The 59,999-nt window shown below is 44.6% G+C and overlaps 2 protein-coding genes across 3 annotated transcripts; one reads left to right on the plus strand and one right to left on the minus strand.

Moving 5' to 3' along the window:
• The first annotated feature begins 22,398 nt into the window (after positions 1 to 22,398).
• guf1 (GTP binding elongation factor GUF1) lies at positions 22,399 to 33,329 on the plus strand. Of its 2 annotated transcripts, none has more exons than XM_041850909.2 (17): positions 22,399 to 22,891; positions 23,008 to 23,119; positions 24,761 to 24,909; positions 26,434 to 26,514; positions 26,595 to 26,672; positions 26,750 to 26,833; positions 26,925 to 26,989; positions 27,232 to 27,435; positions 27,709 to 27,848; positions 28,036 to 28,159; positions 28,628 to 28,760; positions 29,064 to 29,207; positions 29,357 to 29,490; positions 31,282 to 31,383; positions 31,660 to 31,779; positions 31,879 to 31,915; positions 32,949 to 33,329. In XM_041850909.2, the coding sequence occupies exons 1-17, from the start codon at positions 22,688 to 22,690 to the stop codon at positions 33,081 to 33,083; spliced, it is 2,046 nt and encodes a 681-aa protein (XP_041706843.1). In that variant the 5' UTR covers positions 22,399 to 22,687; the 3' UTR covers positions 33,084 to 33,329. The 2 variants fall into 2 exon arrangements, with proteins under 2 accessions (XP_041706843.1, XP_041706852.1); XM_041850918.2 differs by having other exon boundaries at positions 22,400 to 22,891; positions 27,298 to 27,435.
• A 1,339-nt stretch (positions 33,330 to 34,668) lies between these two features.
• LOC121541676 (protocadherin-12) lies at positions 34,669 to 59,593 on the minus strand. Its single transcript, XM_041850895.1, has 4 exons — positions 56,120 to 59,593; positions 53,073 to 53,164; positions 50,197 to 50,345; positions 34,669 to 36,727 (listed from the first exon to the last, which is right to left on the minus strand). Exons 1-4 carry the CDS (start codon positions 59,039 to 59,041, stop codon positions 36,321 to 36,323), a joined length of 3,570 nt encoding a protein of 1,189 aa, XP_041706829.1. The 5' UTR covers positions 59,042 to 59,593; the 3' UTR covers positions 34,669 to 36,320.
• Positions 59,594 to 59,999: the final 406 nt, after the last annotated feature.

Consider the following 59,999-nt stretch of genomic DNA (forward strand, 5'->3'; position numbering starts at 1 on the left):
CTCTGCTTTTGAACCTCTGCATGGCGCCACAGTTTTCTCCAAGCTCGACCTCAGGAACGCTTATCACCTTGTCCGGATCCGAAAGGGAGATGAGTGGAAAACCGCTTTCAACACTCCACTGGGACATTTTGAGTATTTGGTCATGCCCTTTGGGCTCTCAAACGCCCCTGCTGTTTTCCAAGCCATGGTGAACGATGTTCTTAGGGATTTTTTGAACCGTTTGTCTTTGTATACCTGGATGATATTCTTGTTTTTTCCAAGTCACCCGAGGAGCATGAGTCACACGTCCGTCAAGTCCTTCAACGGCTCTTGGAGAACAAGCTGTACGTCAAAGCAGAGAAGTGTGAGTTCCACAAACAGTCTACATCGTTCCTTGGTTTCATCATTGAGAGCGGGCAGGTGAAGGCGGACCCCGAGAAGATCCGGGCAGTGACGGAATGGCCCATACCCACCACCCGTAAGCAACTTCAACGATTTTTGGGCTTTGCTAACTTCTACCGTAGGTTCATTAAGGGTTTTAGTAAAGTGGTGGCACCCCTTACTAGACTCACATCCCCTAAAGTCCCTTTTCTGTGGTCCCCTGAGGCGGAGCAGGCGGTAGGGGTTTTGAAGGAACTGTTTTCCACCTCCCCTGTGTTGATACACCCCAATACCTCTCTACAGTTTGTTGTGGAGGTGGACGCGTCGGACTCAGGTGTGGGAGCAGTTCTCTCCCAGCGCTCCCCCCACTGACCAAAAGCTTCACCCCTGTGCTTTTTTCTCCAAGAAATTGTCACCCACAGAACGGAATTACGACGTTGGAAACCGAGAACTGCTGGCGGTCAAGCTAGCATTGGAAGAATGGCGGCACTGGCTGGATGGAGCTGAACTGCCGTTTGTGGTCTGGACAGACCACAAAAACTTGGCTTACATCCAAGCCACTAAGAGACTCAACTCACGCCAAGCCAGATGGGCCCTGTTTTTTAGTAGGTTTAACTTTATTCTTACATACAGACCGGGGTCAAGAAATGTTAAACCAGATGCTTTGTCCCGCCAGTTTGCTGACCCTTCGGAGACCAGCGAGCCTGAGGCAGTCCTACCTTCCTCATGCGTCGTGGCGGCAGTACAGTGGGGAGATCGAGTCTCTTGTGAAGACTGCACTTGCCACGGACCCGGGACCGGGTGATGGACCTCCCAACCTACTCTTTGTTCCCGAGACGGTCCGGTCTCAGGTGTTGCAGTGGATTCACACCTCCCGTTTTGCTGGTCACCCTGGGATGAGGCTACGTTGACGCTGCTTAGGAGACATTTTTGGTGGCCTTCAATGGAAACTGACGTTCGGGCTTTTGTGGCAGCCTGTTCAACCTGTGCTCGGGGCAAAGCCTCCCATCAGTCCCCTTCGGGGCTGCTGCTACCCCTCCCAGTTCCCAGCCGTCCCTGGTCCCACATAGCCATGGATTTTGTCACCGGCCTACCCAAGTCTGAAGGTAATGATACTATACTTACCATTGTGGACAGATTCTCTAAATCTGTTCACTATATAGCATTACCAAAATTACCGTCTGCCAGTGAGACAGCGGACCTCCTAGTCCAACATGTATTCCGTCCCCATGGAATACCTGTGGACATCGTATCTGATAGAGGCCCACAGTTTACTTCCCGTGTTTGGAAGGTTTTCTGTTCTGCTTTGGGTGCTTCCGTTAGTCTATCCTCAGGGTTTCATCCCCAGACCAACGGTCAAACAGAAAGAGCCAATCAAGACCTCGAAGCAACCATTCGTTGTGTGGCTGCTCAACATCCATCATCCTGGGCCAAACATCTGCCTTGGATAGAGTACGCCCACAACTCCCTCACCACCTCTGCCACTGGTCTTTCACCCTTCGAAGTTACCATGGGTTATCAACCCCCTCTGTTTCCTGCTCAGGAGAAGGAATTGGCTGTTCCTTCGGTTCAGGAGAACCTCCGCCGCTGCCAGAGAGTGTGGCGCGACGCTCGGGAAGCGTTGCTCGGACCACCGACAGGAACAAGATGACAGCGGATAGGAGCAGGACTCCCGCACCTGTGTTTCATCCTGGTCAAGAGGTTTGGCTGTCGTCTAAGAACGTACCTCTTCGTACCAAATCACGCAAGCTGTCTCCTCGGTACCTGGGTCCGTTTGTGGTGGAGTCCATCATCAACCCCCGCTGCGGTTCGTTTGAAGTTGCCTTCAGCCATGAAGATACACCCTACTTTCCACGTCTCCCAACTGAAACCTGTGTCCTCCAGCCTTTTGTGTCCGCCGGCTGATCCACCTCCACCTGTTCGCCTCATTGACGACCATCCGGCCTACACCGTCAGTAGGCTCCTGGACTCTCGGAGGCGGGGTAGGGGGTCTCCAATACCTAGTCGATTGGGAAGGTTATGGACCAGAGGAGAGGTCTTGGGTCCCTAAGCGTTTTGTGTTGGATCCTCAGCTGATCACGGACTTCCATCACGGCAACCCTGACAGGCCTGGTGGGTCGCCAGGTGGCGACCATTGAGGGGGGGTACTGTTATGTGGGCAGCTTGTCTCTCCCTTTTCTGTTTCCCTTCCTCCTTGTTTTGTCCCCTCTGTCTGTTGTATCTGTATGTGTGTTTGTCCCCTTTATGTGGGTGTGTCTGGAGTGGATCAGGGGCGTGCTCAGGATCTGCCTCTCCTGTGCAGCTGCGGGTTGTTTCCAGTGATTCCTGCCTACGCAGCTGCATCCTATTCTCTCATCAACCTGCACTACTAATTCCGGGGCATGGCTCTCCACCGGCGCCAGATCGTTGTTCTTACCAGAGCGGTAACTTGGCTCACCAGTAAAGTTATTTTGTCTTTGTCTTCAGCCTGGCTCGCCACTCTCCTTAACCTGTCGTTTGTTTTGTCTTCAGTTCAGACATACCTCCCAACCTGCCTGCCTTCCTGCCTGCCGGTCTGCCTGCCTGCCTGCCTGCCTGCCTTAGCCTCTCCTTCCTCCGGAGCCGACTAGCCCACTCTGTTCCTTTACTTCAGTTGTTTTTGGACTAAGACAATTTGAACTTTTATTAAAGTATTTTTGTTTCTTCCACTCCCTTTGTCGTGTTTGTTTCTCTGAGTGCTGGGTTGAACCATAGCCTAACACAGAGGAACCTACAGTCACTCTCTCTGGAAGGAAGGAATTAAGGAAGCTGAGGTTAAACCCACCAATCAGAGCTACATGGTCACCAATCATACACTCTTATAAAAAAAAGGTGTCATCTAGAACCATAGGAGAACCCTTTGAAGAACCCATTTTGGTTCCAGGTAGAACCCTTTTGGGTTCCATGTGGAGCCCTTTCCACAGGGGGGTCCTACATGGAACCAAAAAGGTTCTACCTGGAACCAAAAAGGGTTATCCTATGGAGACCGCTGCAGAACACTTTTGGAACCCTTTTTTCTAAGAACGTAGCTACATGGTCACCAATCAGAGCTACATGCTCACCATTCATATTGCCAGTGGATGATAAGTGAGAACGTGTAGGCCTAGATATAGAATATTTCTTGAATTTAGATTAGATAAACCATCCATTATTAAGTGCTGAAATTCCCTATGGGTTAGTCTTGTGTAAAATAACAAGAGCATTTTACAAAAGCCTATTCAATGCATTATTCAATGGTACAATGGCAGCAGATGTTTAGAAGCATGGGTCATGAAGCACCAGGCATTCTACCTCAACTTGTCAGTTACACCACAGTCTGTGGCTCCCCTTGAACAATTATTGAGAGATGAACAGTAGACAGTGTGCACACTCAGAGCCCAACCCAATCCACAGATGTGTTGATGCCTGGAAGAAGAACCTGTAACCATTATTACTCTTTCAATTAATGTGACTATACAGAGCCTCTGGCCACTTAGACATCTTGTATGAACACAGTGTACAGATCACAGAGACTGGGTCATGGATACATCTGTACATTCTCAACGGTTGGGGAGCAGCAAGCTAGAGAAAGAGAGAGAAGTAGAGAAGGACCAGACACATTTTGCTAACCAGCGCACAGTTGAGATTGGCGCTCGCCTTATTTCACCTGGCTGTCAATCCATTCCAGAAATTGGAGGAGAGAAATGACTTCATGGTCTGCTTGGCAGAAATCAAATAGAAGCGGTGTGCGTGAGGCCCTTTTAGTAAGCTGAAGAGGAAATGAACATCTAGACTTCCTCCTCTAGCCTGAGTTTGAAGTTTCTACCAACCATAGGCTAAATCCCATGCGTGCACAGAATACCAAATTCGACCCGTAGATAAAACACACTCTGTCATCTGATGAAATACATCACATTCCAGTTGTCTTCTACACTCTAAAAAAAGAGTTCCAAAAGGGTTCTGCAGCTGTCCCCATAGACTAACCCTTTTTGGTTCCAGGTAGAACCTTTTTGGGTTCCATGTAGAACCCTCTGTGGAAAAGGTTCTACCTGGAACCAAAAGCGTTCTACGTGAAACCAAAAAGGGTTCCTCAAAAGGGTCAGCCGAAGAACACTTTTAGGTTCTAGATAGTACCTTCTTTTCTAAGAGTATCATTCTTCTATTCTCTCCCCTTCTATTACATTATTTCTTCTGCAGATATTTTCTCTACTGTTTATAAGATAGCTTCTGGATTGGAAATGGCTGACGGATAGCTCAAAATTAGAATGGAAGGGGGTGCTGTAATCTTGACAAAGATCCATCTCTGGATAGTAGCATCAGTTTTCCACTGTCAGACCTGACCATCAGTATTCATTACAGGTTTAATTAAAATGTCATTACAGAGCACTGTCACAACTCCCAACAGACATGCCAATGTATAATTACTGTTGACAGCTTTCATTTGCCTCCACATACAGTACATCAAATGATGTTAGATGTAAAAAGCTCCAATTTTGGAGCAAACAAATTATGACATAATTGTGTACCATTTCAGGCCAGACAGCCAGCTATATAAGTTTTTCATTGCTTTCCTATATTTTTTAACATGGCAATCTATTCGGCACAAATTAAACGTAACGCCTCGGTTCTCCCATTCAAAGGCAAAGCCTTTATATCCAAGAAAATGTCATGTTTTCTATCCAAGATCATTATGGCTTTGACTATCCTTCCAAATGGGGCAACTATTTTGTGAGCTAAAAATATAATCATCATCATTGTAAAACTGAAGTATGCATCATGAATTCTTCATGCAATGCTGACGCTGCAGTGCAAATTAGATAGAATATTATCTCCCTCCTTTCTTGCTGTATTCTTACTGGCTATAATTAGAAAAACCTACGCCTTAATATATACATCTGCTTGTGGTACAACTGATATTAAATGACTGAATCACCACCTGGTGTGAAACTTGGTGCTACAGTGCGATCTAATGCTTTGGCTACATTACTGTAAAATACTATGTATGAGTAATAACAGTATGGCTTGATATAAGTGATATGAGACCATTGATGGGTGGAAATGATCAGTAGTATCCTGCTGTTCAACAAGGCAATCATCAAAGGCTCAAAGAGGGGTGGAATTGGAACTTAAAGATTTTGGGCACTGGCCAGCCTGGCAGTTCTCACAAACGTATGAACTGAAATCTCTTCAGGGGATGAGGAAGAAAAAACACTTGTTGGCTGGGAAACTAATGGTTAATAGTCATAACAGCAGTTTCAGGACCCTGCAATAACTTATCTGAAACGTATTTCCCTCTCATTGTTCTCTCTATCACTCTCATTCCCCCCTCTCTCTATCCTTCACTATCTCATCCCCCCGCGCCTCTTTCTATTCCCCTTCAAAAGGGGAACTGTTCTGGTTTGATTTTTTTGTAGAAACAGCCCTTTGTGGCTTCTCTGCACCAGCTTTCACCTCTTAAACAGATACACGTAGATAGAGAGAGGGCTGGGGAAAAACTGGGGAACTCTGGGAATAACATGCTTTACATTTGCATTTTAGTCTTATCCAGAGCGACTTACAGTTAGTGAGTGCATACATTTTCATACTGGCCCCCCGTGGGAAACAAACCCACAACCCTGGCGTTGCAAGCGCCATGCTCTACCAACTGAGCTACAGGGGACTTTAAAGATAAATAGTTTGGGTAATAAAAATTGTTTGACTTTAGCCCTACACGATAACAGGAGGCTGCTGAGGGGAGGATGACTCATAATAATGGCTGGAACGGCACAATTGGAATGGCATCAAACGCATAAAAACCATGTGTTCAATGTATTTGATACCATTCCACCTATTCCGCTCCAGCCATTACCACAAGCCCGTCCTCCCCAATTAAGGTGGCACCAACCTCCTGTGATACCAGGATTCCTAAACTGGTGGCCCGCAGGCTGAATTTGGCCCGCTGTTGGTGTTATTAAAATAAAAATAAATGTATTTTGATTGTTGGACATAAAAGACTAAAAACACCAGGAAATTATTTTGGAAATCTGTTCCCAAGTATTCCCACACATGATAGAGAGACACGTGATCATACATAGCTTGGGCTTTGTCGAGTAAGGCTTAATTATGTATTTAGATTGTAGTTAGGTATTGTAGGTAGGCATCGTGGGCTGTTGTGGGTAGTTATTGTAGGTTAGCATTGTATTCGGCGGTGCCGGGTGTAGCACGAAGCTAGCTAGCTAGCCGTTTTTCAAACAAAGTCAACACAGTAGCCATTGCTAGCTAGCCAACACGACCAGCTAACTGTACTGTAGTAGCTAAATACAATTTATTTGTGCTAGCCAGCCAACGTTTAATTATTGCTGCGTTATGAAAGGAACTAGACACGGACACGAATTATCTGTTTAGTGTGTTAACACACTATTGGTAGTTTGTTGTAACCAAGTATTGGTGCTAAACTGTGTGTTATTGGATGCTAGCATGATAGTTAGCTATGGCGTCATAGTTAGGCATCGTGGGCTGTTGTGGGTAGTTATTGTAGGTTAGCATTATATTCGGCGGTGCCGGGTGTAGCACGAAGCTAGCTAGCTAGCCGTTTTTCAAACAAAGTCAACACAGTAGCCATTGCTAGCTAGCCAACACGACCAGCTAACTGTACTGTAGCAGCTAAATACAATATATTTGTGCTAGCTAGCCAACGTTTAATTATTGCTGCGTTATGAAAGGAACTAGACACGGACACGAATTATCTGTTTAGTGTGTTAACACACTATTGGTAGTTTGTTGTAACCAAGTATTGGTGCTAAACTGTGTGTTATTGGATGCTAGCATGCTAGTTAGCTATGGCGTCATAGTTAGCTAGCTGAATAAAGTAAGTTGAGTCTATTCCTTGAAACATTGAACCGCTGTAGTTCACAACAATTCTAATTTCTAAAGTGGAAGTTGGGAGAGTTTTTATTCGGGTGGTTCAGTGAAACAATTATAGTTTCTGAGGTGGAAGTTTTGGTGAGGGAGGCCCTACTCTCTCCTTTCCCAGATGTTTAGTTCATTTCATTCCGATCTCCTCTGCATTATTGTAGCCATTTGCTACAGCCTGTCAACTATGCCTCTGCCTATCCCTGTTCTCTCCTCTCCGCACAGGCTACACAAACGCCTCAAACCGCGTGGCTGCTGCCTCTCTAACCTGGTGGTCCCTGCACGCACCCCACACCTGGAGTTCCAGGTCTCAGGCAGCCTCTGGAACTGCCGTTCTGCTGCCAACAAGGCTGACTTCATCCCAGCCTATGCTAACCTCCAGTCCCTCGACTTCCTGGCGCTGACGGAAACATGGATTACCACTGAAAACACTGCTACTCCTACTGCTCTCTCCTCGTCTGACCATGTGTTCTCGCATACCCCGAGAGCATCTGGTCAGAGGGGTGGTGGCACAGGAATCCTCATCTCTCCCAAGTGGACTGTCACGATCGTCAGGGAGAGAAGTAGACCAATGCGCAGCGTGTTGAACGAACATACTTTAATTAGTTAAAAGTGTCAAACAAAATAAAAAACAAGAAACGACTCGTGAAGTCCACGGTGACAATGACCGAACACGGAACAAAAACCCACAAACACAAAGTGAAAAACAGACAGTTAAATATGGCTCCCAATCAGAGACAACCAGCCTCTGATTGGGAGTCACTAAGGCAAACATAGAAAACGACAAACTAGAACCCCCAACATAGAAATAAACCACATAGAATGAACACACCCTGGCTCAACATATAGAGTCCCAGAGCCAGGGTGTGACAGTACCCCCCCCTAAAGGCGCGGACTGCGACCGCGCCTCAATAAGAGCAAAACAGTTCTGGCTCCGGCCTTGCCCACCACCCTCCAATAAACCCCCCATAGCGACCCTGGTCCGGTCTGGCCCCGCTGGCTGGAGCTGACCTGGACGTAGCAGGAGCGGCTAGCTTCAGCTCCGTTGTGGAGCAGTTGAGCGGTACCTGATTTGGCACCGATGACCCAGGCACGGGTTGTGCCGGACTGACGACGCGCACCCCTGGCTTGGTGCGTGAGGCAGGAACTGACCGGACCGGGCTGACGATGCGCACCCCTGGCTTGGTGCGTGGAGCAGCAACGGGCCGGACCGGCTGACGATGCGCACCCCTAGCCTGGTGCGTGGAGCCGGAACGGGCTTCACCGGACTGACGACTCGCACCCCTGGCTAGTGCGTGGAGCCGAACGGGCCTCACCGGACTGACGACTCGCACCCCTGGCTTGGTGCGTGGAGCCGAACAGGGCCTCACCGGACTGACGACTCGCACCCCTGGCTTGGTGCGTGGAGCCGGAACGGGCCTCACCGGACTGACGACTCGCACCCCTGGCTTGGTGCGTGGAGCCGGAACGGGCCTCACCGGACTGACGACTCGCACCCCTGGCTTGGTGCGAGTAGCAGGAACGGGCTGGACCAGGCTGACGACTCGCACCCCTGGCTTGGTGCGAGTGGCAGGAACAGGCCGGGCCGGGCTGGCGACGCGCACCGTATACTTAGTGCGAGTGGCAGGAACAGGCCGAGCCGGGCTGGCGACGCGCACCGTAGACTTGGTGCGAGTGGCAGGAACAGGCCGGGCCGGGCTGGCGACGCGCACCGTAGACTTGGTGCGAGTGGCAGGAACAGGCCGGGCCGGGCTGGCGACGCGCATCTTAGACTTGGTGCGTGGAGCAGGGACAGGCCGGGCCGGGCTGGCGACGCACCCCGTAGGCTTGGTGCGTGGAGCAGGGACTGGCCGGACTGGGCTGGCAACGCACACCGTAGGCTTGGTGCGTGGAGCAGGGACAGGCCGAACCGGGCTGTGGAGACGGATAGGAGCCCTGGAGTGAAGAGCGGCCACAACCCGTCCTGGCTGAATGCCTACCCTCACACACTCTGTGTGAGGCATCCGCACAGGACGTACAGGGCAGTGTATCCGTAACCTGGTGGCCTCCAGAATCCGCCCCTCTTTTGCCTCCGTCAGCCCCGTCGTCCATGCCGTGTGCCCCCCCAAAAAAATTTTTTGGAGTTGCCTCTCGTCAGTCTCACTCCATGGCCGGCGATCCTCCCATGTCCAGTCTGCCTGCTCCTGGACACGCTGCTTGGTCCTAGTATGGTGGGTTTTTCTGTCACGATCGTCAGGGAGAGAAGTAGACCAATGCGCAGCGTGTTGAACGAACATACTTTAATTAGTTAAAGTGTCAAACAAAATACAAAACAAGAAACGACTCGTGAAGTCCACGGTGACAATGACCGAACACGGAACAAAAACCCACAAACACAAAGTGAAAAACAGACAGTTAAATATGGCTCCCAATCAGAGACAACCAGCCAACAGCTGACACTCGTTGCCTCTGATTGGGAGTCACTAAGGCAAACATAGAAAACGACAAACTAGAACCCCCAACATAGAAATAAACCACATAGAATGAACACACCCTGGCTCAACATATAGAGTCCCAGAGCCAGGGTGTGACATGGACATTCTCAATTTTTCCCCTAACCCATCTGTCTATCTCCTCATTTGAATTCCATGCTGTCACAGTCACTAGCCCATTTAAGCTTAATATCCTTGTCATCTATCGCCCTCCAGGTTCCCTTGGAGAGTTCATCAATGAGCTTGACGCCTTGATAAGTTCCTTTCCTGAGGATGGCTCACCCCTCACAGTTTTGGGGGATTTCAACCTCCCTACGTCTACATTTGACTCATTTCTCTCTGCCTCCTTCTTTCCACTCCTCTCCTCTTTTGACCTCACCCTCTCACCGTCCCCCCTACTCACAAGGCAGGCAATACGCTTGACCTCATCTTTACTAGATGCTGCTCTTCTACTAATCTCACTGCAACTCCCCTCCATGTCTCCGACCACTACTTTGTATCCTTTTCTCTCTCGCTCTCCTCCAACACTACTCACTCTGCCCCTACACAGATGGTAATGCGCCGCCGCAACCTTCGCTCTCTCTCTCCCACTCTCCTCTTCCATCCTATCATCTCTTCCCTCTGCTCAATCCTTCTCCCTCCAATCTCCTGATTCTGCCTCCTCAACCCTCCTCTCCTCCCTTTCTGCATCCTTTGACTCTCTGTGTCCCCTATCCTCCCGGCCGGCTCGGTCCTCCCCTCCAGCTCCGTGGCTTGATGACTCATTGCGAGCTCACAGAACAGAGCTCCGGGCAGCGGAGCGGAAATGGAAGAAAACTAAACTCCCTGCCGACCTGGCATCTTTTCACTCCCTCCTCTCTACATTTTCTTCATCTGTTTCTGCTGCTAAGGCCACTTTCTACCACTCTAAATTCCAAGCATCTGCCTCTAACCCTAGGAAGCTCTTTGCCACATTTTCCTCCCTGCTGAATCCTCCCCCCTCTCTCTCTGTGGATGACTTCGTCAACCACTTTGAAAAGAAGGTTGACGACATCCGATCCTCGTTTGTTAAGTCTAATGACGCTGCTGGTCCTGCTCACACTGCCCTACCCTATGCTTTGACTTCTTTCTCCCCTCTCTCTCCAGATAAAATCCTGCGACTTGTGACTGCAGGCCGCCCAACAACCTGCCCGCTTGACCCCATCCCCTCCTCTCTTCTCCAGACCATCTCCGGTGACCTTCTCCCCTACCTCACCTCGCTGATCAACTCATCCTTGACCGCTGGCTATGTCCCTTCCGTCTTCAAGAGAGCGAGAGTTGCACCCCTTCTCAAAAAAACCAACACTCGATCCCACTGATGTCAACAACTACAGACCAGTATCCCTTCTTTCTTTTCTTTCCAAAACTATTGAGCGTGCCGTCTTTAGCCAACTCTCTTGCTATCTCTCTCAGAATGACCTTCTTGATCCAAACCAGTCAGGTTTCAGGACTGGTCATTCAACTGAGACTGCTCTTCTCTGTGTCACGGAGGCTCTCCGCACTGCTAAAGCTAACTCTCTCTCCTCTGCTCTTGTCCTTCTAGACCTGTCTGCTGCCTTTGATACTGTGAACCATCAGATCCTCCTCTCCACCCTCTCCGAGCTGGGCATCTCCGGCGCGGCTCACTCCTGGATTGCGTCCTACCTGACCGGTCGCTCCTACCAAGTGGCGTGGCGAGAAGCTGTCTCCGCACCACGTGCTCTCACCACTGGTGTCCCCCAGGGCTCAGTTCTAGGCCCTCTCCTATTCTCCCTATACACCAAGTCACTTGGCTCTGTCATATCCTCACATGGCCTCTCCTATCATTGCTACGCTGACGATACACAACTAATCTTCTCCTTTCCCCCTTCTGATAACCAGGTGGCGAATCGCATCTCTGCATGTCTGGCAGACATATCAGTATGGATGACGGATCACCACCTCAAGCTGAACCCTGGCAAGACGGAGCTGCTCTTCCTCCCGGGGAAGGACTGCCCGTTCCATGATCTCGCCATCACGGTTGACAACTCCGTTGTGTCCTCCTCCCAGAGTGCGAAGAGCCTTGGCGTGACCCTGGACAACACCCTGTCGTTCTCCGCTAACATCAAGGCGGTGACCCGATCCTGCAGGTTCATGCTCTACGACATTCGGAGAGTACGACCCTGCCTTACACAGGAAGCGGCACAGGTCCTAATCCAGGCACTTGTCATCTCCCGTCTGGATTACTGCAAATCGCTGTTGGCTGGGCTCCCTGCCTGTGCCATTAAACCCCTACAACTCATCCAGAATGCCGCAGCCCGTCTGGTGTTCAACCTTCCCAAGTTCTCTCACGTCACCCCGCTCCTCCGCACACTCCACTGGCTTCCAGTTGAAGCTCGCATCTGTTACAAGACCATGGTGCTTGCCTATGGAGCTGTGAGGGGATCGGCACCTCTGTACCTTCAGGCTCTGATCAGTCCCTACACCCAAACGAGGGCATTGCGTTCATCCACCTCTGGCCTGCTGGCTCCCTTCCTCTGCGGAAGCATAGTTCCCGCTCAGCCCAATCAAAACTGTTCGCTGCTCTGGCACCCCAATGGTGGAACAAGCTCCCTCACGACGCCAGGACAGCGGAGTCACTCACCACCTTCCGGAGACATTTGAAACCCCACCTCTTTAAGGAATACCTGGGATAGGATAAAGTGGTTATCCCACTGGCTATAGGGTGAATGCACCAATTTGTAAGTCGCTCTGGATAAGAGCGTCTGCTAAATGACGTAAATGTAAAAAATGTAATATATAAACGTAAGTAAGGTTTGAAATTATTATGTTTTAGTCAACTATTATGTATGTTTGGGCTTCTTGTGGTCAATTTGGAGTCTACAAATTATTTTTACATTATCTTCTGGCCCCCTGACCATCCGCTCAAGAAAGAAAATCGTCCTTCGGCTGAATCTAGTTGATGATCCCTGCGCTATCCTGTGCTACGATTCCCCCTGGTCTGATCTGTTCTCAATGTGTGTACCCACTCGAATGAGGCCCTGCTGCCCAAGAGAAAAGGGGCAGAGCACATGGACTATGGGGTAAGAAGCGTGAGATCAGGTCCTGGGCTTTAGGAGATTATAAAGCAGTAGTTTTGCAGGATACGAGTGGAGGGTACTGAAAAAGCAGGCTTTGCAACGTGCTAGTGCATTCAGCATTCAGCACAATAAAATAAAGGTGAACATTGTTCATTTGTATTTGTCAAGGCAGCAGCTACTCTTCCTGGGGTCCAGCAAAATTAAGGCAGTTATACATTGTAAAAACATTACAAAACATTCGTAACAAATTTCACAACATTTCTACTCTACTACCACATATGTGGTAGTAGAGTGTACGTGTGTGTATTGTGCGTGTGTCTATGTTTCTGTTGCTTCACAGTCCCTGCTGTTCCATAAAGTGTATTTTTATCTGTTTTTTAAATCTAATTTTACTGCTGGCATGAGTTACTTGATATGGAATAGAGTTCCATGTAGTCATGGCTCTATGTAGTACTGTGCGCCTCCCATAGTCTGTTCTTGACTTGGGGACTGTGAAGAGACCTCTGGTGGCATGTCTTGTGGGGTATGCATGGGTGTCCGAGCTGTGTGCCAGTAGTTCAAACAGACAGCTCTGTTTATTCAACATGTCAATACCTCTCACAAATACAAGTAGTGATTAAGTCAATCTCTCCTCCACTTTGAGCCAGGAGAGACTGACATTAATGTTAGCTCTCTGTGTACATCCAAGGGCCAGACGTGCTGCCCTGTTCTGAGCCAATTGCAATTTTCCTAAATCCCCCTTTCCGACCACACGACTGAACAGTAGTCCAGGTGCGACAAAACTAAGGCCTGTAGGACCTTCCTTGTTGATAGTGCTGTTAAGAATGCAGAGCAGTGCTTTATTATAGACAGACTTCTCCCCATCCGAGCTACTGTTGTATGAATATGTTTTGACCATGACAGTTTACAATCCAGGGTTATTCCAAGCAATTTAGTCTCCTCAACTTGCTCAATTTCCACATTATACATTACAAGATATAGTTGAGGTTTAGGGTTTAGTAAATGATTTGTCTCAAATACAATGCTTTTAGTTTTTGAAATATTTAGGACTAATTTATTCCTTGCCACCCAATCTGAAACTAACTGCAGCTCTTTGTTAAGTGTTGCAGTCATTTCAGTCGCTGTGGTAGCTGACGTGTATAGTGTTGAGTCATCCGCATACATAGACACACTGGCTTTACTCAAAGCCAGTGGCATGTCGTTAGTAAAGATTGAAAAATGTAAGGGGCCTAGACAGCTGCCCTGGGGAATTCCTGATTCTAACTGGATTTTGTTGGAGAGGCTTCCATTAAAGAATACCCTCTGTGTTCTGTTAGACAGAGCCATAACACATACGTTTTTCCAGCAACAGACTATGACCAAGAATGTCAAAAGCCGCACTGAAGTCTAACAAAACAGCCCCCACAATATTTGTATCATCAATTTCTCTCAGCCAATCATCAGTCATTTGTGTAAGTGCTGTGCTTGTTGAATGTCCTTCCTTATAAGCGTGCTGAAAGTCTGTTGTCAATTTGTTTATTGTAAAATAGCATTTTATCTGGTCAAACACAATTCTTTCCAAAAGTTTACTAAGGGTTGGTAACAGGCTGATTGGTCGGCTATTTGAGCCAGTTAAGGGGGCTTTATTATTCTAAGGTAGGGGAATAACTTTTGCTTCCCCCCCAGGCCTGAGGGCACACACTTTCTAGTAGGCTTAAATTGCAGATGTGGCAATATCATCCGCTATTATCCTCAGTAATTTTCCATCCAAGTTGTCAGACCCCGGTGGCTTGTCATTGTTGATAAACAACAATAATTTTTTCACCTCTTCCACACTCACTTTACGGAATTCAAAAATACAATGCTTGTCTATCATAATTTGGTCAGATATACTTGGATGTGTAGTGTAAGCGTTTGTTGCTGGCATGTCATGCCTAAGTTTGCTAATCTTGTCAATGAAAAAATCATTAAAATAGTTGGCAATACAAGTGGGTTTTGTGATGAGTGAGACATCTGATTCAATGAATGATGGAGAGGAGTTAGCCTTTTTGCCCAAGATTTCATTTAAGGTGGTGCTCCAAAGCTTTTTACTATCATTCTTTATGTCATTTATCTATATTTCATGGTGTAGTTTCTTCTTCTTTTTATTCAGTTTAGTCACATGATTTCTCAATTTGCAGTACATTTACCAATCGGTTGTATGGCCAGACCTACAGTTGAAGTTGGAAGTTTACATACACTTAGATTGGAGTCATTAAAACTCGTTTTTCAACCACTCCACAAATTTCTTGTTAACAAACTATAGTTTTGGCAAGTCGGTTAGGACATCTACTTTGTGCATGACACAAGTAATTTTTCCAACAATTGTTTACAGACAGATTATTTCACTTATAATTCACTGTATCACAATTCCAGTGGGTCAGAAGTTTACATACACTAAGTTGACTGTTCATTTAAACAGCTTGGAAAAATCCAGAAAATGATGTCATGGCTTTAGAAGCTTCTGATAGGCTAATTTACATCATTTGAGTCAACTGGAGGTGTACCTGTGGATGTGTTTCAAGGCCTACCTTCAAACTCAGTGCCTCTTTGCTTGACATCATGGGAAAATCAAAATAAATCAGCCAAGACCTCAGAAAAAAATGTGTAGACCTCCAAAGTCTGGTTCATCCTTGGGAGCAATTTCCAAATGCCTGAAGGTACCATGTTCATCTGTACAAACAATAGTACGCAAGTATAAACACCATGGGACCACGCAGCCATCATACCGCTCAGGAAGGAGACGCGTTCTGTCTCCTAGAGATGAACGTACTTTGGTGCGAAAAGTGCAAATCAATCCCAGAACAACAGCAAAGGACCTTGTGAAGATGCTGGAGGAAACAGGAACAAAAGTATCTATATCCACAGTAAAACGAGTCCTATATCGACATAACCTGAAAGGCCGCTCAGCAAGGAAGAAGCCACTTCTCCAAAACCGCCATAAAAAAGCCAGACTACGGTTTGTAACTGCACATGGGGACAAAGATTGTACTTTTTGGAGAAATGTCCTCTGGTCTGATGAAACAAAAATAGAACTGTTTGGCCATAATGACCATCGTTATGTTTGGAGGAAAAAGGGGGTCACTTGCAAGCCGAAAAACACCATCCCAACCGTAAAGCACGGGGGTGGCAGCATCATGCTGTGGGGGTGGCAGCATCATGCTGTGGGGGTGCTTTGCTGCAGGAAGGCTACCCAAAATGTTTGACCCAAGTTAAACAATTAAAGGCAATGCTACCAAATACTAATTGAGTGTATGTAAACTTCTGACCCACTGGGAATGTGATGAAAGAAATAAAAGCTGAAATAAATCATTCTCTCTACTATTATTCTGACATTTCACATTCTTAAAATAAAGTGGTGATCCTAACTGACCTAAGACAGGGAATTTTTAATAGGATTAAATGTCAGGAATTGTGAAAAACTGAGTTTAAATGTATTTGGCTAAGGTGTATGTAAATATCCAATTTCAACTGTATGTATTCACCCCCTTTGCTATGAAGCCCCTAAATAAGATCTGGTGCAACCAATTACCTTTAGAAGTCACATAATTAGTTAAATAAAGTCCACCTGTGTGCAATTTAAGTGTCACATGATCTCAGTATATATACACCTGTTCTGAAAGGCCCCAGAGTCTGCAACACCACTAAGCAAGGGGCACCACCAAGCAGGGGGCACCATGAAGACCAAGGAGTTCTCCAAACAGGTCAGGGACAAGGTTGTGAAGAAGTACAGATCAGGGTTGGGTTATAAAAAAATATCAGAAACTTTGAACACCCCACGGAGCACCATTAAATCCTTATTAAAAATGTAAAAGAATATGGCACCACAACAAACCTGCCAAGAGAGGGCCGCCCACCAATACTCACGGACCAGGCAAGGAGGGCATTAATCAGAGAGGCAACAAAGAGACCAAAAATAACCCTGAAGGAGCTGCAAAGCTCCACAGCGGAGATTGAAGTATCTGTGATACAAACCCCCAAAAAATCCATTTTAATTCCAGGTTGTAAGGCAACAAAATAGGAAAAATGCCAATGGGGTGAATACTTTTGCAAGCCACTGTAGATATGGCTAGTATATTGTTATCACTACTTCCGATGGATTTGGATACTGCTTTAAAACACATTTCTGCAGCATTAGTAAATATATGATCAATACATGTTGATGATTTCAGTCCTCTACTGTTTGTAACTACCCTGGTAAGTTGATTGATAACATGAACCATGTTGCAGGCACTAGTTACAGTTTGAAGCTTTCTCTTGAGTGGGCAGCCTGATGAAAGCCAGTCAATATTTCAATCACCCAGAAAGTATCCCTCTCTATTGATATCACATATATTATCAAGCATTTCACACATGTTATCCTGATATTGATTGTTAGCACTTGGTGGTCTATAGCAGCTTCCCACCAGAATGGGCTTCAGGTGAGGCAGGTGAACCTGTATCCATATTACTTCAACAGTATTTAACATGAGATCCTCTCTAAGCTTTACAGGAATGTGGTTCTGAATATACACCGCAACACCGCCCTCATTGGCATTTCTGTATTTTCTGTACATATTATAACCTTGTATTGCTACCACTGTATCATCAAAGGTATTATCTAAGTGAGTTTCAGAGATGGTCAGAATATGAATGTCATGTGTTACTAGCAAATTATTAATTTCATGAACCTTGTTTCTTAAGCTACATATGTTAATGTGGGCTATTTCTAACACTTTTCTGGGATGCTTGATTATTTTCCTTGCTTTACTGGGAAGCTTATTATAGGTAGACATACTCTGGTTATTTTTATTAGTGCAGGGTGAGCTGCACACAGTGGACTTCCTACTAGGGCACACCACCTCAGTGCTAACAGTATTACTCTGGTTCATAGGCATATGATTACTGCATACAATAGCTGTAGGATCAGCAGAGGCATTCTGGGCAGTAAGAGGGACATAAATTAGGTTATTTACATTGTGTCTTCCAACCTTCAAGAGACTAGACTAGAGTATGAAGTTTGATTTAGTTCTTGCTTGTTTCATTTGCTGCTTGTTACTTTGATTCAATCAAAGTTCCACCCTTCATTCATCTCCCATCTCTATTTTTTATTTGTTATCCATTATCAGTACTGAATTGCATATCGACTGAAAGGCTGTTGCTATGTTGAATGAAATGAAAAGGTATGCATGTAGCGTTGAGAGATTGTATAACTGATCGATAAACACCTTGGCTATATAGCACAGTCTGTATAATACTGGAGCCTTTGCTAAGAGGATCAGATTGTTCCAAGGTGAATATAAAAACACAACTTCATGGTTGTGTTGGTTTGTAGAGCACCCCCCCACTCAAATACTTGTGAAGTGCAAGATTTGCAACGTATGACTTGTTCTTTACGTAAATCCTCAACCCTCAACCACCGTTTTTGGCTTAAGTAAGCATCTGTCTTATGTAACCATATCATATGTAACATGTTTACTATATTACGTCTAGTCTATGAGACCAGGCTGCGAAAACACAAAACGTATCAGAGCAGTAACATGGCAGATGGGCCACTGTGCATCCAGATATCAGAGCATCTGAGTGAATCATATTAAAGTAATTGGAAATAGAAGAACACAATATTAATATACAGTCAAATTGCCTCCAGGTAGGGTACAACCTTTACATTTACTGATTTTAATGATTACAAACTCAATATGAAAAAGCCTTCCTGGATAGTAATGGCCTCTTGGAGGTGATATGGAATTAGAGTTTTAGAGCCAATTTCTCATTCATAACTTCAAATATAACATGTTTAATACAATGTTGTTACTAAAGAATATTACTACACAGGTAGTCTTAGTGGACATTGTAGCGTAATCGGATGTCGACATGGTGGCAAGACATTGTCCGTAATGTGATTTGTCCCATTTCAAGTGCCCTAACTAGCCTAGTGCCCTAGCACTAGCCTATATTAATGCAATCTATCACTCATCAGTCATTACAATGTACAGTCCTGAGTCAGTATACATACAGTGGTTCACTGCTTTGAATGTACGCAGGATGTACAGTACACTGTCTGGATGAAATCTGAGTGACACACACACGCACACTTATATTTCCACACTATGATCAATCAAACGTATTTATAAAGCCATTTTTACATCAGCAGTTATCACAAAGTGCTTTAACAGAAACCCAGCCTAAACCGCCAAAGAGCAAGCAATGCAGATGTAGAAGCACTGGAATAACAGTGTACAATTGTACAAATTATGATAATGCCCTTTTAGTATAAGAGTTGTTAGAAAAGACTGCCTGAAATTTCAACCTGTTTTGGTGGGATGGAGTTTTGACCTGCCTGGTGACATAAATCAGTTAATAGACCAATAATAGAGTTCCAAACCTCTCTGCCAATAACAGCTAGTTTTATGTTTCCCCCTCCGTACTCCCAGACTGTCTCAGACAGTCATAGCTAAATCCTTGCTTGAGAAATTGCTCTTTGCTAATAAACTGTTTCTTTTTTACAATTTTAATTGAAAACAATCACAGTAAGGTATTGAGATAAAAACTGCTGCATTGGACCTTTAAACTAACCACTCAACATATACATTTTAACTGTAAAAAAAGCATAAGAATAGATTTAGCAATTTACAGTCATAGAATACTGTGGTACATCACCATACAATATTTTGAGGCAATATCTTGAAGCTATTGAAGTCAATAATGAGTTGAGACATCTACAATGAGGACTCATGGGTGGAAATCTATAGCTTTAAACTGTTACGAATTATTTGAATGAAATAAATCAACCCACATTTTCTCCCAGTCCTATCTGGTCGGTGGTGCTGCATTAGAGATCCTCATAACCTTGTTTGAATCCAACTTTATGAAATCAGAGAAAGTGCCTGAGTGTCTTGCCTGAGTGTCTTGCCTGAGTCATTGGGCAGTTGGTCAACAAACTAAAACAAGTACCCTCATAGCATGGGGAATCAATAAATGTTGAATAATTCACTTGTGACAGGTGGTCTGAAGCCTTGTTTTATCTGCTTGCCGAATTAATCAGAATTTTAATGAGCGTGCTTGCACTGAACAACTTGGATCCATCAGCAATCCATTGAGCTAATTGATTATTACAATTAACGAGTTGGAAACAAACTGATTATGAAAAAGCTTAGCATTTTCATATTGGTAGAATACCTAGAAAAACACAGTACAATTGGCCTTGATATATCACACTTGACAAGGAAGGAGAATCGTAATAGAGAAGTCAACGTGAGAAAGAGGCACACACACACAGAGGTCAGAGACGAAAAGCGGTGGAAAGATATTTCATTTGATTTCTCATCTGAACATTATTCTGGGGACCTACTCAGTATGAGTGGGCTGATGTCTTATGTTGCCATGGCAATGATTTTTCCACCCTCTACCCCTATTCTTGTCATCTGTGCAAGGGGACACCATGTGGTAAATAATGGAATAGCCTAGAAACAGCACCATTCATAGTATATGCTGCTACACAATATATGTAATCTCCCTGCAACTCAATAATAAATTGATCCTACCAAGGTTCACTGTAATGGTTACTATAAGAAACAACAACAAATACCCCAAAAAATATTTTCAGCCTCTTCACTTTTTCTGGGTTGCATTTTGATTTCTAATGTTCTTCTAAGGCTTTGATTAGGTGTCAAACTCATCCCAAAGGAGAATTGGAACTATCAGATGTGTGGGCCCTACACAACAAAAGTACACTGTCAGTATTCACAAGATGTGCCAGTCGCCTATCTGGCTTTATGACCATGTTTGAAATATTCCTGCAGCAATTTAGGTGGAGGGCTTTATCCAGGTCAGTGGAGACCACTCTAACCTCAAAGAGGTTAGGAACTGCCACAAGGTATTATTGATCTTCAACCAGGTTGAAGCCATCTTCCGGGAATGGTGGCACCTCTTATTCTGAACCCTAGCCCAGTCGGTTATATAGACTAGATCGTTTTACGTTATCCAGTGTATTAGTGAGTGTAACATTATTTGTAGTTCATTTTTACATGGCTCATCTGACATATTCAACTGATTTAAATTATTAGTTTGTATGATATTCCTGTAATATCTCACTCTACTCACTCAATCTGAATCCATTCTTTGTAATTTCCCCCTAATAAAAGCACAAATCAGTTTTTTGAAATATTGAAAAGCGACCTGCTGAACAAACAGATGGGCCCTGTGAGAGGAAATTCTTGGTCATGAGGGGAAAAGATGGCGGAAGTGGACAATGAAGTGGATTCTGAATCCAATGGCGGTAGAATCAAGGAGAATTTGAGTATTGTCCAAAATAATGGAAAACGGAGCAAAGTAGGGTACAGTGATGAGAATGACCCTTCGTATCTAATAGGAGGACGGTTTGTTAATGAGGAGCAGCTGAGCAGAGTACCAATCTTGAAGAAATCATTTGAGATATCCAAACTGATGGAGAGAGTGCTGGGTAAAGTGAAGGCTGTGAGGATCACGAGAGGCGGGCTTGTTTTGATTTGATGTGCTTCTGCGGTTCAGAAGGAATGTGCGTTGCGTCTCACCCGATTTGATATGTTTGAAGTGTCGTGTGTGTCTCTTCGGAACAGGGCACCCCTTAAGGGGGTTATATCTGGCATCTCGTGGTAAGTTGATTTTGAAGAGATTAAAAATATTCCTGGGTGATTGATGCACGTCGGATGAATCGTGTGGTGAATGGTGAAAAAGTGAAGAGTAAAAATGTCTATCTGTTCTTTTGTTTTTTGATATGGAGTCTCTCCCTACTCAAGTGCAGTTGGGGTATATAAACTACAGAGTCTGAGCATTTATTCAAGACCAATGCAGTGTGATCATTGTAAAGCTTTTGGTCATGTTTCAAGTGTTTGCAGAAGGGAGAAGCCGAGATGTCCAAGTTGTGGAAAAATATCATATAATGTGTTTTAAAAGTGAAGAAAATGTGATATGTTGCAATTGTAGTGGGAATCATGAAGCTACATCTTTCTATTGCCCGACAAGGGTGAAAGAGAATGAGGTGGCCAAAGTCAGGGCTGTCCAGAGCATTTCATATGCAGCAGCTGTTAAAAGGTTTGAATGGTGCTCCTGAAGAGTCCATGGTGGTAGATAGGCCTTCACTGCAGGCTGCAGGGGTTGCCTTTCACCAGCAGGACCCTGACATTTTAAAGGTTAAGAAGGTGGACTTTGTGGCCTTTATAGCTATGGTGATGAATGGCACTGCGAAGGTGGAGAGAAGGTCCAGGAAGATAGATATCATTGTGGATGGGGCGGAGCGGTTCCTGGGACTTAAAGATTTCTCTGCGGAGGAGTTACATGGAATATTGGCAAAAGCCGTACCACCCTCTCAGGCCCTAGAGCCTGAGAACAGAGATATTGAGATTTGAAAGAAGGAAGAAGTGGGAGTTTTGTTTTGGTCAATGTACTATTTTTATTTGGGTGGATTAAGTTAGTTTCCCTATCACATGGATTTTCTTTTTACCTTGTTTTGGTTTTCAACCAGTCCAGTTGGTGGTGGCAATACACCTTTTTGGGTTGTAGTCCGCCATAAAACCCACAGAAGAAGAAGAAGAAGAAGAAGAACAAAAGATGGACCCCTTTTAGAGTACCAGGCGCCTAACTACATTTCCCAGGATGCACTGTTAGTAACCTTACAACCCAACATGGCTGCGCCCTACAGTGCATGTTATTTTTAATTAACTCTAGTTCACCTTTAGGCACAGTTATATGTATCTGATTTTGGTTTTTCATCACACCTCTAAGAATTCATACATTGGGATTGAAATTTAAAGAAATGTAACTTAGGTTGACACGATCTAACCGTGTCTGCGGCGTTAAATTGGCTAGCTATCAGGGCTAATGTCAATGCCCTGTACATAAGCTTTAGTTAGCTAACGAATTGATTAGCTAGCTAACATGCAGCTGTCTTTAATAAAACCTCAAGGGTGTGCAACACCTTTTTTAAGGCATCTTTTGGACTTCAGAGTTTATCAAACAAGACAAAGGAGCCAGAGCTGTAACATAGCTTGCACGGTCATTAGACACCGATGGATGAAGAGGGCACCTGTTTTCTGCACACACATCACCACCAACAAGATGATCAGTACACAGGCTGACAAAGTAAGGAACTCTACATTGCAAACAGACAGCGTGCCATGAAGTATTAATTATCTTTCAAGTCATGGCCTTTATTGTAGCTAACTGCACTAACTTTATCATATTGTTATTTCTTGAAGGAGAGCATAGATATGTCAAAGTTCCCAGTGGAGAGGATCAGGAATTTCAGCATCATTGCTCACATTGACCATGGGAAAAGCACCTTGGCTGACAGGCTTCTGGAAATAACAGGTAGCTATCACCTACATTACCATATTCTTCTTCTTTGGTATCATGGCGTTCTTAACTTTTTTTGGTGCATGCCACCATCGACTGTGCAGGAGTGATTTATCACGTTACATTGTGATATAAAAGTGAAGGGAAGAAATTGCACCACCAACTAACCCTACACCTATGTACCACTATTTCATAAAAATAATCACCACTCCATTCCACTACTTTGACCCTAACTGATCCTACACCAGGCCGATGGCCTGGGAAGACGGGATTCTTTAGTTCAACACACCTTCTAGATATTCTGCAGTAAAACCTCGTACACCCAAGTACTTCTCTGCAGCTGCCACCAAAGCATCTATTTTCGGTGATTTAATTTCAATTTCTGTGGTACAGTTGATAACCATGGCAATGAATGCTAAGAAGCCAACCTTACTGAAGCACACATTTGTATTTGCCTAGTCTACTTCTCACACTTGACCCATCGTCCTCTACTCCCCTCAAACTCAACTCTGGACCTTGAAGGCAGTTCCACTACTTGTTTTCATTGTTCTCTAATCAGGGCTGATTTAGACCTGGCACACCAGGTGGGTGCAATTATCAGGTGGAACAGAAAGCCAGCAGGCTCCGGATCTCGTAGGGTAAGAGTTGAATACTCCTGCTCTACTCTCTTCACTGCCTCTGACCCTGGCAACCTCAACCTGTCTCTCTCGAACCGGGCACTTCTGATCCCCAGCAACATGGGCACCCCCACAATTGACACAGTTTTTTTCCACCGATACTACATATTATTTTGTCCCATGCCCTCCTGCACACATCTCAGAATCTCCCTCCTACACACTGCTGCAACATGACCATAAGCTTGGCATCTAAAACACCTTAGTGGGTTTGGCACAAAAGCTCTCATGGGATAACTGACATATCCTAACATGACTTTGTCAGGTGAAGACTCTTCAAAACTCAAAAGGACAGACAGTGTCTTCTCAGTTTCACCACGCTCGCCACTGCGTCGCACCAAACGGCAGGCGTCACAGAAAATAGTAAAAGTCCCATTCGAAAGTCCATTTAACAGTACCCAAATTATTATCTACCCAGCCTGAGACTACATATGGGTCAGCCAAAAGGCAGGGATCCACATTCTCCAAAAATGTCCTTCCCGCTGGGCCAGAATCATCCTTTTCATGACCATCGGGGTGAGGCTCGGACTCTTAGGTCTTCACCACACCTGCCACCGCAGGTAATACATCCTCACTCTTGTTAGGTTTTCTGAGCCATCAGAGACAGCAGACTACGGTTTGTACTTGGCGGCATTCTTCCTCAGCACACATCTTGCCTCTGCACACGGCTCTTCTCCTTCTTCCTCTCTGTCCATAACCACATCTATCCGTTCACCACGCTCATGCCACGCCTTCATCCACCATATTGTTTGCAGAACACGCACTGATGGCCTTTCTCCAATACCCAACTTCTGTTCCTCAGCCCATTTTACTATTCTGGCTATCTTTGGCCTATCCATGCTAGCAAAACGTGGGCTACTCTGCATCTCTCTCTAGGGTTCCATGCTGGGCTATTACCATATTCACACTCATGGATCACACAAGTACTCATGCGTTTAGTTTTTTGTATGATATGGCTCACCTCATTGCTTGGTTTTGACAGGTGCCATAACCACGACGGATAAGAACAAACAGGTGTTGGACAAGCTGCAGGTGGAGCGAGAGAGAGGGATAACTGTGAAGGCCCAGACAGCCTCCCTGTTCTACAAATACCAGGGACAGACCTACCTGCTCAACCTCATTGACACACCAGTAAGTACACTGAACAAAAATGTAAACAATGCAACAATTTCAAAGATTTTACTGAGTTACAGTTCATATAAGGAAATCAGTCCATGGAAATAAATTAATTAGGCCCTAATCTATGGATTTCACATGACTGGGAATACAGATATGCATCCGTTGGGGGGCGTGGATCAGAAAACCAGTCAGTATCTGGTGTGACCACCATTTGCCTCATGCAGCGCAACATCCTTTGCATAGAGTTTGATCAGGCTGTTGATTGTGGCCTGTGGAATGTTGTCCCACTCCTCTTCAATGGCTGTGCGAAGTTGCTGGATATTGGCGGGAACTGGAACACGGCGTCGTACATGTCGATCCAGAGCATTCCAAAAATGCTCAATGGGTGACATGTCTGGTGAGTATGCAGGCCATGGAACAACTGGGACATTTTCAGCTTCCAGGAATTGTGTACAGATCCTTGCGACATGGGGCCGTGCATTATCATGCTGAAACATGAGGTGATGGAGGCGGATGAATGGCACGACAGTGGACCTCAGGATCTCGTCACGGTATCTCTGTACATTCAAATTGCCATCGATAAAATGCAATTGTGTTCATTGTCCGTAGCTTATGCCTGCCCTTACCATAACCCCATGGAGCATTCTGTTCACAACATTGACATCAGCAAACCGCTCGCCCACACGACGCCATACACGCTGTCTGCCATCTGCCCGGTACAGTTGAAACCGGGATTCATCCGTGAAGAGCACACTTCTCTAGCGTGCCAGTGGCCATCGAAGGTGAGCATTTTCCCACTGAAGTCTGTTACGACGCCGAACTGCAGTCAGATCAAGACCCTGGTGAAGACGACGAGCACGCAGATGAGCTTCCCTGAGACTGTTTCTGACAGTTTGTGCAGACATTCTTCGGTTGGGCAAACCTCCAGTTTCATCAGCTGTCTGGGTGGCTGGAAGTTTAGGTCCTGAGCTGGTGTGGTTTCACGTGGTCTGTGGTTGTGAGGCCGGTTGGAAGTACTGCCAAATTCTCTCTAAAATGACGTTAGAGGTGGCTTATGGTAGAGAAATGAACATTAAATTCTCTGGCAACAGCTCTGGTGAACATTCCTGCAGTCAGCATGCCAATTGCACACTCCCTCAACTTGAGACATCTGTGGCATTGTGTTGTGACAACTGCACATTTTAGTGGCCTTTTATTGTCCCCAGCACAAGGTGCACCTGTATAATGATCATGCTGTTTAGTCAGCTTCTTGATATGCCACACCTGTCAGGTGGATGGATTATCTTGCCAAAGGAGAAATGCTCACTAACAGGGATGTAAACAAATTTGTGCACAAAATTTGAGAGAAATAAGCTTTTTGTGCAGATGGAAAATTTCTTGGATCTTTTATTTCAGCTCATGAAATATGGGACCAACACTTTACATGTTGCGTTTATATTTTTGTTCAGTGTAGATGGGACTAGATACCGTCAGTGACACAAGGGGTTTGTTTGTATTAGTCTTAATTAGAGCACTCATAGTCTTCTCTGTTTTCAGGGTCATGTTGACTTCAGTTATGAAGTGTCTAGATCCATCTCAGCGTGTCAAGGTGTACTGTTGATCGTTGATGCCAATCAGGTAGGTTTTTCAGCAAGCTAACGCATTATTATTTTGGGCATAATGTGTATTTGTCATTGATGTGTTCTTGTGTGGGTCAGGGGATTCAAGCGCAGACTGTGGCTAACTTCTACTTGGCATTCGAAGCTCAGCTGACCATCATTCCTGTCATAAACAAGGTACATTTCCCAATGAATCAATGATGTTAGCGTGTTTGACAAATACCATCATGTTCTAATGTGTGTTTCTTTTTCAGATTGATTTGAAAAATGCTGATCCAGAGAGGGTAGAAAAGCAGATTGAGAAGGTGTTTGATATTCCAACTGAAGAATGTATTAGGGTGAGTTGGATTGTATTGACTGAGATGTTGGTAATTGCCAATATCTTAGTTTGGACAAATGTATAAATATGATGATTCCACCTCTCTTTAGATTTCTGCCAAACTGGGCACCAATGTAGAACAAGTCCTTCAAGAAGTGGTGAAACGATTACCACCGTAAGTTTTCTTTGACTCCTTACTTCCTGTTGGAAAATAAAATGTCTTCCAATGTACTGTAATGCACTTCCTCATTGAATAAACAGCTGCCTCCCAAATGGCACCCTACTGCATATAGTGCTCTACTTTTGACCAGGGCCTATAGGGATCTGATCAAAAGTAGTGCACTGAAAGTAGTGCACTATGTAGGGAATAGGGTGCCGTTTCGGATGCATCGCAACATAAACATGTTTTGTTCTCAGACCCACTTTTAAAAAAGAGGACCCATTCAAAGCCCTGGTGTTTGACTCCAACTTCGATCACTACAGAGGGGTGGTGGCGAACATCGCTCTGTTCGGAGGCTATTTGTCTAAAGGAGACAGGATCGTATCTGCATACCTGGGGAAAAGCTACGAGGTCAATGAGCTAGGCCTCCTCAGGCCAGATGAGCACCCCACAGACAGACTGTGAGTGGCTTATCCTGCATAATATTCATCTTCTCTGATTCCATATCATTGGTGGTGACTGTTGTATTAAAGCCACACTGTCAGTTCTCCCTTCCTTGTGGTAATAAGATACAAGATGCCAATAACTGCACCTGTTCTTCTTCTTGTTTGGTACACTACCCCCAAGTCCTTCAGAAAAGGACACTTCTTATAGGCATATCATATTGGTCACATAAATGAACAATGACTCTTTTCTTTTCATTCCTGACACTGTGTTTGTGGTGTGTTGTGTAGGTACGCGGGCCAGGTGGGCTATGTGATAGCAGGTATGAAGGAGGTGAAGGAGGCCCAGATCGGTGACACCCTCTACCATCAGAAACATCCTGTAGAAGCTCTGCCGGGGTTCAAGCCAGCCAAGGCCATGGTGTTTGCCGGTACGCTGAAACGCATCCAATCTGGTCATGTGCTGGACAGAAATACAAGTGAAAACACACAATACAACTGGTCCCATATTGTTGCATTTACAGTGTCAATAGGAAGTAGTTTATAACCAAACATGTACAGTAGTAGCAGGTGTCACTGATTTCCATCTTTAGTGTGCTTGTTGGCATCTCTCTCCAGGGATGTACCCTATGGACCAGGCGGACTACAGCGCCCTCCGCAGTGCCATGGAGAAACTGACGCTCAACGACTCCAGTGTGACGGTGCAGAGAGACAGCAGTCTGGCACTGGGAGCAGGCTGGAGGTCAGATCATAACATTACCAATTAAACTCCAATCTAATCTCTCATCTACTACTTAAAGCTATACAAGTGGTGAAGGGTTGACCTTAACAGGATACATGGCTTTGGGTCAATGCATTATAACCACCCTGGTCTGTGACTGCACTGCTATGCTTTATATTCTTTTTTTTATTTTTTTTATTTCACCTTTATTTAACCAGGTAAGCCAGTTGAGAACAGGTTCTCATTTACAACTGCGACCTGGCCAAGATAAAGCAAAGTAGTGCAATAAAAACAACACAGAGTTACATATGGGGTAAAAAACATAAAGTCAGAAATACAACAGAAAATATATATACAGTGATCTTCCTCTGCTTTCTTTTTGAGGGATGCCATTTTCAGCCGTGATCATGACCCCTGTGTGACCCTGACTCTTAAATTGTTCTCTCACTGTTTTTCCTTTCCTTTGTCTTTATACCCTTTGTTTTGTAGACTAGGCTTCCTGGGCCTGCTCCACATGGAGGTGTTTAACCAGCGCTTGGAGCAGGAGTACAATGCCTCTGTCATAGTGACAGCCCCCACTGTGCCCTACAAGGCTATCCTGTCCTCCGCCAAGCTCATTAAGGTAATACACAGCACCACTTCTAGGGGGCTTCAACTCACATGTACATCTATTGCTGAGGAAAGTTGACATGATATCACAGCAAAGTAAATGCACACGAAGTACATATATTTGCAAATGTACGTCAGCTGTTATTGTCAAACAGTGTTTAAAAAATAGTTTATAACCTGTTTCATACACTGTTCGTGAAGCATGTCACGTGAACCAAAAATATGTTTTTTTGGTTTTCTTTTTTTATGGCCCTTGTTTGGTAAAGGTTCTAACCCCTGTTGTTTGGTAAAGGTTCTAACTCCTGTTGTGTTGTAGGAGCATGGGAAGGAGGAGATCACCATAGTGAACCCAGCCCAGTTCCCAGACAGGTCTGTAGTGAAGGAGTACCTGGAGCCCATGGTGATGGGGACCATCATCACCCCTGATGACTACACTGGGAAAATCATGAGTATCTGCTTGGTAAGCCAGCCTGGCTTTCAGGTGTTGCTAATTATTTGTTTGAATGATCATTTTGTAACAGAGAAATTAAGGAAAATGTGTTTTGATTACTTTCACTTTGCAAAACAAAAATCATCATTTTAAATGTTCTAATTGGTCCATTCATGTAGAATCGCCGAGGTGTCCAGAAGAACATGGTGTACATTGATGACCACCGAGTGATGATGAAATATCTCTTCCCTCTGAATGAAATTGTTGTGGACTTCTATGACCTCCTCAAATCCATGTCTTCAGGATATGCCAGGTAATTCTTCTATGTTGCATAGAGGACGATACCAGTATCGCAATATTTTTCCCATTGCAAAAATGGTGATTTGTACATTTGCCCACTGACAAGACATGATCAGTCTATAATTTTAATGGTAGGTTTATTTGAACAGTGAGACAGACTAACAACAAAAAAATCCAGAAAAACACATGTCAAAAATGTTATAAATTGATTTGCATTTTAATGAGATTTAAGTATTTGACCCCCTCTCAATCAGAAAGATTTCTGGCTCCCAGGTGTATTTTATACAGGTAACGAGCTGAGATTAGGAGCACACTCTTAAAGGGAGTGCTCCTAATCTCAGCTTGTTACCTGTATAAAAGACACCTGTCCACAGAAGCAATCAATCAATCAGATTCCAAACTCTCCACCATGGCCAAGACCAAAGAGCTCTCCAAGGATGTCAGGGACAAGATTGTAGACCTACACAAGGCTGGAATGGGCTACAAGACCATCGCCAAGCAGCTTGGTGCGATTATTCGCAAATGGAAGAAACACAAAATAACTGTCAATCTCCCTCGGCATTGGGGCTCCATGCAAGATCTCACCTCGTGGAGATGCAATGATCATGACAACGGTGAGGAATCAGCCCAGAACTACATGGGAGGACCTTGTCAATGATCTCAAGGCAGTTGGGACCATAGTCACCAATAAAACAATTGGTAACACACTACGCCGTGAAGGACTGAAATCCTGCAGCGCCCGCAAGGTCCCCCTGCTCAAGAAAGCACATATACAGGGCCATCTGAAGTTTGCCAATGAACATCTGAATGATTCAGAGGAGAACTGGGTGAAAGTGTTGTGATCAGATGAGACCAAAATCGAGCTCTTTGGCATCAACTCAACTCGCCGTGTTTGGAGGAGGAGGAATGCTGCCTATGACCCCAAGAACACCATCCCCACCGTCAAACATGGAGGTGGAAAAATTATGCTTTGGGGGTGTTTTTCTGCTAAGAGGACAGGACAACTTCACCGCATCAAAGGGACGATGGACAGGGCCATGTACCGTCAAATCTTGGGTGAGAACCTCCTTCCCTCAGCCAGGGCATTGAAAATGGGTCGTGGATGGGTATTCCAGCATGACAATGACCCTAAACACACGGCCAAGGCAACAAAGGAGTGGCTCAAGAAGAAGCACCATTAAGGTCCTGGAGTGGCCTAGCCAGTCTCCAGACCTTCATCCCATAGAAAATCTGTGGAGGGAGCTGAAGGTTCGAGTTGCCAAACATCAGCCTCGAAACCTTAATGACTTGGAGAAGATCTGCAAAGAGGAGTGGGACAAAATCCCTCCTGAGATGTGTGCAAACCTGGTGGCCAACTACAAGAAACGTCTGACCTCTGTGATTGCCAACAAGGGTTTTGCCACCAAGTACTAAGTCATGTTTTGCAAAGGGGTCAAATACTTATTTCCCTCATTAAAATGCAAATCAATTTATAACATTTTTACATGCGTTTTTCTGGATTTTTGTTTTGTTATTCTGTCTCTCACTGTTCAAATAAACCTACCATTAAAATTATAGACTGATCATGTCTTTGTCAGTGGGCAAACGTACAAAATCAGCAGGGGATCAAATACTTTTTTCCCTCACTGTAGGCTGGTTTTCCTAAAGAAGTGAAATCCTCTTCGTGTTTTGTTTCCTTGCTAGGATACGAACGAGTATCGCGATACTGGTATCGTTCCGGCCCTACTTTTCAGATTTATTTGGCAACCTGAATGATTAGAAGAACATGATGAGACATTGTATATTGTTGTAATATGTTCATCAGCTTTGACTATGAGGATGCAGGGTACCAGGCAGCCCATGTGATCAAGATGGATATTCTGCTAAACGGGAAACCTGTGGAGGAACTCACCACTATTGTTCACAAGTAAGACTCTGATACCTAACGCTTAGACCTGTATCAGCTAGTCTTTGGGCTCAGACGCCTATGGCTGAATAACAAATGTTGACTGAATCCTAACTTTTGTGAATATCTTCCATTGACATTACTGTGTGATTCAACTCTTGAGTAACAGTGTCTGTTTCGCAAATTATTATTTGGCTCAATGTCTCAATCTTTCAAGGGCTACTAATAATATGATATATTTGAATACCGTAATGACGTGACCCTTGGGTGTCTTCTGTTCTGTTCTCCTATGTACAGAGATCGGGCATACAGTGCAGGTAAAGCCATGTGCGAGCGCCTGCAAGACGCCATACCCAGACAGATGTTTGAGATCGCCGTACAAGCAGCCATCGGCAGCAAAGTCATCGCCAGGGAGACGTAAGTGTAGTGGCCAAACCTGAAAGAAGACACACGACCAAGTCATTTGAAAAGTTGATAGCTTTTCAGATTGCATGACACCCTCTCTCTCTCTTGCAGGATAAAGGCTTACAAGAAAAATGTGCTCGCAAAATGTGTAAGTAAACTTGTGTTCTTTCATTTAAAATGTGGGTTTGTACCAATGATTTAGATATACACTAGGTGACTGATGGGGGCACTGTGTTGAAGCCACCGTGCCTTGATCCTGGCACTCCCCCACCATTGTAAAAAAAATAGAAATGCATTTATTAATGTCTACATTTGTTTTTTGCCACATTTATTACATTAGACACCTTAATACATACTAATAATATGTGAGCTAAACATCAAAATTACAAAATATAAAAAACATTTGCCTTAAAGTATAATTTTTTAACATTACTAATATTACTGTCCCCACTACAACAGCAAAAATACTTAAATACATGTAATTTTGCCCTTTAAAGATTTAATTGTAATACTTTAGAATACCATTCATTCCTATAGAGGACTGCTCCTACTGGGGAGTGCCAATATGGCTGACCTGTGTCTTCAAAGCCTCTCACTGGGCAATACATACAATCAGCAATCCAGGGTTTATATACATCATTGGTTTATTGTACTGAGAGCCCTGGTAGTGATTATTATGTTAGCTGATCCGTTTTATAACTGGTGCTAACATGGGTCCTTTGTCCTGATGTAGTTTACATTCTGATTGTGCCCATATTTCCAGATGTGTCTACACATGGTATTAAAATATGTCTGTTATCTGTCCACTGTCTGCATTGTGACCACATTTCCTGGTCCCTCCCTTTATGCAAATTATGTGACAGCCATTCTTTCAAAATACTATTTATTTATTGTAAGACACATATTGATGCCATAAGTCAATGGCGATCACCTGTCGATGATTTTAGAAGGCGGATAATAATAATAATGGTTTCACTGTCCAGATCTGTCTATACTTGTAAGATATCCAGACACAATGTGTGTCTGACTACCTCTGGAGGTGGGCAGGAAGGCCTGATCACAATGTGTATTTTGATTGTCTACACCTGTCTGGAAATGTGGGCACAATCAGAATGTGGACAAGATCAGGACAAAGGATGCATGTTTGAACCAGGTATAAACAGGGCTTTTCTCTCTTTTAGTATGGAGGTGATATAACAAGAAAGATGAAGCTCCTGAAGAAACAAGCGGAGGGTAAAAAGAAGATGCGGTATATTGGCACCGTGCAAGTCCCCAAAGATGCCTTCATCAATGTTCTGAAGAGGAAAGACAAGTAGAATATCAGTATCCTTAGTCATTGAAGGTAGTTTTTGTTCAACAAATTAACAAACAAACAATATTGTTAACAACAAAATAACTTGATTGTCCCATACATAAATATGTCAAATTTGAACAACAAATTGTTTATTCTTATAATGTAGATCCCATTGCCATGAAAACATGTAACGATTACTCTGTGAAGTACTTTAAGTGCAAGGTGCAAATACATCAATGATGTAAATAATAAAACAAAATGTAATGTAGTTTCTTGTTTCTTTACCTCGCCATGGATCCAGTGTGCTGGGGTTGTACCATTTTGGCTTAATCTTAATTGTACTTCCTTGATTCCTCGCATCTTCTCTGCTTGCCTTCTAAAAAACGCATTGGGGGAGAAGATCTGAGGGGAGGAAGACGATGAGGGAGTGTGTGAAGAATCAAGGATATACAATAGAGATTCACCCTTTGTGTACTGTTCTGTGACATTAGTGTCCTGTTCAACCAGAGGGCCCTGCACTAGTGGTTACAACAACCCCCTTCTCCATGGATTGCAGCTTCGGTTCGAGGAGTATATGCTTTTTAGCATTTGAACTCTACATGGCATGTAGCAGATACATTTTTCTTATTTGATCTTCTGCGGGGAGGTTTACATCAACACAAAAACCACGCCGATTGGAACTAGGGATCTTGTGTGTAGTAACCCAAGCGTTAAGCCCTCTTGGGGGGTTCGAACCAGGGATGTCGTACCTCCCTGATAGCGTTTGTTTTATTTGACTCTCACCTGTCACTGTAATCTCTGCCCATTTAGCTTTCAGTCAACCAATCACATTTTGTCCCGCCCTCAAAACACAGCTGGGTCATTTGGACAGGTGAATGCAAGGGCTTTCAAAGGCTGACCAATTATTATATTTTTGCCACTAATTTGTATTTTTGACCAATCACATCAGATCTTCTCACATCAGCTCTTTTTCAGAGCTGATCTGATTGGTCAATAGACCAATTAGTGAAAAAAATATCAGAATTGGGCTGCCTGTGTAAATGCAGCCAAAGCCATCCTTCCCTCTTTGAAGAAATCTCAGATTATTAATGACTGGACAGACGAGAACCATCTGGTACTGGCCCACTTGCATTCACCTGTCCAGTCATGTCTAGTCTGAGGGCTCTATTCAATCCGTATTGCGGAAATTCAAATGTAAAGAAAGTTCCCGTGTTGGCGGAGACCGCATATGTCGGCTCAATCTGAAATTACCTTTAAATTTCAACTGTGCTGTAACGCGGAACTTCCGCAATACGGATTGAATCGAGCCCATTATTTGTTCAAGGAAGGGAGGAATGAAGGATGCACTTCGAAATAATTCCAATAAGGCCTTGGTATCTGAAGAATGAATAAGGAAAACTCCAGCTACTGGCTCATCACGAGTCAATATAAAACAATTACATAGAAATGGCACCAGAGGGCGTTCTCATATTTTTACTAGAGACGTTATTTTGCAGTTGAGTCTCCATACATGTTCTCACCCCCCCAAAAATCTAATTTTGTAACATTCACAACAAAATTCAAAATCCTCAACATAGTGGACTTTGTAGGATGAAATGAGCATGATGCTGTTTTCAAATTATTTTATTAAAATGTCTTAGAAAATATTATGTACAAAGTGCTGCTGGTTTGATTTATGGCCCAAAAATTCCACATTCTCCTGAGAAGAGTTACAAATGACACCTTTTGTCAAAAAAATAAATAGTTTAACACTTTTACAGCCATTCAAATATCTGAAGCCAAATCCTGTGTATGTGTTCTTACACAGACATCAACAAACAATATTTTTACCTCTAAATATGACATTTTTCAGTAGCTAAGGAATTTACTTGAGTAAATACAAATAGTAATCAACAATGGAGACATTTCTCAAAATGGCGGTGAAGGAAATGGTGGCAGACATTTCACACATTCTTCCTCAGGAACAGGACTTAGTTTAATTAGTGTTTTGTAGTTTTGTTAGTGTTTTGTTTTAAGAAAAGACGATGAGACGTTTCCTTCTTGGACTCTTTGCTTGGGGCTGCCAAACTCAGCCATTCATACCATGGACAACACTAACAAAGAATAGCACCATGTTGTTGCTCCCACTGATAAACACTTCTGACCAGAGACAGTTAATCAGAATGATACAGAGGAGTATGTGCCACATGAGGAAGACTGTTTACTTATGTAACATTTATCTCAAGCTAAATGTACCCTCTGTGCTATGTAGGGAGTACTGTATAGTTCACTGACCGTGTTCCAGCACTGAACAAAGGCCTTTGGTTAACTCCTCTCCCTCTTCTGGCCTTGGCCTGTTCCAGACAGGGAAGCAGGCTGTCTGGGGCTTATAGTGTAATTGACGTCTCCTAATGGGGATATGTTAGGAGAAGAGGTTGCTGTTGTAAGCTTGAGCAGTTCAGTCATTTCTGCAACCACAGCAAAAAGGAAAACAAAGTCACCAGTTTGGGGGGATTGTAGGAACATACTGGAAAGTCTAAGGAGCCCAAACACACAGGAACCAATCAAATGAAGTTGCGGCACCTGTTCTCAGACCAGGGGCTGGGCCTAAGATAGCCTCTACGAATCCAAGAGTGGAAGACTCCTCTCTCGTCTCTAACATGTAGGCTCACTTTTTGTGAAGTCCCATCACAAGTCAGACTGTTGAATAAACTTCATTTGAACATACTTTACCTGTTGTCCGCTGATTTTGTCCTTATGTAGGAGGTAATCTGAGACAAAATATCCACAGAATAGTGTTATTAACCTGACTTTCAGTACTCTGGTCTGTATTTCCGGTGTGTATTTTCAATGCTGACGAAATTCGCACGCGACATGCACAATATGTAAAAAATGGCAGAGTTTAGCCACAGACCAAATATTGTCCCACGTAATCAGCCTGCAAATTTCACAAGCACTTCCAGCTGATTGCGAAGTAATGCGTTTTGGTCAACAACGTTCAGTTACATTCGGCTATTGTTTACATATTGTGCATCACGTGAAATACATCATTAGATGGAAAATACAAGCAACAGAAATTAGTCGGGTAAACAGCACTTTCTTGTGGATACCCACCCTATCTACACTTCCTACCGCCAAAAGGACCAACAGCACGGACACCCGGCAAAGTACATTTAAATATAATAGTATTCAACATCCTGGCTTGTAGAGACTATTGCGTATTTTTTACAGCGACTTCTTTCAGACTGATTTCAATGGAGTAACCATGTTTAGACAAGGCCTAAGGTAATTGGGCCGAGCACTGAGCCAGGGGGGACCTCTTTTCAGGGTTCCCAGAGTTCCGTGGCGCATTGGCAGCTCCGTCCAGCCCCAGTGAGCGCCGGTAGGCGGCAGACAATCTGTAGAGCACGTCTGGCGAGGGGCGGGACTGGGAGTCGCCCTTCTGGGTCAGGAGCATATTAAACAAGGTGTTGACCTCAGAGAGCAAGGCCCCGCCCAGTGGACCATCCTTCTCCTGCATCTTGCCGAAGGTGGAGAAGGAGGCGGAGTCAAGGATGTCTGGGGAGCAATGGGCGTCGGGGGACGGTGGCCCGTTGGGGACAAAAACGTTCTCGTGGTAGTCTGAAGTGAGGGGGAGGGAGAAGCGGGCCATCCATGCAGGGTCCTCTATGTCAGTAAAGACGTCATCTGATAAGAGACAAGGAAAGAGATGAGAACATGTCGATAAAGTATAGAATTGGCAATACAGTTTGTTAACTACATGTACATAAGAAAAAGCAACAGCTCTACAGCAATACAGCGCTGGATGTGACACAAAGCACCACATGGGTGTTCTTTGTTATAGTATTTGTTGTTGTTGGCCAATATTGTTGGGGGGGGGCAAACAGGATGGAGGAAATCACAGGAGGAGTATATTTATCTGGCTGTTGTGAACAGGCATTTCCTGTCATCTCCTGGCTATATCCTGAGTTATACTCAAGTAAAGTGGCCAAGTGGTTTTACACATAATGAGTATGTACAGACTCAGAACGGGTGAAAATACACTTAAAGCCAAGCCAGTCTCTAGAGTTAAGCATTCCAGGCATTTTTGTATAATTTTTTGTATGCTGATGTGCATGCCTGACTATCATGACCAACATAAAAAAATAATATGATAATGATAAATAACATATTTTCAAGTGTCCCATGTACAACCAATTTACCAAACAGAAACAAAATGGATAGAGAATATCGAGAGACATTTTTAAATGGCAAAACACAAGCAACATGCTAAAGGTTACGACCCCCCAACAAAGAAAAACCCAAACAGTTTGACTGAAAATACACTGCAGAATTCAAAGGCTCATATTGATAAGTGAAGCACTGCAATCATAGGCCAGCTGTGCATAATGCCATGAACCAGAGGGCTAGAGAGTTGCTGAATGACTCCTCTTATTTTGGCCTCCCCAACTCTTTAACTTGATTCTTCTCACTTCAATCTGATTAGGCTTGTGGCCTAGAAAAGTCACCTGTTGTGGATCACTCGCCCTGTGGTCCTCATCAAATCACAACCAGACCCGGTTCACAAACACCCAGCAACACACACTCTTACACACACAAACTTGCAGAAAAGTCACTGAACAACCCCAGCAGCTAGCATCTCTCCCCACACACATACATACAGTACACACACCCTCATTCCCTCTCTCAAACACACACACACACACTCATACTCTCTCCCCCCACTGTGTGACACTGACAGCCGTTGACTTAAATCTCAATCCATAAACTAAACAAGTCCTTATCCCTACACATCAGTGAAGAGTAACCTACAGAAATCCCACATGGTGTTCAGACGCATCATGTTTCGCCCCAAATCCCTCTAAGATAGTTATCAGTGTTTGTTTGGAATGTTCAAAGACTGAGCTCCATATATGTGGGGGTTTTTGAATGAAAGAGAGTAAGCTCCATATATGTGTTTTTTTTTTAACTCTTGAGTTGTTGAACCACACACACAGGTCATCAAACGATGTGGCCCTGACTCAGTCAACCACCATTACTTCTAAGGCCATCTTTCATGTCTGTCGTCTCCCGGAGACCTCAGAAGAGAGCGTTGCTAACAGGGCTAGCATACAGTGAGGGAAAAAAGTATTTTATCCCCTGCTGATTTTGTACGTTTGCCCACTGACAAAGACATGATCAGTCTATAATTTTAATGGTAGGTTTATTTGAACAGTGAGAGACAGAATAAAAACAAAAAAATCCAGAAAAACGCATGTCAAAGATGTTATGAATTGATTTGCATTTTAATGAGGGAAATAAGTATTTGACCCCTCTGCAAAACATGACTTAGTACTTTGTGGCAAAACCCTTGTTGGCAATCACAGAGGTCAGATGTTTCTTGTAGTTGGCCACCAGGTTTGCACACATCTCAGGAGGGATTTTGTTCCACTCCTCTTTGCAGATCTTCTCCAAGTCATTAAGGTTTCGAGGCTGACGTTTGGCAACTCGAACCTTCAGCTCCCTCCACAGAATTTCTATTGGATTGCTGGAATACCCATCCACGACCCATTTTCAATGCCCTGGCTGAGGGAAGGAGGTTCTCACCCAAGATTTGACGGTACATGGCCCTGTCCATCGTCCCTTTGATGCGGTGAAGTTGTCCTGTCCCCTTAGCAGAAAAACACCCCCAAAGCATAATGTTTCTACCTCCATGTTTGACGGTGGGGATGGTGTTCTTGGGGTCATAGGCAGCATTCCTACTCCTCCAAACACGGCGAGTTGAGTTGATGCCAAAGAGCTCGATTTTGGTCTCATCTGACCACAACACTTTCACCCAGTTCTCCTCTGAATCGTTCAGATGTTCATTGGCAAACTTCAGACTGCCCTGTATATGTGCTTTCTTGAGCAGGGGGACCTTGCGGGCGCTGCAGGATTTCAGTCCTTCACGGCGTAGTGTGTTACCAATTGTTTTCTTGGTGACTATGGTCCCAGCTGCCTTGAGATCATTGACAAGATCCTCCCGTGTAGTTCTGGGCTGATTCCTCACCGTTCTCATGATCATTGCAACTCCATGAGGTGAGATCTTGCATGGAGCCCCAGGCCGAGGGAGATTGACAGTTATTTTGTGTTTCTTCCATTTGCGAATAATCGCACCAACTGTTGTCACCTTCTCACCAAGCTGCTTGGCGATGGTCTTGTAGCCCATTCCAGCCTTGTGTAGGTCTACAATCTTGTCCCTGACATCCTTGGAGAGCTCTTTGGTCTTGGCCATGGTGGAGAGTTTGGAATCTGATTGATTGATTGCTTCTGTGGACAGGTGTCTTTTATACAGGTAACAAACTGAGATTAGGAGCACTCCCTTTAAGAGTGTGCTCCTAATCTCAGCTCGTTACCTGTATAAAAGACACCTGGGAGCCAGAAATCTTTCTGATTGAGAGGGGGTCAAATACTTATTTCCCTCATTAAAATGCAAATCAATTTATAACATTTTTGACATGCGTTTTTCTGGATTTTTTTGTTGTTATTCTGTCTCTCACTGTTCAAATAAACCTACCATTAAAATTATAGACTGATCATTTCTTTGTCAGTGGGCAAACGTACAAAATCAGCAGGGGATCAAATACTTTTTTCCCTCACTGTACATATAAACTGTCAGTAACTAATGGGGCAGGCTGGCCCTTGTACACGGTCTGTTGCATCAGCTTGACTTTGACCCAGAGGCTGGGGAGGCAGTGTTAACCCCACAGCAGACCACATAAGAGAGAGAGGTTAACTCACAAGCTAACTGCCTGTGTTCAATCACATCAGGTTTTTTAAATGCTGCTTCCTTGTCTGGCCGCTTTCTCTGCAAACACCTCTGTCCCCCCCTCCATCCCCTCACTCTCTGTGTTTCACCCTCCCTCTTACGGTCTAACTCAGGGATGGGCAACTAGGCCCGCGGATCAATTTCCAAAAAACAAATGGAACTCAGTCAGGTTCTGAGAGTTAGAATAGTAGAATACACAGGGGTGCAATTTCGAAATGTGGTTGTGCATCAGCAGTTTTTCTCTTGCTATATCAGTCACTGACAGTCACTCAATTAGCCCATGTCAGCATTTTTAAAAATGTATTGGTAAGAGTCTAGCCAGCTATCTTAACTTATAGTAATCATGGTTGAATTACCGACCGTGGGGCCCCCATTGATTTTGTTAGTCACTCTCACTCAGATATATTAAAAACTGCAAACATTTCTCTACACCCTATGGCAAAATGTGTAGAATTGCAGGAAATTAGCTGTAAAACTGCAACATTTTCTCTACGCCCAATGGCAAAATGTTTATAAAGCAAGAAAATTAATAATTTTTTCTCTCCAGAATCAATTTCCTGCAATTATACACATTTTGCCATGGGAAAGAGAGAAGATTTAGCAAATATTTTTTGCTTAGGGCCCCCAAAAGGCTAGTGCATGCTCTGACTGTATGTGTGGGTATGGATGTGGATATGGATGTGGGTACGCAGACCAGCGAGCCACTGCGGCACCTTATGATTTTTGAGATTTTGTGTGGCCCCCATCAAAGTTGCCAATCCCTGGTCTAACTCCTTTTGTTTGTATGTCTGCAAACTCCTCTCCCTCTCCTTATCTCTCTCCCCCTCTCTCTACAGCCCCCACTCTACACCTCACCCCCCTCTCTTTAAAACCATCCACTCTACACCCCATCCGCTCCATCTTCCCCGCTCTCACACTCATACCTCATCCCCCTCTCTACACCCCATCCCCTCTCTACTTTATCCTCTCTCTACACCCCTCCCTCTCTCTACACCCCCCACTCTATTTATTTATTTATTTATTTTTATTTCACCTTTATTTAACCAGGTAAGCCAGTTGAGAACAGGTTCTCATTTACAACTGCGACCTGGCCAAGATAAAGCAAAGTAGTGCAATAAAAACAACACAGAGTTACATATGGGGTAAAAAAAACATAAAGTCAGAAATACAACAGAAAATATATATACAGTGTGTGCAAATGTAGCAAGTTATGGAGGTAAGGCAATAAATAGGCTATAGTGCAGAATAATTACAATAGTATTAACACTGGAATGCTAGATGTGCAAGAGATGATGTGCAAATAGAGATACTGGGGTGCAAAAGAGCAAAATAAATAACAATATAGGGATGAGGTAGTTGGGTGGGCTAAATTTCAGATGGGCTGTGTACAGGTGCAGTGATCGGTAAGGTGCTCTGACAACTGATGCTTAAAGTTATTGAGGGAGATAAGAGTCTCCAGCTTCAGAGATTTTTGCAATTCGCTCCAGTCATTGGCAGCAGAGAACTGGAAGGAATGGCGGCCAAAGGAGGTGTTGGCTTTGGGAATGACCAGTGAGATATACCTGCTGGAGCGCAGACTACGGGTGGGTGCTGCTATGGTGACCAATGAGCTAAGATAAGGCGGGGATTTGCCTAGCAGTGATTTATAGATGGCCTGGAGCCAGTGGGTTTGACGACGAACATGTAGTGAGGACCAGCCAACAAGAGCGTACAGGTCACAGTGGTGGGTAGTGTATGGGGCTTTGGAGACAAAACGGATGGCACTGTGATAGACTACATCCAATTTGCTGAGTAGAGTGTTGGAGGCTATTTTGTAAATGACATCGCCGAAGTCAAGGATCGGTAGGATAGTCAGTTTTACGAGGGCATGTTTGGCAGCATGAGTGAAGGAGGCTTTGTTGCGAAATAGGAAGCCGATTCTAGATTTAACTTTGGATTGGAGATTCTTTATGTGAGTCTGGAAGTTGAGTTTACAGTCTAACCAGACACCTAGATATTTGTAGTTGTCCACATACTCTAGGTCAGACCCGTCGAGAGTGGTGATTCTAGTCGGGTGGGCGGGTGCTAGCAGCGTTCGATTGAAAAGCATGCATTTAGTTTTACTAGTGTTTAAGAGCAGTTGAAGGCTACTGAAGGATTGTTGTATGGCATTGAAGCTCGTTTGGAGGTTTGTTAACACAGTGTCCAATGAAGGGCCAGATGTATACAAAATGGTGTCGTCACCCTAACCCCCTCTCTCTACATCCCCCACTCTATACCTCATCCCCCTCTCTACACCCCCCACTCTATACCTCATCCCCCTCTCTCTACACCCCCCCCACTCTACACCCTCATCCCCCCTCTCTACACCCCCACTCTATACCTCATCCCCCTCTCTCTACACCCCCCACTCTATACCTCATCCCCCCTCTCTTTACACCCCCCACTCTACACCCCATCCCCCGCTCTCTACACCCCCCACTCTATACCTCATCCCCATCTCTCTACACCCCCCACTCTATACCCATCCCCCGCTCTCTACACCCCCCACCCCCCACTCTACACCTCATCCCCCTCTCTCTACACCCCCCACTCTATACCTCATCCCCCTCTCTTTACACCCCCCACTCTATACCTCATCCCCCTCTCTCTACACCCCCCACTCTATACCTCATCCCCCTCTCTCTACACCCCCCCACTCTATACCTCATCCCCCCTCTCTCTACACCCCCCACTCTATACCTCATCCCCCTCTCTCTACACCCCCCCCACTCTATACCTCATCCCCTCTCTCTACACCCCCCACTCTATACCTCATCCCCCTCTCTCTACACCCCCCCCACTCTATACCTCATCCCCCTCTCTCTACATCCCCCACTCTATACCTCATCCCCCTCTCTCTACACCCCCCACTCTATACCTCATCCCCATCTCCCACTGCCTTCTTCTCTTTATCTCTCATGATCCATGGCTCGCCCCCTTGCAAACTTAATTAGACTGGACCCACCAGCTGGGAACCCCTCAGAAAATAATGACCCTCTTATTGGAACCAGAGGAACCCCCACACCACACCACACCAACAGGTTTGTTGTAGAGAACACCCCTTCTGTGGTAGATCGACTACAACCACAACCAAACACCCGCAAATATGGAAGCAGTTTAAAGCATACCGCCAAGCGTTAGATCCACAAACCTGATTAAAGTCAGAGCTCAACTTTAATCACGGTTATAATCATCGGATTAGTAAATCTGACAACTCAATTGGTGATATGTGATTCATCTTTTATCGGCTCTAAGACTTTGATTCAACTTAGATTTTCTAGTGAATTGCCCCTTTAATGGGTGATATGGCTACCAAACAAAGGAATGCACATTTGAAAGAAAATAGCAGAGCTCAAGGAGAGATAGAGATTGAGAGGCCACATTCTGAACAAGGGGTGCTGAAAACACTTGATCTACACACTAGTGGTGCGCGGTTCAGCTGTTTGTTCACCCGCCCACAATTGCTAATAACGCATCCTCAACTGGCCGACTATATGTGATAAAGTGAAAATCTGAGGCCTGCACCCAACCCTAACCTGCTAATTTCAAAATGCACTGTAGACTACAGTCAGAGACTGCGGTAAGTGTTTTAGTTGTTGCCTTATTTAGATATGTTTCTGCTTATAATTTCCGACTTTTTGGTAGGCTATTTGTTAGTCCAGGGTTTGATGATGAGTTGGTTATTTGAATCAGCTGTGTAGTGCTAGGGCAAAAACCAAAACATGCATACAGGGGAGGCCCCAGGACCGATTTTGGGAAACCCTGCGTTAGTCAACTTGTCTATAGTTAGATACATGCAGCTTCTCTTCTGTCATTATACAGTGCATTCGGAAAGTATTCAGACCCCTTGACTTTTTCCACATTTTGTTACGTTACAGCCTTATTCTAAAATGGATTAAATAAAACATTTTTCTCATCAATCTTCACACAATACCCCATAATGACAAAGCGAAAACAGGTTTTTAGAAAAAGCTCAGGTGCAACCTGTTTCCATTGATCATCCTTGAGATGTTTCTACAACTTGATTGGAGTCCACCTGTGGTAAATTCAATTGATTGGACATGATTTGGAAAGGCACACACCTGTTTATATAAGGTCCCACAGTTGACAGTGCATGTCAGAGCAAAAACCAAGCCATGAGGTCGAAGGAGTTGTCCGTAGAGTGCCGAGACAGGATTGTGTCGGAGGCACAGATCTGGGGAAGGGTACCAAAACATTTCTACAGAATTAAAGGTCCCCAAGAACACAGTGGCCTCCATCATTCTTAAATGGAAGAAGTTTGGAACCACCAAGACTCATCCTAGAGCTGGCCGCCCGGCCAAACTAAGCAGTCGGGGGAGAAGGGCCTTGGTCAGGGAGGTGACCAAAAGCCTGATGATCACTCTGACAGAGCTCCAGAGTTGCTCTGTGGAGATGGGAGAACCTTCCTGAAGGACAACCATCTCTGCAGCACTCCACCAATCAGGCCTTTATGGTAGAGTGGCCAGACGGAAGCCCTTCCTCAGTAAAAGACACATGACAGCTTACTTGGAGTTTGCCAAAAGGCACCTAAAGGACTGTCAGACCACGAGAAACAAGATTCTCTGGTCTGATGAAACCAAGATTGAACTCTTTGGCCTGAATGCCAAGCATCCCGTCTGGAGGAAACCTGGCACCATCCCTATGGTGAAGCATGGTGGTTGCAGCATCATGCTGTGGGGATATTCTTCTGGGAGACTAGTCAGGATCGAAGGAAAGATGAACGGAGCAAAGTACAGAGAGGTACTTGATGAAAACCTGCTCCAGAGTGCTCAGGACTATAGACTGGGGCGAAGGTTCACCTTCCAACAGGAAGCACACAGCCAGGACAACGCAGGAGTGCCTTCGGGACAAGTCTCTGAATGTCCTTGAGGGGCCCAGCCAGAGCCCGGACTTGAACCCGATCGAACATCTCTGGAGAGACCTGAAAATAGCTATGCAGTGACGCACCCCATCCAACCTGACAGAGCTTGAGAGGATCTGCAGAGAAGAATGGGAGAAACTCCCCAAATACATGTATTCCAAGCTTGTAGCGTCATACCCAAGAAGACTCAAGGCTGTAATCGCTGCCGCAACAAAGTATTGACTAAAGGGTCTGAATACTTATGTAAATGTGATATTTCAGTTTATTTTTTATAAATTTGCAAACATTTCTAAAAGCCTGTTTTGGATTTGTCATTAGGGGGTATTGTGTGTATATTGATGAGGGGGGGGGAAACAATGTAATCAATTTTAGAATAAGGCTGTAACGTAACAAAATGTGGAAAAAGTCAAGGGGTCTGAATACTTTCCGAATGCACTGTATGTTGCCCTAGAAGACTCAATAAACCCTTGCTCACCAGCATAATGTCATAAATCGATGGAATGAATGCTTCAATCTAGTTGACATTGGTAAAGTTCTCTCTGTCATCTCTGCTCCTTTCGTGGAGCAAAGGTGTTTAGGGACTGGGGAGAAAATGCTATACCTCTCAAAAAAGTGAAAACATTTTCTGTGCAAAATGTCCTAATGACATCTGTTTGACCGGTTGTAAGGAAATAGAAAGCTGTGAAAACGATCCAACATGTTGCTGACAAGATTTCAGTTCGGCTTGGATGCATATTTTATGTAGTTGAAATACTATCAGCTTTTATGATGCTGATAAAGATAGCACCTCTACGGATGGTATCTAACTGCGCATTCGCATTCAAGATGCTGAAAGAAAGAAATCCTATATCTCCACTCCTGTTCCCGAGTCAAAATGTTGCCTACATTTGGTGTATAATTTTACAGCAAGAAATGCTTAATTCTGCAGGAGTTCATGTTAAGGCTATGTGAGAGGTTCTAGACCAGGGGTGTCCAACTCATTCTATGGAGGGCCTAGACAACCAGGTGAGGGGAGTTCTTTACTAATAAGCAACCTTAATTCATCAATCAAGTACAAAGGTGGAGCAAAAACCCGCAGAGAAACGGCCCTCCGTGTAATGAGTTTGACGTGTTATAGACCTACAGTCAGTGTCCAGATTTCAGTTTCCAATTAACCCAGGGGTTTCAAACTCATTCCATAGACAACCAGGAGAAGGGAATTCCTTACTAATTAGTGAACTTAATTCATCAATCAAGTACAAGGGTGGAGCAAAAACCTGCAGACACTCGGCCCTCCGTGGAATGTGTTTGACACGTGATTTAACCCCTCTGAACAGTAGGTTACAGCAGTGGTTCCCAAACGGTGGGGCGCGTGAGGAGTCGGCAGCGGGGGCGCGGTAATATTTTTTTTTTTTAAGGAACTCAGTCCGGCTTTAAACGTACTTTTGAAAGTTGTAATAGTAGAATGCACAAGGTGCAATTTCGAAATTGGGTAGTGAAATTTCAGTTCCTTTTGTCAGAGAGCTTAGAGAGCTATTTATAACTTGTCAGAAATGTCCAGATCAACTAGCCCATGTCAGCTAAAAAAAAATTATTTAGGTTTTTTAGCCCATAGATATTGTTGTAATGTTTTTGTCACTCAAATATCACACATTATACATAGCAAAATGTATAGAATTGGAAGAAAATTAGCTTTAAAACTGCTAAATGTTATTTTCACCCCATGACAGAATGTGTATCATTGCAGGAAATAAGCTTTAAACATGCAAAATTCTCTCCCACGGGGGGCCAGTATGAAAAATGTATGCACTCACTAATTGTAAGTCGCTTTGGATAAGAGCGTCTGCTAAATGACTAAAATGTCAATTGGATCACCCCCCAAAACATGAACAGTTTGTGACATGAACAGTGCTTGTGTCCATAGTAATAGATGTGGCGCGGGATGTTCCCCAATGGTGGAAGGGGGGTCCCGAGTGAAAAAGTTTGGGAACCCCTGGGCTACAGTTCCCTTGACATGCCATAGACCTATTTGAAGTCCCCATCATGTGACTGTCGAATTTGTATAGCGCCTCACAATCATCACACATAACATAACCAGCACTGCTATCATCCTCTTTTACCACTTCACCAAATATTTCCCAAACATTACTTTTCTGGCCCTCTCTTTATTTTCAACCATTTTGCAGCTTTTCTTTTATTGAATTAAAAACGGACATTGTCCTTTTTGCCTCTGTGGAAGACGTTAACTTTTTCTGCCCGTTCACAAAAGCGTTTGGCGATTGGCGTGTAGGCTATTTGGCGCGCGTCCAATTAGGCCCTAAAGTTTAGGCTTACGCACTAATGCCAAATAGCCTAATATAATGAAAGAAAAACCTCAATGTAGCCTATAGATATAAATTGCACAAGAATGATAAATTTATGGATTTTTTAAGGTATTGTTTTCTCTTTATTCAACCCACCCGCCCTTCATCTACACAATATTTGATGTCCCTAAACCCACCCGCCACGTGGATAAAACCAAGTCAACCTGCGCATCACTACTACACACACACATACACACACCTTTGCATTGTGTCTATCAGGATGAAAGACAGATTTCTACTTCAATGAGTCAGCGGCGCAGAACATACTGCTCACCCCGGACCAGGCCCTACTCCCTGACACTCATAAGAGAAAGAGACAGCGATATAGACGCGGACGTGCGGGTACCCTGATGAAACTACGGCGACAAGAAAATAATCTGCCTCTACCCTCTGTTCTATTGGCGAATGTACAATCACTGGAGAAGAAACGACACGCTCCATTCGAGACTATCCTATCAACGGGACCTGAAGAACTGTACAATCCTTTGTTTCTCAGAAACTTAGCTGAACAAGGATATGGATAATATTCTAGCTGGTTTTTCTATGTATCGGCAGGACAGAACGGCAGCGTCGGTAAGCTCAAGGGAGGTGGTGTGTGTCTCTTTGTTAACAACAGCTGTTGCACAATCTCTAATATTAAGGTCTCAAGGTTCTGCTCGGCTGAGTTAGAATACCTCATGATAAGCTGTAGACCACACTATTTACCAAGAGAGTTTTCATCTATATTTTTTGTAGCCGTCTATTTACCACCACAAACCAATGCTGGTGCTAAGACCGCACTCAACGAGCTGTGTAGGGCCATAAGCAAACAAGAAAATGCACATCCAGAGGCGGCGCTCCTAGTGGCCAGTGATTTTAATGCAGGAAAACTGAAATCCGTCTTATCTCATTTCTACCAGCATGTCACCTGTACAACTAGAGGCAAAAAACTCTAGATCACCTTTATTCCACACACAGAGATGCATACAAAGCTCTCACTCGCCCTCCATTTGGCAAATCTGTACTCCTGTAGTCCCTGATCCCCCCACGACTACATGGACGTGCATGACTCCAACACCATTATTCAGTTTGCTGACGACACGACGGTGGTAGGCCTGATCACCGACGACAATGAGACAGCCTACAGGGAGGAGGTCAGAGACCTGGCAGTGTGGTGCCAGGAAAACAACCTCTCCCTCAACGTCAGCAAGACAAAGGAGCTGATCGTGGAATACAGGAAACGGAGGGCCGAGCACGCCTCCATTCACATCGACGTGGCTGTAGTGGAGCGGGCCGAAAGCTTCAAGTTCCTTGGTGTCGATATCACTAAGGATCTATCATGGTCCAAACTCACCAACATAGTCGTGAAGAGGCACGACAACGCCTCTTCTCCCTCAGGAGGCTGAAAAGATTTGGCATAGGCCCTCAGATTCTCAAGAAGTTCTACAACTGCACTATTGAGAGCATCTTGACTAGCTTCATCACTGCTTGGTATGGAAACTACTTGGCAGCCAACCACAAGGCGCTACAGTACATCACTGGGGCCGAGCACCCTATACCAGGCAGTGTCAGAGGAAGGCCCTAAAAATTGCCAAAGACTCCAACCATCCAATTCATAGACTGTTCTCTCTGTTACCGCACGGCAAGTGGTACCGATGCACCACGTCTGGAACTAACAGGACCCTGAACAGCTTCTACCCCCAAGCCATAAGACTGCTAAATAGTTAACCAAATAGCTACCCGGACTATCTGTATTGACCCTTTTTGCACTAACTTTTTTGACTCATCACATACGCTGCTGCTACTGTTTACTATCTGTCACTCTATTCATTTGTACATTTTAGTCATTTAGCAGACGCTCTTATCCAGAGCGACTTACAGTTAGTGAGTGCATACATTTTCATACTGGCCCCCCGTGGGAATCGAACCCACAACCCTGGCGTTGCAAACGCCATGCTCTACCAACTGAGCTACACGGGGGGCCAGTATGTATATGTACATATCTACCTAAATTCCCTCGTACCCCTGCACATCGACTCGGTACTGGTAACCTGTGTATATAGCCAAGTTATCATTACTCATTGTGTATCTATTATTACTTTTATTATTACGTGTTTTACTTTTCTTTATTTCTCAATTTTCTTTCTCTCTGCATTGTTGGGAAGGCCCCATAAGTAAGCATTTCACTGTTAGTCTACACCTGTTGTTTACGAAGCATGTGGCAAACAAATTTGACTTGGAACATGATATTAGAGGTGATACTATCTGTTGACTGCCACAGGGCAGAGTGGGTGGTGGTGACGGGGTGTGTGTGTGTGTGTGTGTGTGTGTGTGTGTGTGTGTGTGTCTGTGTGTCTGTCTGTCTGGTTGTTCTATACAGCTTAAAAGATGGGACTACCATAGCAAAATACAAGAAAGGAAGACTCCAGGTGAGAAGACAAAACATCTGAGAAACAGGTGGCTTAAACATAGTCAGGAATCCTCAAAGAGCATGAGCTTCTCACCATTCGCATGTGTCTCACAAATCTAGTGTGACTTCAAACGCTAATGGAGGACCCCTTTGCCTTTGGGCACGGGTGACTCAAGCATTACACACACACACACACACGCAGGTCTTTGTAACACCCCTGTGTGAGATTACTGTACCAGCATAGACTTTAAATTGCTCTCACTGAAGATCAACAGAAAGATAGAAATCCCTGTATTTAGCCCTGAGGTCTTAAGAGAGAACAACTATGCGCTGTGTCTTTGACCCCTAGTCAGAACGTGACGATGACCTGAACAATACCTGGAAGGAACTCCATACATATGTTTACCGTGTAGGTTGGACTATAGAATGTGAACATATTAGTCTGTTCAACCATACGGAGTGCTGCACTCACTACTGTTTCACATACAGTATATCACAATGTGAATCTTTACGGCTGAGTGAAAACACCCATTGTTAGTCACTTAAGTCAGCTATGAATTGTAATAACAGAATGAAGCCCCACAGAGAGCTAGGAATGCAACTAAAAGTATTTTATCTTTGTTAGTGTTGACCATTATTTGTTTTAAGTTTTATTCAATGTTATTGTTGTTTGTTGACTATAAAATAGTTGTCTATTAAAATATAGGTTTAATTGAAAAAGAAAAAAGTTGTTACCAGGGTTATTGAGCAGGTTGTTAAGGCCCTCCTCCAGCAGCAGGTCGACAGGGGAATCTCGGCCCGTGTCCCAGTCCATGTCTCCGGCTTCACTCTCGCCATGGCCACTGTCCTTGGTGCTCTGACAATCAGTGTCCTGAGCGCCAGTCCTTCAGGGAAGCAGAGGAAACAGACCGGGGAGTGTCAGGGACAGTGAGGGAGGAGGGAGGACATTTTAGAACCAATGTCAGCCATCTTGTGGAACCATCATTATGACTGTCCTGTTCAATTGTTCCCTAAATGTAATGGGAGAAAATGTATTCCATTCTGGAAATATGCTGACCTGAGCTCAATATAATAGTTTAAAGGATCAGTGCAGTCAAAATCTTAATTTTCCTGTGTTTTATATACATATTGCCACACCATGAGGTTGGAACAATACTGTGAAAATTACGATAATGCCCTTTTAGTGTAAGAGCTGTTTGAAAAGACTGCCCGAAATGTCAGCCTGTTTTGGTGGGACAGAGTTTTGGCCTGCATTGTGACATCACCAGGGGGTAAATTAGTTAATAGACCAATAAGAAAGATAGTTCCAAACCTCTCTGCCAATAACAGCTAATTTTAAATTTTCCCCTCCCAGACAGTCCTAGCTAATTTCTTGCTTGAGAAATTGCTTTTTGCTAAGAAGCCATTTGTGTTTATTTTTGAACATTTTAATTGAAAAAAATCACAGTAAGGTACTTACTTAATTGTTACCCAAAAATAATTTGATATTGAGATAAAAAACAACTGCATTGGACCTTTAATAGTTTCTAACCCTAGTGGCTAAGCTACACCATGCAGTGCTGAGGTGCATTGAGCCAGACAATGGTGTGCTAAGTGATATTTAACTGTGATGTGCTGCTCTAAACTGCTCTAAGCCATGCTAAGAGGTGAAATGCTAATCTTGGACTCCTACTTGATGTACAGTGCATTCGGAAAGTATTCAGACCCCTTGACCTTTTCCACATTTTGTTACGTTACAGCCTTATTCTCAAATGGATTAAATTATTTTCCCCCACATCCATCTACACACAATATCCCATAATGCCAAAGTGAAAATAGGTTTTTTGAAATTTTAGCAAATGTATTAAAAATTAAAAACAGAAATACCTTTACATAAGTATTCAGACCCTTTGCTATGAAACTCGAAATTGAGCTCAGGTGCATCCTGTTTCCATTGATCATCCATGAGATGTTTCTACAACTTGATTGGAGTCCACATGTGGTAAATTGAATTGATTGGACATGATTTGGAAAGGCACACACCTGTCTATTTAAGGTCACACAGTTGACAGTGCATGTCAGAGCAAAAAACAAGCCATGAGGTCAAAGGAATTGTCCGTAGAGCTCCGAGACAGGATTGTGTTGAGGCACAGATCTGGGGAAGGTTACCAAAACATTTCTGCAGCATTGAAGGTCCCCTAGAACACTGTGGCCTCCATCATTCTTAAATGGAAGAAGTTTGGAACCACCAAGACTCTTCCTAGAGCTGGCCGCCCAGCCAAACTGAGCAATCGGGGGAGAAGGGCCTTGGTCAGGGAGGTGACCAAGAACCCAATGGTCACTCTGACAGTGCTCCAGAGTTGCTCTGTGGAGATGGGAGAACCTTCCAGAAGGACAACCATCTCTGCAGCACTCCATCAATCAGGCCTTTATGGTAGAGTGGCCAGACGGAAGCCACTCCTCAGTAAAAGGCACATGACAGCCCACTTGGAGTTTGCCAAATGGCACCTAAAGGACTCTCAGACCATGAGAAACAAGATTCTCTGGTCTGATGAAACCAAAGATCGAACTCTTTGGCCTGAATGCCAAGTGTCACATCTGGAGGAAACCTAGCCCCATCCCTACGGTGAATCCCTACGCTCACCATCCAACCTGACAGAGCTTGAGAGGATCTGCAGAGAAGAATGGGAGAAACTCCCCAAATACAGGTGTGCCAAGCTTGTAGCGTCATTCTCAAGAAGACTCAAGGCTGTAATCACTGCTAAAGGTGCTTCAACAAAGTACTGAGTAAAGGGTCTGAATACTTATGTACATTTGATATTTCATTATTATTATTTTTTTTAATGCTACAAAAACTGTTTTGGGTTTGTCATTATGGGGTATTGTATTGTATTGATGAGGGGATTTTTTATTTTTTTAAATAAGGCTGTAACTTAACAAAATGTGGAAGAGGTAAAGGGGTTTGAATACTTTCCGAATGCACTGTACTTCTAGGTGTTTTAGTATTAGGTGATAAAATACCAGAGACTGGAGGTATAGACTGATGACAGAACATGCTCCCTGTCAGAGAAGTTATCTGAGCCTGTCAGAGGCCAGAGACCTGGACCCAAGGGAGATAGCTAGGCCAACCAGGCCAGAGACCTGGACCCAAGGGAGATAGCTAGGCCAACCAGGCCAGAGACAGGAAGTCTCACCCAATTAGGTAGACAAACCAGGGGGGGAGGGAGGGGGGGGCTGAGGACATAGGAGGTCTTCCAGTTTATCAGACAAAAACCTGAGCTCCATTGCCTAGTTATATTCATAGGAGGATTTTAAATGATCATTATTTATAGGGTGCCTTTGCGCAGGTCTCCTTTGAAAAATATATTTAAAATCTCAATGGGATCACTTGTACATATAAAGGATACATCTAAATAAAAAACATATCTATGTAAATATACGTTTTTGACATAAGTGAAAATGTTGTGAAGAAATACATAATGAAAGTCAAGACTGTCATGTTGCCTGTTGGATCATAAAGCATCAATAAAAATCTCAAATAAATTATGCATGTAGCGGTGGTAGTGATCAACAGCCAAATGGCTCTGAAACAAAGGGAAGAAAATAAAAGAAGAAAGAGGAAATGTGCTCACCTGCCAGCGCGATGGGAGTACTTGTTGCCTCGGAAATTGGGTCTCGGCTGCAGCTGGCCCTGGTGGAGCAGGGAGAGGAGCTGGGAGATCTGCTGTAAATTGGCAGGAGGAGAAAAGGGTTAGTAGACAGTAACCATGTTTCCAGCAAAACTAGTAAAGTCATGCCGTATAAAAAAAAAACATGTCTGTAAAACGAATTATGCGACAATTGCGATATAAACACTTTTAAGCGCAAATATTAATAGATTAACCATAATTTCGAAGTAAACTTGCAGTCACACAATACTATGTTGTGTGGTCCTCCCACGACGACTTCGAACACCATGCAGTTTATAGGCTACAGATTAAATAAATAATGCTGGTGACATGATAATCGGTTCTTGGCTGCTAATTGACAAATAAAAATGATCTCGCGTTTATCCATGATCTCATCATGTACCGTCTGCACTGTAGCCTATCTACAAGCTGTTCGTGTCAAGACCAGAGTGGGCACATTTGCTGTTTATCAAATACTTTTTGTGCTAAAATCATCGACAAAGACAACAATTGGATGGAAACACAATGAACTTTTCGGTACATGGAAACTTAAACCCAAAAGTGTTTTCTATGTGTACTTCGTCATCACGCACAGCATTATATTCGCAAAAAATCTGTTTGATGGAAGCACACATCTAGTGGGAAAATTCACATATTTTTTCTTGCAGATTTGAGAATATTCACATGAAATTCTGTCACCAATTGGATGGAAAACATGCAGCTACTGATATTACAACACAGAAGTCAGAATAACAAACTAGGGCTTGGAGAATGTGGTGTATTGAGGCTGTTTGGACAGTTTTATACCAACTGTACAGGATATCGTTTTACTCAATGACAAAGGCAATGCCCACAAACTTCAGAGTTTTTGATCTATTAAATTGAACATGCCACAGCATGTAAAGGCATGGAAATACCATAAAGTGCTGTGGTTCTCATTGTTTATGTACACTACCGGTCAAAAGTTTTAGAACACCTACTCATTCAAGGGTTTTTCTTTATTTTGACTATTTTCTACATTGTATAATAATAGTGAAGACATCAAATCTATGAAATGTAGTAACCAAAAAAGTGTTAAACAAATCAAAATATATTTTATATTTGAGATTCTTCAAATAGCCACCCTTTGCCTTGATGACAGCTTTGCACACTCTTGGCATTCTCTCAACCAGCTTCACCTGGAATGCTTTTCCAACAGTCTTGAAGGAGTTCCCACATATGCTGAGCACTTGTTGGCTGCTTTTCCTTCACTCTGCCGTCCGACTCATCCCAAACCATCTGAATTGGGTTGAGGTCGGGGGATTGTGGAGGCCAGGTCATTTGATGCAGCACTCCATCTCTCCTTCTTGGTAAAATATGTGTTATGTGTTATTTCATAGTTTTGATGTCTTCACTATTATTCTACAATGTAGAAAATAGTAAAAATTAAGAAAAACCCTTGAATGAGTAGGTGTGTCCAAACTTTTGACTGGTAGTGTATGTTCATGGTATATGTTGGTTTAACTGTTGCAACATGTGCAAGAAAGGTGACTTTCTGTGGGAAAGGGAATGGGTGTCATAATAGTCAAATTAATAAATATTATTGTTCTATGAGAACCTTGGAGCGGTTTGTGCTGGCATCTTTCTTATGGGAGCAATGTGCCGCTGCTCCAGAGTGGCGCAGCGGTCTAAGCACTGCAGCTCAGTGCTAGAGGCGTCACTACAGACCCTGGTTCAATTGCAGGCTGTATCACAATCCGGCCGTGATTGGGAGTCCCATAGGGTGGCGCACAATTGGCCCAGCGTCGTCCGGGTTTGGCCGGGGTAGGCCGTCATTGTAAATAAGAATTTGTTCTTAACTGACTTGCCTAGTTAAATAAAGGTTAAATAAAAAAATATAAAAAAACATGCCCCCACGCTCAGAGAGGAAACAGCCTTTGTGATGTGTAGAGAGGGAGGTGTGTTTGTGTGTGTGTAGGCACATGTATGTGTTGCACTCAGAGGGCCGAGGGTGGACAGGAAAGCGCTTTTACATAAAGGGCTATTCTTCTCTGACCTGTTTCCTTCCAGGATGAACCTCCGAAATATGAACGTGTGGAGGAAGAGGACGGGGGGGGGACTCCCCCCCAGCTCAGACGTTTTGGCCCCTTGGGAGACCTCTAAAGCCAAAGTGCCAAGTGGGACAAGCGGGCGGGGGTGCAGGAAAGGTGGGTCAAGAATCAGGCCTCTTCCTGCTCTTAAAATGGAATTAACGTGAGGCCTTTAGACTTTGCCAGACTCTTTGTTCTAAGCCCATTGGGCGTTGGCATCGTCGACTGCCTGGATTCCCCCTCAATGAGGATGTATCGTTTGACTAGCACAGCACTTCTGGAGTAGTTGGAAACCAGACCTTTACAGTTGCTGTTTTTCTTTGCTTAAAGTGAGGTCAGCAATAGCGATTTGGGCCATTTGTAACTGACGGCTTGAGGTTCTTACATGTCAAAGCAGTATTACCTTACACTACAGATATATCATAGCTTACTTTGTCTGGGTTTCCCCTTTAGAGAATAAGAGTCGTCTACTGATTCTTCCTGGCATTTTTCCTCCTCTTTATGAATCTGTTATGTGATATTGAGTAAAAGGAGCGATTGCTCGGGGGGCACGGGAGTAGACAGGATTACAGTGGCTGACACATGAGCACCTGAATAAACTCAATGCTTTGGCTCCAGCATCATCTGTCAGCTGTCCCCTTAGGCTTCCTATATGTAAGCCATACACCAGGCCAAAATAGCAGAGAGGAACAGAGGGGGAAAATTATCTGCTCTCAGTACATTCAATTTCAATGTACCTCAATTCCTGTAGGTTACACATAATTACTTAAAGTAATTATTTAAGGGACAAAAATAAGGCCTATTTACAATACAAAAGTCTGAGAAAAACCTGTCTGTTATTAGTTAGATGTATATATCATCTAACATCAATGTAATGCATTGCATGATATATACCAAATGTGCATTCATGTTTGTAGTATTTCTAACTAAAATGTTTATTACCTGTACTTCTGGAGAGGCAGCAGACAGCTCGATGGAGTTGTCTCCGAAGGCAGCCATGGAGAGACGGACCAAGTTCCTCAGCATCCGTCTGTGGTCTTCAGCATCACGTCCACCTCTGGTATCTGTGTTCTTGGGCCTTCTAAGTGTTGCTACCTGGGACACTGGGGAGGATGGTTCTGGCTCTTCAACGTCAGGCCTAGCCTGGATCTCAGAGTTCCCATGTCGCCTCAGGGTACTGGTCTGAGACAGTGAGGAGGACGACGAAGGGTTTCTTGCCTTGCGCAGGGTTCGGTAAGGAGTGGTGGGGGTTCGAGGGAGAGTGCCGTCCAGCTCGATGCTCCCAGGTTTCCTGAGTGTTCTGATATGGGAGACTGGCAGCGTTGCGCACCCCTCAGGGTAGGCCTGGGAGTGGACTGTTGGGTACATGGAGGTGGCTATGCTGTATTGCCTTTCGGTGTGCTGCTCTTCAACCACCAGGGTCATAGGGGAGAGGGGCTGGGCTTCATCCTCGTCTTCCGTAGGGTCCTCCCTTCGTCCTCTCAGGACTGGCACCAGCTGGATGTCCGTCTTCATGATGTTCTTCTGTGGACGGCGAGGGTGACGAGTGTAGGTGGACTCGGCCGTCCTGCAGTTGTAGGCATGGTTGTCTCGTTTCGTGGGGCGACAGAAGGTGGTCACCAGGGCAACAGCCAGGAGAAGCAGGAGGCAGCAGGCCCCAAGGCAGATAGCCATCATCATGGTGAAACTCAGCTGGCCACGGTTTCCAGGGGCTGAGTTCTTTAGATGGTCCTGCAAGTTGATGAAAGTCACCTCCAAGGTGGCCTTTGTCACTAGCCTTGGAGAGCCCTTGTCCGATACAGTGATATCCACTTTGAAAGTCTTCCCAATGAGCTCTGTAGCATTGGTCGTGTTAACGTACAGTTGTCCGGTGGTGTCGTCGAGTCTGAACATTCCTGTGGGGTTTCCATCTGTGATCCTGTAGCTGAGTCTTCCATTGAGGCCAGAGTCTAGATCGTTGGCCTTGATAGTAGTGGCCAGGAATCCCGAAAGTCCATTTTGGACAGAGCGATCGGTCGGAGGATAGATGGAGCCTTCTTCAGCACCATCCCCTAGCTCTGTCACCATCTCCCCCTTCTCTGCATTGACCGGGACACTCACAAAGGCTATGCCTTTCTTTGGCATCGGCTCCTTGATGACAGGGTAGTTGTCATTGACATCCTGAATCTCGATGAGAACCGTAGCAGTGCTGGTGAGGGGTGGATGCCCGTGGTCTATGGCCTCCACGATGAAGGAGTAGGTGGGCGACTCCTCGTAGTCCAATGACTGCTGGGCGCTGACTACGCCACTGGTGGGGTGGATGGTGAAAGACGCCGTGGGAGTTCCCAGTTCGTTGGACTCTCGGATGGAGTAGGACACCCTGCCGCTGAGCTCAATGTCCACATCATTGGCCTCTACCTTGAGGACCTGGAGGCCCACAGCATTGTTCTCCTTGAAGGAAGCCCTGTAGTGGGACTTGGAGAACACAGGGGCATTGTCATTCTCATCCAACACATGGACAACTAGGTGTCTAACACATGACAATGGAGGGTCACCATAATCCTGGGCAAGTAACGTGAGATTATACTCCATGACCTTTTCCCGATCCAAGGTGCCATTGGTTACAATCATGTAGTTGTCGCCATGGATTTTCTTGAGGCGGAAGTGGCCTGATCCATGCCGGATGTGGGCATGCACATTCCCGTTGTCCCCGGAATCTACATCAGAGACCATCACCAGTGCGAGGAATGTGTCCTCCGGTGCACCCTCTAAAACAGTTGCCACTGGGGAATCAGGAGGTGTCCAAGTGACGTGGATCCTTGGTGCATTATCATTGACATCCTTCAGCTTGACGTGTAGTTTACAGTGAGAGGGCATGGCGTTGGGGCCAAGATCGCGAGCCTGGAAGTCCACCTCATAAGAGTGTTTGTCCTCATAGTCCAGTTGGCCTTTTAAGGTCACTGCCCCACTCTGGGGGTGAACACTGAAAAGCTCCTGCACCTCAGGTGGAGCATGCTTGCTTAGAGAGTACTCAACCTCCCCGTTGGCCCCTTGGTCAGGGTCCGTGGCCTTGAGGTTGATGACGATAGTCCCACGGGCTGTGTCCTCGGTTAGTTCCACGGTGGGGGTGCTATCCTCAAACATGGGGCTGTTATCGTTAGAGTCCAAGACTTTGACTCGGACCAGAGTACTGCCCGACCTGGGAGGGTTCCCCTTGTCCCAGGCCACCAGAGTCAGCTCGAAGGAGGACTGCACCTCCCTGTCCAGCTCCTTGATCACCACCAGCTCTGCTTGCTTTGGCCCATCCACAGTACTCCTTACATCCAGGGCAAAGTGCTGGTTGACGGACAGTGAGTAGGTCTGCAGGCCATTAGGGCCGGCGTCCGGGTCCACCGCTCGGTCCAGGGGGATCCGCATCCTCAACGTGGCCGTCTCAGATATCTCCAATTCCTGCTGGCCACTGGGGAATGTGGGGCTGTGGTCATTCAGGTCCATCACCTCCACCCGTACCCTCAGAAAATGAATAGTGCCACCTTTCCTGTAGAGGACGCTGAAGGCCAGCTCACACAGGTCCGAGCCTCGACACAGCTCCTCCCGGTCCAGCTGGCCCAGGGTGGAGACAGTTCCATCTCTCGCACCGATGGAGAAAGGCAGGGCTTGACCGTGCTCCACGACCTGGAAATCCTCCAGTGCCCCTGTCTCGCCTCTCTGACGCAGGTCATCGACCAGATGGCCGACCCTGGTGCCCACAGGCTGCTCCTCCCAGACTCTGTACATAACAGTTAATGAGGCCGGGTCTGAAGACTGGGCCCCAGAACCAAGGCACAGAACCAGCAGTAGAGCCAGCAGCATGACTGTGTGAGATATTACTGTCCTGTCCAGCATTTAAAAGGGCATGGCTAACACCCACTATAAACTACTGAGATAAGGCAGTGTAATTGTTTTCCCCTACTCTACAATTATCTTCTTCAATTTAAATACTGATGACTGATGAAAAAAGTAAAACCTTTTGATAGAACATATCTCTTTTGAAAATACCCTGCTACAGTAAATTCTTGAAAGTCCAATATCTGAGTTATAAATCAACAAAACATAGAATGATGTTTTTATCAATATAAACCATGAATCAAACAGCTCATCTACCCATATTCATACACTTTTACAGAGCTCTGAATATCAGCACAAAATATACCAACAATTATAGTTCAATCTGTCAATGAAACAATCTAATGTATTTCCTAACAAAACAGAATTAGAAAATGAATTAAAGACAACCCTACATCCTTTTTATACCAACAACCTTACAACCCTTAAGTTGAGTCAGAGAACTAAATTACAGAACCCTATAACTATAACTATTGCCTCCCTCTCTTACACATACATACACTCATAGCTGACTGCATTACTCACTTACACAGCTGCTGGCTCCCAGCCTCCCGGTTCATCAGCCTGTAGCTACAAAGTAAAGTTAGGAGAGCACTGAGGAAGTTTGGATCTGTGATGACACAAGCAGGGGAGGACCCAGCCAATCAGAAAAGGGGGGATGGAGCATATGCAAATCTGGACTCCACAACCTAAAACAGAAAAAAATGGGCCCTCAGGAAATTAAGCAGGAGTTGAAACAACATTTGAGTGCTTTTAAAGAAATGTGATCCTGCCTCTCTCCCTCTCTGTCCCCAGACCACGTTTTTTCTTGTTTCTTTTTTCCTGCAATATTTAAAAAAACATCATAACCTTGCATTGTGGATCTTTAACTCAGTAGTGGGCTTGAAGCTCGGCCCCTATGGGACTTTGAGCTGTAACCAGGCCTGGCCTGCTCTCCACTCAGAGCTGCATGATGTAC

The sequence above is a fragment of the Coregonus clupeaformis genome, chromosome 3 (genome assembly GCF_020615455.1).
Source record: "Coregonus clupeaformis isolate EN_2021a chromosome 3, ASM2061545v1, whole genome shotgun sequence".
NCBI classification, from domain to species: domain Eukaryota; kingdom Metazoa; phylum Chordata; class Actinopteri; order Salmoniformes; family Salmonidae; genus Coregonus; species Coregonus clupeaformis.

Bases quoted from the DNA above. Each gene is read 5' to 3' on its own strand.
- guf1 (XM_041850909.2), top strand. From the start codon at position 22,688: ATGCAGCTGTCTTTAATAAAACCTCAAGGGTGTGCAACACCTTTTTTA. The intron at 22,892-23,007 runs GTAAGGAACTCT...TATTTCTTGAAG, and splicing joins TCAGTACACAGGCTGACAAA to GAGAGCATAGATATGTCAAA. The intron at 24,910-26,433 runs GTAAGTACACTG...CTCTGTTTTCAG, and splicing joins TCAACCTCATTGACACACCA to GGTCATGTTGACTTCAGTTA.
- LOC121541676 (XM_041850895.1), bottom strand. From the start codon at position 59,041: ATGCTGGACAGGACAGTAATATCTCACACAGTCATGCTGCTGGCTCTA. The intron at 50,346-53,072 runs GTGAGCACATTT...GCTTCCCTGAAG, and splicing joins TACTCCCATCGCGCTGGCAG to GACTGGCGCTCAGGACACTG. The intron at 36,728-50,196 runs GTAACAACTTTT...GTCTCTTATCAG, and splicing joins CAACCTGCTCAATAACCCTG to ATGACGTCTTTACTGACATA.